The 72,089-nt window shown below is 38.6% G+C and overlaps 3 protein-coding genes across 5 annotated transcripts; all 3 read left to right on the forward strand.

The window, feature by feature from the left end:
• Positions 1-3,330: 3,330 nt before the first annotated feature.
• On the forward strand, positions 3,331-5,357 carry TCEAL7 (transcription elongation factor A like 7). The gene is made up of 3 exons (XM_045994663.1): positions 3,331-3,392; positions 4,048-4,114; positions 4,467-5,357. Exon 3 carries the CDS (start codon positions 4,481-4,483, stop codon positions 4,781-4,783), a length of 303 nt encoding a protein of 100 aa, XP_045850619.1. The 5' UTR covers positions 3,331-3,392; positions 4,048-4,114; positions 4,467-4,480; the 3' UTR covers positions 4,784-5,357.
• Positions 4,048-47,657, forward strand: LOC123934513. Of its 2 annotated transcripts, XM_045994662.1 has the most exons (6): positions 4,048-4,114; positions 8,686-8,755; positions 44,572-44,729; positions 46,514-46,603; positions 47,075-47,175; positions 47,570-47,657. In XM_045994662.1, exons 2-6 carry the CDS (start codon positions 8,753-8,755, stop codon positions 47,593-47,595), a joined length of 378 nt encoding a protein of 125 aa, XP_045850618.1. In that variant the 5' UTR covers positions 4,048-4,114; positions 8,686-8,752; the 3' UTR covers positions 47,596-47,657. The 2 variants fall into 2 exon arrangements, with proteins under 2 accessions (XP_045850618.1, XP_045850617.1); XM_045994661.1 differs by lacking the exons at positions 4,048-4,114; positions 8,686-8,755; positions 47,570-47,657 and adding exons at positions 28,334-28,372; positions 47,308-47,560.
• A 19,979-nt stretch (positions 47,658-67,636) lies between these two features.
• BEX3 (brain expressed X-linked 3) lies at positions 67,637-69,103 on the forward strand. Of its 2 annotated transcripts, none has more exons than XM_045995429.1 (3): positions 67,637-67,690; positions 68,057-68,142; positions 68,538-69,103. In XM_045995429.1, exon 3 carries the CDS (start codon positions 68,550-68,552, stop codon positions 68,856-68,858), a length of 309 nt encoding a protein of 102 aa, XP_045851385.1. In that variant the 5' UTR covers positions 67,637-67,690; positions 68,057-68,142; positions 68,538-68,549; the 3' UTR covers positions 68,859-69,103. The 2 variants fall into 2 exon arrangements, with proteins under 2 accessions (XP_045851385.1, XP_045851384.1); XM_045995428.1 differs by having other exon boundaries at positions 67,638-67,690; positions 68,492-69,103.
• The last annotated feature ends 2,986 nt before the right edge of the window (positions 69,104-72,089 follow it).

Below are 72,089 nucleotides of genomic sequence, written 5' to 3' on the forward strand. Positions count from 1 at the left end.
CTGTAGGTCTGTACTCAGCAGGGAGTCTCCCTGGGATTCTCTCCTTCTCCCTCTGCCCCTCCTCCTCCCACTCTCTTTCTCTCTCTCTCAAATAATAAAGAAATCTTTAAAAAGGAAAGGGAGATGTATTCCGTGAAATGTTCAGAAGATCAACAAAAAAAGTTCCTATCTAGTAAGATTGTGGGAGGATGAAATAAAATAATTCAGGGCAGTGATATGATCATATTTGTTGCTTGGAATCATCATTCTATTGGAAAGTAGCAAGATGTAAAGCAAAGAGATCAGTAAATATTGTGGTTGTCCTGGAGTTTGTGGCTGTTTGCATTAGGGGAGTGGCAGTAGAGGTATAATGGAAACTGGAAGGATTCCTGAGATCCTTAGGAGGTAATCACTGAGAACTGTCATTTATTGGAGCACTTTGTATTTTTCAGTCATGTACTAAATGCTTTATATAAATTATATCATTTAATCCCAACAACTCTATGAAGCATTAGCCTCATTTTATAGATGAGACACAGGGAAGTTTTAATATCGAAATTTTAGATCCAAGTTATACAACATGTAAGTAAATGCAATTAATTCAAACTCAGATTTGTTCAAAGCTATGCTTCTTACCACAGTGCTAAAATCTTCAGCACTTGGATCCTTCCATGTGTCGTGAAAACCATGAGTCTAACCATTTGCATGAAAAGCTGTTCACAGAGGATCCAGGAATTCCCTACCCTATCAATAAATCTTATGCCTCTATCACAACTTAACATTTTGTAATAACTGCAACAATGCTTCACTCTTCTTAAGACCTCTTCTCTTTCTTTTAAGTATTTTCTGGAATCACTTACATTAAAATGGTTAATGGCAACTTTTCGTTCATAATGAGCTACAGTCTTTCTAAAAACAAGTTTTAAGAACACATTCCTCTTTGCAAAGGATACAGTCAACAAAACTAAAAGGCAACCTATGGAATGGGAGAAGATATTTGCAAGTGTTTTATCAGATAAAGGGCTAGTATCCAAAATCTATAAAGAACTTACCAAACTCAACACCCAACCCCCCCCCAAATAATCCAGTCCAGAAATGGGCAGAAGACATGAACGGACATTTCTCCAAAGAAGACATACACATAGCCAACAGACATGTGAAAAAATACTCAATGTCACTTGGCATCAGGGAAATACAAATCAAAACCACAATGAGATACCACCTCATATCTGTCAGAATGGCTAAAGTTAACAACTCAGGAAACACCAGATGTTGGTGAGGATGCAGAGAAAGGGGATCCCTCTTGCACCTTGATGGGAATGCAAACTGGTGCAGCCACTGGGGAAAACAAAATGGAAGTTCCTCAAAAACTAAAAAATAGAGCTACCCTATGACCCAGCAAGGACACTATTAGGTATTTATCCAAGAGGTACAAACGTAGTACCTCGAAGAGGCACCTGCATCCTAATGTTTATAGCAGCAATGTCCACAATAGCCAAAATGTGGAAAAAGTCTACTGATAGATGAATGGATAAAGAAGATTTGCTATCTTTATCCATTCTATTTAGATATAGACAAAGATGTAGATATATTTATCTATTATATATATATGTATTTATCTATTTATATATGTATCTGTATCTATCTATTATATATATGTAATATATATGTGCCAATATATATCGTATATATACAGAATGGATAAAGATACCACATATATAATATATACACACACACCATATATATATAATAGAATATTACTCAGCCATCAAAAAGAATGAAATCTTACCATTTATGACGTGGATGGAACTAGAGGGTATTATGCTAAGTGAATAAGTCAGTCAGAAAAAGATAAATACCATATGATTTCACTCATATGAGGAATTTAAGAAACAAAACAGATGAACATAGAGGAAGAGAAAAAATAAATTAGGTAAGAACAGAGGGAGACAAACTATAGGAGACTCTTAACTATACAGAACAAACTGAGTGTTGCTGGAGGGGAGATGGGAGGGGATGGGGTAACTGGGGTGATAGTCATTAAGGAGGCCACTTGAAGTAATGAGCACTGGATGTTTTATGCAACTCATGTACCACTGAATTCTACCTCCGAAACTAATAGTACAGTATATGTTAATTAAATTGAATTAAATAAATATTTTAAAAAAGAAATCAAAGGGAAAAAAGAACACATCTCTCTTTCTGTTGTATATATTTCAAACTAACATATCACCAAAACTAATTCACTTAGATTAGTACGACAATCCTTAGCAACAAAAAAAATTGGTAATGTGATCAGTTTCTGTTAGTCCTAATTCCTCAGTGTGGCTGAATGAGGTCTAAGAAAACATAAATAAGATGACAGTGTCTGGGAGAAATAAAAAACTCTTTGATTCTCAATAAGAGTATTGAGGAAAGGTAGGATCTCTTGCATATAGGAACTAAAGAAATAAAACTGCATAGTATAAACAGAGAGAGAGAGCATGATACTGAGATCGAACCAGTAAAGTTTTACGACTGATTTTTGAGATCTGAAATTCTAGGGGCAAAGTGCTTGGGTTATGGCCTCAGTAGTTCACCTAACCAAAAGGCTTCACATGCTTAAGAGCTTCTCAGAAGAGTAGTAGCCTCCAGCTGCCTTGTATGTTTTAAACTTCCAAAAATGTGTCTGCCTGGAGGGTCTATATTTATCTTATGACTTAGCAGAAGAAACAGGTAGCTGGGTCTTTTTTCCCTCCTATCTTGAGTCTTTTTTCCGAATGTACTCATTTTTATTGTATTTCTGATTAAAGAAGAATATAATAAATTGATGGAAAAATGGAAGAGTGGGAAATTATCAGAACAAAAGTGAAAAACCACAATCTCAATCATTACTTCCTTTCCTAATTTACTCCACCCCCTCCAATTTGATTTCAAGAAATGCACAGCAAGGCAACTGGTGGCTATTGGTGAGTAGGGGGGTATCAGTGGAGGGAAAACTGCTACCTTTTCTGTTGTAGCTTAGAAGAGGATGTGCAATCCTCTCAACACAACCACTAAAGTAACAGTGGTTAACATGACTACTGGAAGATGCAGCCCTTCTCTGGTAATCAGAGAAAGCAAATTCCAGCCACAGGGAGAAGGGGTCACTTTTGACCTCCGGAATTAGCAGTGATGAAAATGAGTGACAGGGCCTGGTGTGGTGGGGAGGTGGGAGATTGGTAAGTTGTTGCACTTCTGCAGCACAGCTGGTGGGAGGGGAGAGTGGGGGCCAGAGTTGGAGGATGACATAATCCTCACGTGACCAGGAGCTGCCGAGAAGTCCTTATATTCCCCGGCTTCTTTCTCCTCTGGGTACCAGCTCCTTACTGTCCTGTAGGCGTTCGTGCTTGTGGCCAACAGAAAGAGGACTTAAATTCATTAAATCTCAGAAGGTTGGTTTGAGGAAACCGCTGGGACGCCTGGGATGGTAGTGGCTGAATCTAGCGACAGTAATAGGTCCAGGCTCACTTTCCCCAAATCCCCGCAAACTCGTTGGGAGATGATTGTCTTTTTTTTGTTTTTGTTTTGTTTTGTTTTTGTTTTTTGAAAGGATGGTGGGGAGTAGGTGGAAGTCTCCTGAGAGACACCTACAGATTGAGTGATAGTTTAGAAATAATCGGCTTCTCTCGGATTGGCAAGCTTTCCGTTTATTCTTCTCTTTCTCCAATTCCGTTGAGGAAATGAGGTGTGGGCTGTTGTGTGGGGAACAGCTAGAATCCTGGGGTGGAGGCAGAAATTCAGACATAATTTGAAAATATTTCCTCTCATTCAGTGGCTGCCTGTGAGTCCTGAGGTGGGTGGGGGGGGGGTGGGGGGCGAGGGGACAGCAGCTCTCTCAATGGCTAGGCCAAAAGGGTGAGGGGTGGGGGGTGGAGGCAGGGATCCAGGAGGAAGGGATAAGGATAAGAGGAGGAACCAGGAGGTAGGAAATTTTGGACAACGACGGTTGTGAGGATCCCGGACTCAAGATAATGAGTGTCTTGTCTCTCGGACTGGTGGATCCACAGAGAGCTCCCTCCTCCCCGCTCCCTTCCTTTCTGTCTGCAGGTCCAAGGGTCTGTGTTCACAGACACCTCGAGGCAAGAAAAAGAGAAACTATCTTGAATTCTCACAGGTCAGTGCGAGGGAGGCACTCAGCCCGGGTCTCTGAGGGTGGAAGTTGGGAAGGGCGAGAGCTGGGTAAAATTTGCGGCCTCACAGCTCAATTACTGGTCTGCTCCCTTTCTCCCGGGCCCGTCATAGAGGCCATTAGCCTTGTCTGCTGGGGAAATGGTGGGTTGCAGAGCGAGGAGATCGGAGGCGGGGTTGTGGGGGTGAGGGAGGAAGGGACGGCATCTCGATCTTCAGAGGGCTGGACCTATGTGGCAGGGGGTGGGAGGTTAGGTATCTTGCTTCAAAGAGAAACTGACAAACCTGAATCAGAAGAAACGAAGAAATTCGCTCTACATTTTCTCCCCGGGCTTAAGCTGGAAACAACATCATGCAAAAACCCTGCAAAGAAAATGAAGGAAAGCCCAAGTGCAGCGTGCCAAAGAGAGAGGAAGAACGCCCCTATGGAGAATTTGAACGCCAGCAAACAGAAGGGAATTTTAGGCAAAGGCTGCTTCAGTCTCTCGAGGAATTTAAAGAGGACGTAGACTATAGGCACTTTAAAGATGAAGAAATGACGAGGGAGGGAGATGAGATGGAAAGGTGTTTGGAAGAGATAAGGGGTCTGAGAAAGAAATTTAGGGCTCTGCATTCTAACCGTAGGCATTCCCGGGATGGTCCCTATCCCATTTAATGCATTTCTCCCTGAATTCAACTATTTTCTGTTATTAATATTACCACCATTGGCTTCTTTTTTGTCTGCATTTTCTTGCTAGATATTGCTACCATTTTACTCCTATCCTCCAGTGTTCCTTTGATTTGCATATGACTCCTGTTACCAATGTCTCATCTTTTGATCCAATCTCACTCATTTAATGAGGATGCTTTATTCATTTGCATGGGAAGATGCTTATTTATTTTGTAAAGCGAAAATAATAAGTTGCAAAACAGTGTGTGTATATGTGTATATATACACATATACACACATTATGTGTACATTTATATATGACAAAATGCAAAAGAAAAAGTATGAATTATTATACACCAAAAGGTTAACAGTGAACCTCTGTGTGATTTGTATTTTATTTCTTTTTTGGCTATTGGCATCTTCTCATTTTCCACAAAATGAATATATATGTGTGTATGTGTGTGTATTGTGTCACAAAAAACTAAAATAAACAGACACAAAAAACTTGTCAATCACCTTTGAAGGGCAGTAAAACACTTAATAAACTTCTGACAACAGAACTATAAGAAAGAAATGTAAACTTCAAATTACCTCTGGATCTCTTAGCCAGAGGAATAAAACTGGCAATTATTACAGATATACTTGCTTAAGACTCAGTCTTTTTCACGGGGAAAACATTTGGCTCACAAGACTGCTGTGAGGAAGAAATGAGGTGACTCTGAGCTGCACTTGGTGGACTCTTGTTCCCACCTGTGCATATAGAACCCCAACCTACTGCAGAGCATCAGTTATTTGAGGGCGGGCCCTGACATGACTCACCTGTGCTCAGGAACAAGTCCATTAGTAGGCAAGGCAGTGGGGGCTTCATGCCAGTATCTGTTGAGCCCTGCCCTCCTCTTCCCATGGGTTCTGCCCCTTTGGGTTCTCCGCTGCTGGGTACCTGCTGCCTCTTCTGCTGGGACCATTGTTCTCTGCTGGCCCTCACTGTTCCTGGTGCACTGGGGTTCCCCCCAGGTGCCAAAACTCACTCGCTTTCCTGGGGTCCCTAGTGGGCTGAACCCCTCACTCTGTATTCTGAAGCCTCTCTGCTTCATGGTGACCCTTCACACAGGTGAGACTGCTTGGGTCACGATGCCTTGCAGGGTTCCTAGCAAGACAGCCTCTTCTGTTTTCAATCCCAGGACCCCTCCTCTGTATTAGGGGTTGGACATGATGAGGCCGCTTTTGGAGTTGGGCCAAGATACAAGTTCGAATAAAAAAAAAGAAAAAGATGTAGTTAGAGTTGCCTTAGGTCTAAAGACTAAGGTTTTGTCTTCCTTCTCTTGTGAGATGATCTCTCCCTGAAGGCTCCTTGCAGGCCTGCCCTGCTGGGTCAGAAGACTCCCAGGGGACAGGTATAAATTGCACAAAACAATGCAGAAAATAGATCTAAGAAAGCTAGCCCCATCTTTCTATTACTTTCTTTCCTGAAACATGCAAAAATTTTGTAAGACCAATATATATATAATATATATAACATATATATAAACATATATATGTCTATAAATGTATGTGTACTTTTAGTGTATATATGTACAATATGTACTGTATATATATTTAGTGCATATGTGTATATATAAAAAATATATATGTTTAGTCTTACAAAAACATATATACACACAGCTATACTTATATATATTATACACATACATATATGTGTGTGTATATATCTATATATATATGTATACATATACGTATATATAGATAGTATATATATATAGATATATACATATACGTATATGTATATATATATTTAAACATTATTTCCTAATTGGACTTCTTGCATTTTGCATCTCAAAGTAAATACCATATCATGTATTTCATTATACATCTTTTGATTAGTGACTTATATATAGTGGATGTGTAATGAATTTTTACTTAGAATCTAGTGTTCTTGGCCCAGTTTTACTTCTGTTTGCATAAAATGGCAATAATCTATTTCACTGCAAACTATAATTTGCATTTTCAAGTAGGAACCAACAGGAAAGGGATTATTTCTCATATTCAGTCTATAAAATTATTGTAACATTGTATAACTGATTTCTCAAATAGCTCTTTACATTATAATCATCTGGAGTTCTTGCTAAAAATGCAAAATTTGGACATATGTCACCATACACACTGAAACTCTTACTCTGAATCAGAATCTCTGCATTTTGCCCTGGCCCTCCATTTGGGGTCTCCTATGATATCATGGTCTCCATTACTACTTCGTATACTCTCATCATAGACCCTGTTTCAGCTAAGCAGTGCAGAAGTCTCCTTATAATCAAAGAGTCAAATGGTTTACAATTCATAATTTAGGGCTCCTAAAAGTCAAAATGGTGGTTATCATAGCCTAAAAATTGTGTATCTAACAAGTAAGTCTATGTGAACAATAAACATTATTCAGCCTCAGTAGGAGACGAAAAATCAAATGGAAAATAAAATTTAAAAATTGCCTATCAAACAGACAAATGTTTGCTTACAATACTCAGTTTTGTTGAGGATGTAGGCATTCTCATACTTGTTGAGAGAGTAAATTGCTACATCCATTTTTTTTTTTGCTTCTATTCACAGTAAGTACCAAATGCTGTATATATTGCATTTATCGTGACCCAATAATTCTACGGTTTGGAATGTGTCCTAAGGAAATAATCAGAGTAGTGAGCAAATGTTTAGCTATAAACATTTTTTATTTAAGGATTTCACATATTTGTAAGGATTTTTTTAAACCTAAGAATCAAGTATATGTGCTATCCAATCAGAAGGAAATGAACATAGATTCCTATTCACCACATACACAAAAATACGCCCCAGGTGGACTGAAGATGAAAATGAAGAACAAGGAGCCCCTGGCTGGCTCAGCTGGTGGAACATATGACTGTGAGCTTGGGGTTGTAAGTTTGAGCCCCACAATGGGTGTAGAGATTACTTAGAAACAAAATCTTTTAAAAAGAGAGAAAGAAAGTAAATGTGAAGAACAAGAATAAAATATTGCAATGAAAATTAACTAAAAACATGTATACTCTTGTGATGTCAACATCTTCTTAAGCATTAAAAAAAATCCCAGAAATTATAAAGAAAAAAATATAAAATGTCCAAAGACAAGACACAGCCTGTGAAGAAATATTTTCAATACCGTGACAAATAATGGGAAAATATCTCTATAACCCCAATAGACTTTACAGATGGAAAAAAAAAGATAAACAAACCAGAAAAATTTGTATATACCATATGACCCAGCACTTCCACTGCTTTGTATTACCATAGAGACATATGTACACATATGCACAGGAAAGCATAGATGGATGTTTACTGTGTCATTATTTGTAAGTGCCAATATATTAGAAATAGCCTAGGTCATCAAAAGGGAAAGGTCAAATAAAAAGTTGTCTATCTATGCCAAGAAAACTACACAATAGTTAAAAATAATGAGATTCTTATATTGAAGCATCAATATAGGAATATTGTTAAGTAAAGACATAATGCATCTTGGGGTGCCTGCGTGGCTCAGTCGGTTAAGCATCTCCCTATGGCTCAGGTCATGATCTCAAGGTCCTGGAATCAAGCCCCATGTTGGGTTTCCTGTTCAGCAGGGAGTCTGCTTCTCCCTCTGTCCCTCCCTCCCAGCTCCTGCTCTCTTTCTCTCTCTCTCTCTCAAATAAATAAAATCTTTAAGAAAAGACATCATGTATCTTTATGTTGCTATTGTCACAAATAATATTGTCATAAATAATTAATTACCTGGTTCATACTGCTTTAACCATACCTCTAATTTCAATCTCCTCCCTATAACACTTCTCAGTTTGATGGATATCCATCTAGAAATTTATGTATTTCGTTTTTCATTTTAATTACATATTATAATATTACATTGTGACTTTCAGGAACCCTTAATTAGGAATCATAAACCATTAAAGGAGACTCCTGCACAACTCAGCTGAAACAGGATGAATGGTGAGTGTGCATATTAACAGAGCTCTATAATTATTGTTTTATGCATTTGTCTTTTAAGTCATATAGGAAAAAAAGAGTTATAAACCAAATATGAAAAACTACTTGCTTTTATATTTACCTATGTAGCTACCTTCACTGTTGTCCTTTATTTCTTTATATGACTTTGAGTTACTTATATTGTGTCTCTTCTTCTCAGCATGGAAGTCCTATAGGACTTTCCAGAGATCCACAAATACAAATACAAATGAATCTATTTTCTATAGTATGAATGTACTGTATGTTATTAAAATTATTCCCCATCACTCAACATGTATTTCTATACTTTGCCCACTAAAAACAATGCTGTCTGCAATTAATATGTTTGCACATATATTCAAATTACGGGTGATTATATTTTTACAGAATAGATTCTGAAAAGTAAGATTGCTTGATCAAAAAGTACGTGATCTCTTAGATTTTCCAACTTCCCTTGCACATATGTTGGGACCAACAAACGTAATATAAGACACTTCTAAAACAATGCTGGGTAATCTTTCCATCTCCTTTCAGTAACCTTGGAAACCATGTGTACCATCTGGAACACATGACTGTGAGATGAATGCAGGCTAGATACCTGAATAATCAATAGAGCAGAGCCATGCAGGAGAACAAATAACTCTCATTGAACTATGACGTGAATGAGTAATAAACTGCTTAAAATCCACTGAGATAGCTTATTTCATCTTAATATACTGCTTTACCCACACCTCCAATTTCAATCCCCTTCCCACAATTAAACACACCAGTTTGATGGATATCCATCTAGAAATTTATATATTTCTGTTTTGCATTTTAACTAAATATTGTAATATTACATCTATTGCCCTGTTGTTTTTACTCAACGACATTTCCATTTTGATGACTTAAGCTATTTCCAATACTTTGGTTCTTACGAGCAATGTCATAATAAACATTTATCTATGCTTTCCTATGCACCTGTGTGCATATATCTCCATGGTAATATTAAGTAGTGAAAGTGCTGGATCATGTGGTATGTACATATTTTTGTTGGTTTGTTTATTTACCACAAAGCATACCATAAACTTATCCATCACCTCCAAAGTCCTGATAAATATTGATTGCAAAAGTCCTCAACGAGGGGTGCCTGGGTGGCTCAGTTGTTAAGCGTCTGCCTTCAGCTTAGGTCATGATCCTAGGGCCCTGGCTCTGGTCATGATCCTGGCTCCCTGCTCAGCGGGAACCTTGCTTCTCCCTCTCCCCTGCTTGTGTTCCCTCTCTCACTATCTCTCTGTCAAACAAATAAATAAAATCTTAAAAAAATCCTCAACAAAATACTAGCAAACTAAGCCAGCAGAAGGATTTTACATCTTGATGAATTGGGGTTTACCCACAAAATTCAAGGGTTATTCAACATATGAAAATCAATGTCAAAATATTATATTAATATAGGAAAAGGAAAAACACATTATCATCTCAACTGACAGAGGGAAAAAAGCATTTGACAAACTCCAATACACTTTCATAATAAAAACACTCAACAAACTAGGAATATAAGCATATTGTTTCAACATAATAAAGGGCATTTATGAAAAACTCAATGCTAGATCACACTCTATAGTGAACAATTGAAAGCTTTCCATGTGAGAACACAAATAAGACAAGGATGTTTGTTTCCATCAGTTTTGTTCTGAAAGTTCTAGCCAGAGAAATTAAGCAAGAAAAAAAAATTGAATCCAAATTGGAAGGAAAGAAGCAAAATTATTTTTATTTGCCAATGGCATTATCCTGTATATAGAAAATGCTAAAGAATATGCAAGAAATCTACTAGGACTAATAAATGAACTTGGCAAATTGCCAGATACAAAATCAGCTCTTCCAAATTGGTTGTATTTCTATACACTAGGAATGCGCAATCAAAAAATGAAATTAAGGGGGCACCTGGGTGGCTCAGTGGGTTAAAGCCTCTGCCTTTGGCTCAGGTCATGATCTCAGGTCCTGGGATTGAGTCCTGCTGCTTCCTCCTCTCTCTCTCTGCCTGCCTCTCTGCCTAGTTGTGATTTCTCTCTGTCAAATAAATAAAATATTAAAAAAAATGAAATTAAGAAACAACTCTATGTACAAAAGCACAAAACAGAATACAATACTTAAGAATAAATTTAAGGTATCTCAAGATTTGTACACTGGAAATTATAGAATTGCTGAAAGTAATTAAATAAGACCTAAATAAATGGAGAGATGTTCCATGTTCATGGATTGGAAGACTCAATATTTGTTAAGATGACAATAATTCCCAAAGCAATCAAAGGATCGAATGCAATTCCTATCAAAATAAGAAAAGTCTATTTTTGAGAAATAGAAAAGCTGAGAGTAAAATTAATATGGAATTGCAAGAAATCACAAATAAACAAAAATGCTGAAAGTAAGAAGACTCATACTTTCTTATTTTAAAAGCCTACAAATTTATAGTAAAACTGTGTACTTCTGGCATAAGAATAGACATGTAGATCAATGGAATTGAACTGAGAGTCTAGAAATAAACCCATACATCTATCGTCAATTGATTTTTTTTTCATTTTATTTATTTTTTCAGTGTAACAGTATTCATTCTTTTTGCACAACACCCAGTGCTCCATGCAAAACGTGCCCTCCCCATTACCCACCACCTGTTCCCCCAACCTCCCACCCCTGACCCTTCAAAACCCTCAGGTTGCCCCAACCTCCCACCCCTGACCCTTCAAAACCCTCAGGTTGTTTTTCAGAGTACATAGTCTCTTATGGTTCGCCTCCCCTCCCCAATGTCCATAGCCCGCTCCCCCTCTCCCAATCGCACCTCCCCCCAGCAACCCCCAGTTTGTTTTGTGAGATTAAGAGTCATTTATGGTTTGTCTCCCTCCCAATCCCATCTTGTTTCATTTACTCTTCTCCTATCCCCCTACCCTCCCATGTTGCTTCTCCATGTCCGCATATCAGGGAGATCATATGATAGTTGTCTTTCTCCGATTGACTTATTTCACTAAGCATGATACGCTCTAGTTCCATCCACGTCGTCGCAAATGGCATGATTTCATTTCTTTTGATGGCTGCATAGTATTCCATTGTGTATATATACCACATCTTCTTTATCCATTCATCTGTTGATGGACATCTAGGTTCTTTCCATAGTCTGGTTATTGTAGACATTGCTGCTATAAACATTTGGGTACACGTGCCCCTTCGGATCACTATGTTTGTATCTTTAGGGTAAATACCCAGTAGTGCAATTGCTGGGTCATAGGGTAGTTCTATTTTCAACATTTTGAGGAACCTCCATGCTGTTTTCCAGAGTGGTTGCACCAGCTTGCATTCCCACTAACAGTGGAGGAGGGTTCCCCTTTCTCCACATCTTCGCCAGCATCTGTCATTTCCTGACTTGTTAATTTTAGCCATTCTGACTGGTGTGAGGTGATATCTCATTGTGGTTTTGATTTGTATTTCCCTGATGCCGAGTGACGTGGAGCACTTTTTCATGTGTCTGTTGGCCATCTGGATGTCTTCTTTGCAGAAATGTCTGTTCATGTCCTCTGCCCATTTCTTGATTGGATTGTTTGTTCTTTGGGTGTTGAGTTTGCTAAGTTCCTTATAGATTTTGGATACTAGCCCTTTATCTGATATGTCGTTTGCAAATATCTTCTCCCATTCTGTCAGTTGTCTTTTGGTTTTGTTAACTGTTTCCTTTGCTGTGCAAAAGCTTTTGATCTTGATGAAATCCCAATAGTTCATTTTTGCCCTTGCTTCCCTTGCCTTTGCCGTTGTTCCTAGGAAGATGTTGCTACGGCTGAGGTCGAAGAGGTTGCTCACTGCTAGGATAAATGAGGCAGAAGAAAGAATTAGTGATATAGAAGACCAAATGACAGAGAATAAAGAAGCCGAACAAAAGAGGGACAAACAGCTACTGGACCATGAGGGGAGAATTCGAGAGATAAGTTACACCATAAGACGAAACAACATTAGAATAATTGGGATTCCAGAAGAAGAAGAAAACAGAGAGGGGAGCAGAAGGTCTATTGGAGAGAATTATTGGAGAGAATTTCCCTAATATGGCAAAGGGAACAAGCATCAAAATCCAGGAGATGCAGAGAACCCCCCTCAAAGTCAACAAGAATAGGTCCACACCCCGTCACCTAATAGTAAAATTTATAAGTCTTAGTGACAAAGAGAAAATCCTGAAAGCAGCCCGAGAAAAGAAGTCTGTAACATACAATGGTAAAAATATTAGATTGGCAGCAGACTTATCCACAGAGACCTGGCAGGCCAGGAAGAGCTGGCATGATATATTCAGAGCACTAAATGAGAAAAACATGCAGCCAAGAATACTCTATCCAGCTAGGCTATCATTGAAAATAGAAGGAGAGATAAAAAGCTTCCAGGACAAACAAAAACTGAAAGAATTTGCAAACACCAAACCAGCTCTACAGGAAATCTTGAAAGGGGTCCTCTAAGCAAAGAGAGAGCCTCAAAGTAGTAGATCAGAAAGGTACAGAGACAATATACAGTAACAGTCACCTTACAGACTCATAATGGCACTAAATTCATATCTCTCAATAGTTACCCTGAATGTTAATGGGCTAAATGCCCCAATCAAAAGACACAGGGTATCAGAATGGATAAAAAAACAAAACCCATCAGTATGTTGCCTACAAGAAACTCATTTTAGACGCGAAGACACCTCCAGATTTAAAGTGAGCGGGTGGAAAAAAATTTACCATGCTAATGGGCATCAGAAGAAAGCTGGGGTGGCAATCCTTATATCAGATCAATTAGATTTTAAGCCAAAGACTATCATAAGAGATGAGGAAGGACACTATATCCTACTCAAAGGGTCTGTCCAACAAGAAGATCTAACAATTTTAAATATCTATGCCCCTAACGTGGGAGCAGCCAACTATATCAACCAATTAATAACAAAATCAAAGAAACACATCAATAATAATACAATAATAGTAGGGGACTTGAACACTCCCCTCACTGAAATGGACAGATCATCCAAGCAAAAGATCAACAAGGAAATAAAGGCCTTAAATGACACACTGGACCAGATGGACATCACAGATATATTCAGAACATTTCATCCCAAAGCAACAGAATACACATTCTTCTCTAGTGCACATGGAACCTTCTCTAGAATAGATCACATCCTGGGTCACAAATCAGGTCTCAACCGGTATCAAAAGATTGGGATCATTCCCTGCATATTTTCAGAACACAATGCTCTGAAGCTAGAACTCAATCACAAGAGGAAAGCTGGAAAGAACCCAAATACATGGAGACTAAACAGCATCCTTCTAAAGAATGAATGGGTCAACCAGGAAATTAAAGAAGAATTGAAAAAATTCATGGAAACAAATGATAATGAAAACAGTTCAAAATCTGTGGGACACAGCAAAGGCAGTCGTGAGAGGAAAATATATAGCGGTACAAGCCTTTCTCAAGAAACAAGAAAGGTCTCAAGTACACAACCTAACCCTACACGTAAAGGAGCTGGAGAAAGAACAAGAAAGAAACCGTAAACCAGCAGGAGAAGAGAAATCATAAAGATCAGAGCAGAAATCAATGAAATAGAAACCAAAAAAAAAACAATAGAAAAAATCAATGAAACTAGGAGCTGGTTCTTTGAAAGAATCAATAAGATTGATAAACCCCTGGCCAGACTCATCAAAAAGAAAAGAGAAAGGACCCAAATAAATAAAATCATGAATGAAAGAGGAGAGATCACAACTAACACCAAAGAAATACAGACAATTGAACAACATTTTTAAGCTCCAAAATACATTCTTTGTGATTTAAATTATGAATTTATGCACAACTGACATTTTTTACAGTAATTATCCTACATAAGATCTTGGATTCCTATCTTCTAAATAACCAAAAGATGTACTTCTTGCTTATTCTCTCAGCATTCCATGGTAACAAGGCTGCAAGCTGCTAAAAGCTCATATGTAAATAACTCAATGTTCCTTTTTATCCTGGCGAAGGTGGTAGTTTCTTCTTCACTACATCATCCCCCGAAAAAAATTTTTTTCTAACAGTACATGTCTCATGGGACCATGGGAGAAAGAAAGAAAATACTGAGTAGCAGTGATTTTTATAAGATTTCATATTTTGAAAAAATTAATCCATTAGATGGTAACAACACATGATATAGTGAGGCCAGCAGGTAATTTTTCACAGTCTTCCAGGAGAGAAGTGACTGGCAGGGGGGGAGGGGTCCTGAACCTTAACCAGGGCAATAACAGACAGTAGGATTGGAAAACAAAATTGGACAGAGGTGGAAGATAATTAAAATGTTGTGTTCTCAGGAACTGGTTATTGAGGAGATTGAGGGAAGTAAGGGAACAAAAGTGAAGGATAATATCCAGGTTTCTGACTTTGGCATTTAAACATATGCTGGTATCATTCATTTAAACACGAAGCATGGTAGTGGCTTAAATGTATAGTGGTAGAAGAGTTGGAGAGGAAAACTAGTCTTATTTATTGTTTATCTTTTTGTTTATTGTTTAATTTTTAATTTTTTCCTTTAAAAAAATTTTAATTCCAGTATACTTAACATGCATTGCTGTATTATTTTTTATTTCTTTACTTATGTCAGAGAGAGAGAGAGAGCACAAGCAGGCAAAGTGGCAGGCAGAGGCAGAGAGAGAAGTGGGCTCCCCACTGAGCAAGGAACCCGATGCAGGACTCCATCCCAGGACTCTGGTTTCATGACCGGAGCTGAAGGCAGCAGCTTAACCGGCTGAGCCATCTAGGCATCCCTAAATTTTTATTTTAATTCCAGTTAGTTAACATACAGTGTCATATTAGTTTCAGGTGTATAATATAGTAATTTAACAGTTCCATACATCACCTGGTGCTCATCACAACATAAAGTGTTCTATTAGTTTCAGATGTGCAATACAGTGATTCAACAATACTATACATTACTCAGTGCTCATCACAATAAGTGTACTCTTAATCCCCTTCACCTGTTTCATCCACCCACCACCCACCTCTCCTTTGGTAACCATCAGTTTGTTTTCTGTACTTAAGGGCCTGTTTTTTGGTTTGTCTCTTTTGCCCTTGTTTGTTTTGTTTCTTAAATTCTGCATATAAGGGAGGTAATATGGTGTTTGTCTTTCTCTGACTTATTTCACTTAGAATTATACTTTCTAGCCCCATCCATGTTGTTGCAAATGGCAAGATCTCATTCGTTTTAATGGCTGAGTAATATTCCACTGTGTGTGCACGTGCGTATGCATGTTTGGGGGGGGTGCGCCACATCTTCCTTATCCATTTATCTATTGATGGACTCTGCTTCCATAATTTGGCTATTGTAAATAATGCTGCTATAAACATAGGGGCGGATGTATCTTTTCAAACTGGTGTTTCCATTTTCTTTGGGTAAACACACAATAGTGGAATTACTGGATCATATGGTAATTTTATTTGTAAAGTTTCAGGAATCTCCATAATGTTTTCCACAGTGGCTCTAACAGTTTGCATCTCCACCAACAGTGCAAGAAGGTTCTCCACATCCTTGCCAACAGTTGCTGTTTCTTGTGTTGTTGATTTTAGCCATTCAGACGGCTGTGAGATGCTATCTCATTGTGGCTTTGATTTGCATTTCTCCGATAATAAGAGATGCTGAGCATCTCTTCATGTGTCTATCATCTGTATGTCTTCTTTGGAGTAATATCTGTTTTTGTCTTCTACCCATTTTTAAATTGGATTTGTTTTTGTGGTGTTGAGTTGTATCAATTCTCTGTGTATTTTCAATACTAAGCCTTTATCAGATATGTCATTTGCAAATATCTTCTCCCATTCAGTAGGCTGTCTTTTAGTTTTGTTAATTGTTTCCTTTGTTGTGCAGAAGGTTTTCATTTTCATGTAGTCCCAATAGTTTACTTTTGCTTTTATTTTTCTTGCCACAGGAGATAATATCTAGAAAATTGTTGTCATGGACAATGTCAGAGAAATTATTGCTTATGCTCTCTTCTCAGATTTCTATGGTTTTGAGATTCACATTTAGGTCTTTAATCTATTTTGAGTTTATTTTTGTGTATGGTGTAAGACAGTGGTCCAGTTTTATTCTTTTGAATGTAGCTGTCCACTTTTCCCACCACCATTTGTTGAAGAGACTGTCTTTTCGCCATGCATATTCTTTCCTCCTTTGTTGAAGATTAATAGACCATATAATCATGGGTTTATTTCTGGGCTCTCTATTCTGTTCCTTTGATCTATGAGTGTATTTTTGTTCCTGTACCATACCATGTTTTGATTACTTCAGCTTTGTAGTATAAATTGAAATCTGGGATTGTGATACCTCTAGTTTTGTTCTTCATTTTCAAGATTGCTTTGGCTATTTGAGATCTGTAGTTCTATACAAATTTTAGGATTATTTGTTCTAGTTCTGTGAAAAATGCTTTTGGGATTTTGATAGGAATTGCTTTAAATCTATAGGTTACTTTGGACATTTTTATAATATTTGTTCTTCCAATTCATGAACATGGAATGTCCATATTGTTGCAAATGCCAAGATTTCATTCTTTTTAATGGCTAAATAATATTCCATGGTGTAGTGGAATATTTTTCCACTGTGTAGTGGAAAATTTTTGCCATCTTTAATTTCTTTCATTAATGTTTTATAGATTTCAGAGTATAGGTCTTTCACCTCCTTGGTTAATTTTATATTCCTGAGATTTTATTATTTTTGGTGCAATTGTAAATGGGATTGTTTTCTTAATTTCTCTTTCTGCTGCTTCATTATTAGTGTATAGAAATGAAATGGATTTTTATACATTGATTTTGTATCCTGAAACCTTACTGAATTCATTTATCAGTTCTAGTAGTTTTTTGGTGGCATTTTTAGGGTTTTCAATATATAGTTACATGTCATCTGCAAATCATGAAAGTTTTATTTTTTCTTTATCAATTTGTATGCCTTTATTTCTTTTCCTTGTCTGACTGCTGTGGCTAGGACTTCCACAATTATGTTGAATGAAAGTGGTGAGAGTGGACATCCTTGTCTTGTTCCTGACCATAAAGGAAAAGCTCTCAGCTTTTCCCCATTGAGTATGATGTTCACTGTGGGTTTTTCACTTATGACATTTATTATGTTGAGGTATGTTCTCTCTAAACCTACTGTCAAATGCTTTTTATCATAAATGGATGTTGTACTTGAAAATGCTTTTTCTACATCTATTGTTGAAATGATTGTATGGTTTTTATAATTTCTCTTATTGATATGATGTATCATGTTGATTGATTTTCAAATATTGACCCACCATTATATCCCAGGAATAAATCCCACTTGATAGTGGTAAATGATTTTTTTAATGTATTGGTAGATTGTGTTTTTTATTGAGGATATTTGCATCTATGTTTATCAGAGATATTGGGTTGCAGTTTCTTTTTTGGTGGTGTTTTTATCTTGTGTTGGTACCATGGTCATGTTGGCCTCATAGAATGAATTTGGAAGCTTTCCTCCCTCTTCCATTTTTTGAAAAGTTTTGAGAAGAATAGATATTAACTATTTAAATGTTTGGTAGAATTTCCCTGTGAAGCCATATGTGAGGGAAACTAGGTTTAGAGACATATTTAAAGGTTAGATCCCAATAAGTATCCCAGCAATTTATTTTGTGGGTGTCAATAAAGTCACTTTAATGTCTACATGGAGAGGCAAAAGACCCAGAAAAGCCAACACAATGTTAAAGAAGAATGAAGTTTTAGGACTGTTGACACTACTATCCAACTACAAGACTTATCATAAAGCTATAGTAAGCAAGACAGTGTGGTATTGACAAAAGAATAGATGGATAGATCAATAGAACAGAATAAAGAGCCCAGAAATAGACCCACAAAATGTAGTCAAGTGATCTTTGACAAAGGAACAAAGGCAGTGCACTGGAGCAAAGAAATGCACTTCAACAAATGGTCCTGGAACAACTGGACATCTACATGTAAAAGAATGAACCTAGACATAGACCTTATGCACGTCACAAAAATTAAATAAAAAATGGATCATAGAACTAAGTGCAAAGAAATCAACACAGGAAAATCTATATGACCTTGGATATAATAACTTCTTATTTTTATTTTATTTTTTAAAGATTCTATTTTTAAGTAATCTCTACACCTAATGTGGGGCTTGAATTTACAGCCCTGTGATCAAGAGCCACATGTTCTATCAACTGAGCCAGCCAGGCCCCCCAGATGATAACTTTTTAGATACAACTCCAAAATATAATCCATGAAAGAAATAATTGATAAGTTGGACTTGATTAAAGTGAAAAACTTCTGCTTTGTCAAAGGCAATGTCAATAGAATGGGAAGATAAGCCACATATTGGGAGAAAATATTTGCAGAAAACACATCTGATAAAGGACTGTTATCCAAAATACACAAAGCACTCATAAAATTCAACAGTAAGAAAGCAAGCAACCCAATTAAAACACGGGCCAAAGAACATAATAGATACCTCACCAAAAAGATATATAGATGGGAAGTAAACATATGGAAGTATTCTCCACACCATATGTAATCACGGAAATGCAAATTAAAACAACAACAAGATACCACTATGGATCTATTAAAATGACAAAAATCTAGAACACTGACAATATCAAATGCTGCCAAGGTTGTGGAGCAACGAGAACACTCACTCATTCATTGATGGTGGGAATGTGAAATGGTATAGCCACTTTGGAAGACTGTGAATTTCAAGTTGCTTTAAAAATGTTTTTTAAAGACTGTTTTAAAAAATATATATACACAAAGGGGATCATACCCAAATAATAAGTCAGTCTCCAGGACTTGTTGATTGATTGTATGGGATGAGAGAGAAGGCATCAAAGTTGGTGATATGTTGACACCAATTACTGAAATAGGGTTCATGAAAAAAGGAGAAGGAATGGTGTGAGGGAAAGTCATAAGGGCAAGAGAAAGATAGCAAGATCATACTTGGACAAATTGAGTTTGAGATGTCTGTGGGAGATCCAGATGGAAGTTTTATATATTCTAAATAGAGACAATGGAAATTATGCCTAGGATCACATGCTATATAGTCAGACAAACCTGGATATAAATTCTAGATGTGATTCTTCATTTAGCTCAGTGAACTTAAGTATGCTGTATGACCTCCTTGAACCATGGTAGACTTACCTGTAAAATGGAAATATTATCTGTAATATATACCTCATGGTCTACATACATATATCACCTGGAAAACTTTCATTCTTTTTAAAAATGATAGCTATTGTGAGCAATAGACATTTATTGGGCATGCGAACACATCCAGAAAGCTGCTATTCATTGATTGTCTAGCCAACAAAAATTGCTTTGTCAGCATTCTAAACAGTATATGCTTTATTACAGAGTGTTTTTTTCAAAGGTCTAGCCCGGCTCACCAGGCAGGGAGCTTACACAGGAGTGGGGCAAAATAACGTACTAGAAATAAGTAAGCGTATGTCTTACCTGTATCCTGTCCATGTTTCGTATATAAACATACCTTGGAGATATTGCAATATCTCCAAAGCAAATACTGCAATAAAGAGAGTCACATGAATTTTTTGTTTTCCCAGTGAAGATAAATATTTATGTTTCTGCTCTACTATAGTCCATCAAGTGTGCAGTTGCATTATGTCTAAAAATATGTACATGCCTAATTAAAAATATTTCATTGCCAAAAAGTACTAACCATCATCTTTGCTTTCAGTGATTCATAATTTTTCTTTGCTAGTAAGGGATTTTGCTTCAGTGTTGGTGGCTGCTGACTGATCAGGATGATGGTTGCTGAAATTTGGAGTGGTTGTGGTAATTTCTTAAAATAGACAGCAATGAGAAGCTTGTCACATTGACTTTTTCTCTTATGAACAATTTCTCTGTCGCATGCAATAGCATTTTACCCACAGTAGAACTTCTCTCAAAATTGGAGTCCATCCTCTCAAACCCTGCTGCTGATTCATCAAGTAAGATTATGTAATATTCTAAATCTTTTCATTTCAACAATCTTCACAGTGTCTTCACCAAGAGTAGATTCCATCCCAAGAAATCACTTTCTTTGCTCATCTATACGAAGCAACTCTTCACCCATTAAATTTTTATCATGAGATTGCAGAAATTCAGTTTCATTCAGTCTTTACTTCTAATTCTAGTTCTATTCCTCTACTGAATGAAGCCTTAAACCCCTCAAAATCATCCATGAGGGTTGAAATAAACTTCTAAACTCCTGTCAGTGTTGATATTTTGACCTCTTCCCATGAATCATGAATGTTCTTTATGGTATCTAGAATGGTGAATCCTTTACAGGATTCAATTTAATTTGCCCAGATTCATCAGAAGAATCACTATGGCAGCTACAACATCATGAAATGTATTTCTTAAATCATAAGTCTTGAACATGGAAATTACCCATTTATCCATGGGTTGCAGTATGGATGATGTGTTAACTGGCATGAAAACATGAATCTCATTATACATCTCCATCAGAACTTTTTAAAAAAGATTTTCTTTATTATTTATTTATTTGACAAAGGCAGGGGGCTACAAGCAGGCAGAGCACCAGGCAGAGGGAGGGAGAAGCAAGCTCCCTGCTGAGCAGGGAGTTCGATGCGGGGCTCAATTCCAGGACCCTGAGATCATGACCTGAGCTGAAGGCAGAGGCTTAACCAACTGAGCCACCCAGGCACCTTCCATCAGAGCTTTTAGGTTCATTTGTCAATGGGCAGTAATATTTTGAAAGGAATCTTTTTTTCTTAGCAGTAGGTCTCAACTGTGAGCTTCAAACATTTTGTAAACCATGTTGTAAACAGTTGTGCTGGCTCTCAGGCTTTGTTGTTCCATCGATAGAGCACTGGCAGAGTAGATTTAGCATAATTCTTAAGGGCCCTAATATTTGCAGAATGGTACTTAAGTTTTGGCTTCAAGTTAGTCACCAGCTGCAATAACGCTACCAAGAGAGTCAGCCTTTCTTCTGAAGCTTTGAAGCCAGGCACTGACTTGTCTCTAGCTATGAAAGTCTTAGATGGCATCTTCTTCCAAAGGAAGGCTATTTTGTCTACATTGAAAATCTGTTGTTTAGTGTAGCCAGCTTCATGAATTACCTTATCTAGATCTTCTGGATAACTTGCTGCAGCTTTTACATCAACACTTGCTGCTTAACCTTGTACTTTTATGTTATGCAAACAGCTTCTTTCCTTAAACCTAATAAACCAATCTCTGCTAGCTTCAAACTTTTCTTCTGCAGTTTCTTCACCTCTCCCAGCATTTAGGGAAGTGAAGAGACTTAGAGCTTTTTTCTGGATTAGGCTTTGTCTTAAGGGAATGTTGTTGCTGATTTGATCTTCTTTCCAGACCCCTAAAACTTTCTTCATATTAACAGTAAGGCTGTTTCACTTTCTTATTCACATGCTCACTGGAGTAGCACTTTTAATTTTCTTCAAGAGGTTTTCCTTTGCATTTACAACTTGGCTAATTGTTTGGTGCAAGAGGCCTAGCTGTCAGCCTATCTTGACTTTTGACATGCCTTCCTTACTAAGCTTAATCATATCTTGCTCTTGATTTAAAAATGAGAGACGTACAACTCTTCTTTTTACTTGAACATGTAAGGTCATTGTAGGGATATTAATTGACCTAATTTCAATATTGTCATGTCTCAGGGCATAAAGTCCTGAGGAGAGGGAGAGAGATGGGGAACGACTGGTTGATGGAGTAGTCAGGACACACATACATTTATCAGTTAAGTTTGTTGTCTTACATGGGTACGGTTTGTGGTGTCCCAAACAATTAAATAATAACAGCAAAGATTACTAATTGCAGATCACCGTAACAAATATAATAATGAAAAAGTTTGAAATATTACAAACGTTATCAAAATGTGACACAAAATGAGGAAATACTGTTGAAAAATGAAGGCAATAGACCTGCTCAATGCAAGGTTGCCACATACATTTAATTTGTAAAGAATACAATATCTGCAAAGCTCAATAAAGCAAAGCACAATAAAACAAGATATGCCTTTACCATTTTAGAAGTAGCAGCCCAAAGAGGGGCTGGCTGAAGATCCAGAATCATAGTAAAACTTGTTTTTTTTAAATCACTACAAATATCTGCATAATGTTCTTTGACTAGAATGACACCACTACAAAAATACAATACTCATGCTTATAACACACACACACACACACACGCACGCACACACACACACACACACACACACACACATCTTTGATGCAAAGAAAATAAAAAGAAGATTTGTCAGAGAAGATGTGCTAATAGCCAATAGCCCTAAGAGGAATTGTAGCCCCTCTCTAAGTACAAATTAAGTAAAATGACTAAGAGTGAGCTAATGATCAAAAGAGAATACAGGGGTGCCTGGGTGGCTTAGTGGGTTAAAGCCTCTGCCTTGTGCTCAGGTCATGATCCCAGGGTCCTGGGATTGAGCCCCGCATCTGGCTCTCTGCTCAGCAGGGAGCCTGCTTCCCCTCTCTCTCTGTCTGTGTCTCTGCCTACTTGTGATCTCTATCTGTCAAATAAATAAATAAAATCTTAAAAAAAAAGAGAATACAAACAAAGCTTCAATCAAGAGATTGAATACTGGGGGAAGCAACATAGTCACAAAAGATTTTCAGATCATGTCAATTCGTTAGTTTTTTTTATTTTAGTAAAATATATATAACATAAAATTTTCCATTTAAATAATTTTTAAGTATACAAAACAATGACATTAATCTCATTCACAAAGTTATGCAACCATCACTCCTATCTATTTCTAAAACTATTTCAGGAGCCCAAGCAGCAACTGTATCCAGTAAGCAATAACTCTGCATTTTTCTCTCTGCCAGTTTTGGTAACCTCCAAATCTACCATCTGTTTCTATTAATTTGTCTATTTTAGATATCTTATATAAGTGGAATCACTTATATTGTCCTTTTGTGTCTGGGTGACTGCATTTAATGTAATTTTTTGAAGATTCATCCATATTGTAGCATGTTTCAGAACTTCATTCATTTTTATAAATGAATATTATTCTATTGGATGTATATACTACATTTTGTTTCTACATTTATCTGTTGATGAGAACTTGGATTTTCCACCTTTTATCTATCGTGAATAAGATTGAAATGAATATTCATGTACAAATATATGTGTCCCTGTGTTCAGTTTCCTTTGGTATTCTTTTGTCTATCTCTTTTGTGTTTTTGTCACAAATTACGTCTTTACCCATGTGTATCTAATAACATAAACTTATAATTATTTTTATGCATATTTTTATGTCAAGCAAGCATTAAAAATTGAGTTACAAATTAAAAGTGCAGTAATACTGGCTTTTATATTTGCCCATACATTTACCTTTACCAGAGATCTTTATTTCTTATATGACTAAGGTCCTTTCATTTGAACACCTTTTAGCGTTTCTGTGGGGCAGTTTTCTTGGTAACAAACTCACTTAGCTTTTGCTTTTCTGAGAATGTCTTAATTTCTCCCTTATTTTAAAAGGACAGTTGTACCAGATATAGAACTCATGGTTCACTTACTTGTGGAGCATAAGTAATAACACGGAGGACATTGGGGATGGAGAGGAGACGTGAGTTGGGGGAAATCAGAAGCGGAGACAAACCATGAGAGACTGTAGACTCTGAGAAACAAACTGAGGGTTTTGGAGGGGAAGGGGGTGGGGGTTTGGGTGAACCTGGTGGTGGGTATTCAGGAGGGCACATATTGCATGGAGCACTGGGTGGGGTGAATAAACAATGAATTTTGGAACACTGAAAAAATAAAATAATACAAAAGTAAAATATATATATATAAATATATATAATTTGTTTTTCATTTCTTTATTTCTTTTTTCTACTTTATTTCTTTTCTAAGATTTTATTTATTTGACACAGAGAGAGAGGTCACAAGTAGGCAGAGAGGCAGGCAGAGTGGGAGGGGGAAGCAGGATCCCAGCTGAGCAGGGAGCCCAATGCAGGGCTCCATCCGAGGACCCTGAGATCATGACCTGAGTGGAAGGCATAGGCTTAACCCACTGAGACACCCAGGTGCCCCATTTAAGTACTTTAAATATGTGATTGCACTGCCTTCTGATCTCCATGATTTCTAGTGAGAAATTAGATGATAATCTTATTGAGTATCCTTAACTTGTGATAAGTCACTCTTCTTATTGCCTTCCAGACTCTTTTTCTTTCAACAGTTCAATTTTATGTCTTGGCGTAGATCTTTTTTGGTCTATCCTTCTTGGAGTTGTTGAGATTCTTTGCTGTGTAGATTTAATGTTTTTCACCAAGTTTAGTAGTTTGGGTCATTATTTTTATTTCATCTTGAGTCACTTTCAGTAGTTTCTGTCTTTTATATGGATGTGTCCATTTAATCTAAGTTATTGACTTTGTTGCATTTAGTTGTTCATAATATTCCCTTATAACCCAGTTTATAACAGTAAAGTTGATAGTATTGTCCCCTCTTTTATTTTTGGTCGTAGTAATTTGTCTTTTCTCTTTTTTCAGTCTACCCAAGGTTTGTCAATTTCATTCCTCAAAGAACCAATTTCTGGTATTGTTAATTTTCTCTATATTTTCTCTTCTGTATGTCATGAATTTCTTCTGTAATCCTTATAATACTCTTCCTTCAGGTTGCTTTCAGTTGAATTTGCTCTTCTTTTTCCAGATTTTGTGTTTGTTTTTTGTTTTAGCAAATTGGGAAGTTTTCAGCCACTCTTTTTTTTTAAGTAAGTATTATGCCCAACTTGGGGCTTGAACTCAAAACTCTAATATCAAGAGTTGTATGCTCTACTGACTGAGCCAGTCAGGCACCCACAGCCATTATTTCTTTGAATATTTTCTTCTACACTTTTTCTTTTTCCTCTTTTTCAGGTACTCCCATTGCACATATGTTGGTGTGTCTTACATCTTTTGAGTATCTGATCATTTTTCTCTATTCTGTTTTATCCTTGTTCTTCAGATTACACAATGTCATTCAACTTCACTTATATTTTCTTCTTCTACTTGAAATCTGTTGAGCACCTTTAGTGAATTTTTCATTTTCATTATTATACTCATCTAATCCAGGGTTTCCATTCTGTTTTTCTTATTTTTAAAAATCTTTGTTGATATTCTCTATTTGATAAAACATTGTCTTCATATCTTCCATTATTTCTTTAAGCATTGTTTGTTAGTTCTTTGAGGATATTTATAATGGCTACTTAAAAATCTTTGTATGTTCAGTCTGACATCTGGTACTTCTCACAGCATAGTTTGTGTTGCCTCCTTTTTCCTGTATATGGGTCTCATATTCTTCTTTCTTTGTACTGACTTTCTTTGCAAGGACTTTTTTCTTTCTTTATAAGACTTTATTTATTTGAGAAAGAGAGAGAGAGAAAGAACTCAGGAGCACAAGCCAGGGAGGGGGATGGGGTAGAGGGAGAGAGAAGCAGGCCCCTCGCTGAGCAGGGAGCCTAACATGAAGCTCAACTCCAAGACTCTGAGATCACGACCTCAGTCAGAGGCAGATGCTTAATGAACTGAGGCACTCAGGCATCCCAAGCCTTCTTCTTGATTAGGCCCTGTCTTTGGACTGTCAAGATTAGTTTTAGTTTTGTCAAGATTAGTTTCATCCTCATTTTAGCAAGAATCCTGGTAAGCTAGTTTAGTAAGAATCCTACCCTTGAAAGTCAGTTAAGTTCCTCTTCCTTCACCCTTGATATCTAATCAAGTTCCTATTAGTAATTTTAATCCAATGACTTTTTCTCCTTGTGTATTGATTATAAAAAATCCCCTGCTGCCCCTGTTATAGTAGCTGGAATTAAGTTCAATCTCAAGGAATAAATCTTCCTATCATATTTTACTCTGTACAATGCAATTTTTCTTGACAGAATATTTTGTAACTTTTGTTGAAATCTGCACAGGTTAGGTAGTATATTTTAACATCTTTGAATACAAAATAACATCCCCACCCCCCATCTTCTGCACTCTTTGTTTTGGTTGTTCTTTGCTTGCTTGTATTGTGACTTGACTAGGTTATGTTAGTGAAGCTGTTCCCCCCCCCCCCCCCGTGTGAACATTTTGGGTATCACTCCTCAGATGGTGCAAACAGGCACATATACAGGCATCCCGGAATTACAGTTATTTCTGCCAACACACTTTTTGACTGCCTCTTTCTCTGATCTCTGTATTAAGCTGTTTGCTTCATTTGGTATTACACTTGGTCTGTTAGGCTTCCCTAATTGTAGGCTGATTGGTCTGTTTTCAACAAAGCCCTGGGGGATAAAATGCTTAAAAGTCTGATCCAATTAAATTCAATCAGGTATAGTTTTTGAGGCCAGTCTTTCAAGTTTATTCTGACCCTCAGTAGACTCTTATTTATTAACTCTCCCCCTAATTTTCTCTGGTGTACTAGCTGGCCTATAGTTTAACTTGTTGCTTTTATTTAAGGAAAGCTAATGTTTTCTAGTGTAAGTTTAAGCTTTATCTTCCCCAGACTGTGTTTCAAATTGAGTCCTCTCTTTTGGGGAGAGCTGAGAAGCTCTATTTTTATGAGCTACTTCTCTCCCTGGGAAAAAACTGTGAGCTGCTACTTTTGGCAGGGCTGTAGCCTCTGGTTTTATTTGTTTATTTATTTATTTATTTGATTGCTTCTCCTGGTATGAAATCTTTGCTCTAAGAGGAATCCATGATGAGGGCATTTAGGACCCCTTTATTCTCGGTCTGCCTTGTTGGGTAAAGCATTTGTCTTTTGGGTAGTGACTGGTTAAGAAAGGAATCCATGAGTTCTTGGTCACATTCACTAAGAATTTAGCTTCTTCAACTCTAATTTGGAGGAGATAAGAAATGCTGGTGACCTGCCCTCCCAGTGAGACATAAACCTTGATTGAGAACTGAGGGGAAAAGAAGCTCTTTAATTTTGGCTGTGCCTCCAGAGTATAGTTTCTGTTAAGCTGAGCTGGAGGTGAAGAGGAAGGAGGCAGCAGGTCTTGGTTCAAATGCCAGGAACCCTTATTGTTTTTACCAAGTTTTGTTAGATTTTCCTTTAATGAATGTTTCTTCATGTGCTATTTTCCCTTAGGATATTTCCTAAAGACATTAAATGGTTGAGTTTTTTAATAGTTTTCATCTGATCTACTTGTTTAATTGTTGAGTGGGTCTTCATAGCTCTTCCTGTTGTCACCACAAAAGTTATGTCAATTTTTAAATTGCCATGCAGTTTCACTCAATAGATATAGAACTGGTTAGATTTTCTATTTCTTCTTTTTTTCCATTTTGGTAAGTTGTGTTTTTTATAAATTCATGGATTTAATCTAAATTTTAAATTTACTAGAATGACATTGTTCTTATTATTCTTTTATTGTATTTTTAAAATCTGTAGAATATGTGCTGTTCTTCTTTCTTTTATCCTTGGGATTTCTATTGTGTCTTCTCTTTTTTTCTTGGACAATTTTTTTTAAAGATTTTATTTATTTATTTGACAGAGATCATAAGCAGGCAGAGCAGCAGACAGAGAGAGGAGAAAGCAGGCTCCCTGCTGAGCAGAGAGCCCGATGTGGGACTCGATCCCAGGACCCTGAGATCATGACCTGAGCCGAAGGCAGAGGCTTTAACCCACTGAGCCACCCAGGTGCCCCAATTTTTTATTCTATTAGTATTTACATGCAATTAACGTTTGTGTTTCTTTTTTTGTTTCATTTCTTTTTATTAATTTCTATTCTTAATTATTTCTTGTTTTAAGAATTGTGTGGATTTGTTTTCCCCAAAAAACTTACTTTCAGGCAAATTTAAGATTATTGATATTTTTCAGTCTTTCTTATTTTCTAATATATGCATTTAAAGCTATAGAATTTTTTATTAAGCACAGATAGCTGCTTCCCATGGGTTTCCATTTGTTGTGTTTTTATTATCATTCAATTAAAGGTAATGCTAAATTTGACTGTAATTTCTGCTTTTACTCATGAATTACTGAGAAATGTATTGCTTAATTTCCAAACACTTTGAGAATTTTGTTGTTGTTATCCATTTGTCATTATTAGGTTTATTTGTTATCCGAGAACATATTCTGAATTATATTAATATTTTAAAATTTGTCACTACTTGGTTAAAAGACTGAGTAAAAGGTTGATTTTAGCAAGTGTCCTGTTTGCATTTGAAAAAAATGTATACTCTCCAATTGTAGTTTGTATTGCTCTATATATGTAAATTAGGTCAACTTTGTTAGTCTTATTGCTTAAATCTTTAATACTTCTGCTGATTTTTTTTCTAATTATCCTATCAATTATTTAGAGAGGTATATTTACATGTTCCACCATAACTTTAGATTTCTCTAATTTTCCTTTTATGTCTGATATTTTTTGTATTGTATATTTTGAAACAATGTTAGTACAAGGATACAGACTTACAATTTTAGTACCTTCCTATAAGATTGACAATTTTATCATCATAAAATATATCTCTCTATCTCTAGTAATGTTTCTTGGCTTATGGATTACTTTGACTTTCAATCTTTCTGTGTCCTTAAATTTTTGTTGTGTCTCTTTAAGCAGCATTTGATTTATTACTTCTATCAAGTGTGATTTGAAGTGTTTAGTTTGTTTATATTCAGTCTCATTATTGATCTGTGCGTATGTCTTTCGTCTTACTATTTGTTTTCTATCTGACCCTCCTATCTAGGTTCCTACTGATTAAACTGGACTACAAAGCCTTAATAAAGGCAACTTGTGGATCCCCTTAAACTTGTGTTCAAAATTAAATGCACATATGTGCGTAGGGATGGATGAATCCATTTATTCAAGGTGTATGTATATGCTAAGGAGAGAGTCTATAGTTCTCATTAGTTTAGGAAGGGAGATTATGATATAAAAAATAGTGAAGGTCACACAGCTAGTAAGAGGCAGTGTGTGGATTTTGTTCCAATGCCTGGACTCTTACCAAGTATCCTGAGGCTATCATGGGTAAATTTTTATATCCTTACTGATATTTTTCTGACTGTACAATTAGTTACCAAGAAACTTCTGTTATTCTTTCTCACTATGATTGTGGATTTTCCTACTCATCCTTTTATTTTGGTTTTTATTTTTGCTTTATGTCTTTAGGTGCATATAAATTAGGTATCATAATACAATCCTGGTGGATTGGTCTTTTTTTCTTTATTAAATATCCTTCTTTGTAAATCCCCATTGCCTTAAATTCTATTTTGGTTGATATTTAAAAAGCAACAATAGCTTTTTGGTAGACACAATTTGCATAATATACCTTTTTAAATTAAGTTTTAATTCCAATATAGTTAACATACAGTGTTACATTAGTTTCAGGTGTACAATATAGTGAATCAACAATTCTATACATTACTCACTGTTCATAATGATAAGTGTACTCTTTAATCCTCATCACCTATTTCACCCGTCCTCCTGCCCACCTTCCCTGTGGTAACCATCAGTTTGTTCTCTATAGTTAAGAGCCTCTTTCTTGACAGGTATCATATGATTGGTTTGTCTCTCTCTTTTTTCCTTTGTTCATTTGTTTTGTTTCTTAAATTCCACATATGAATGAAATCATATGGTATTTGTCTTTCTCTGACTGACTTACTTTGGTTAGCATTGTACTCTCTGGATCCATCCATGTCCTTGCAAATGGCAGTATGTCATTATTTTCTCTGGCTGAGTAATATTCTATTATATACATACACCTCATCTTCTTTATCCATTCATCAGTTAATAGCATTTGGGCTATTTCCATAATTTGGCTATTGTAGATAATGCTTCTATATGCTTTGGGGTGCATGTATCCCCTTGAATTAGCATTTTTATATTCTTTGGGTACATACCTAGCAGTACAATTGCTGGATCGTAGGGTAGTTCTATTTTTAACTTTCTCAGGAAACTCCATACTGTTTTCCAGAGTGGTTGCGCCAGCTTGCATTCCTACCAACATTACAAGAGGGTGCCCTTTCCCTTTCATCTTGTCCTCACCAATATCTGTTCTTCCTTGTATTGTTGATTTTAGCCATTCTAACAAGTGTGAGGTAATCCCTCATTGTGGCTTTGATTTGAATTTCCCTGATGATAAGTGATGTTGAATATCTTTTCATGTGTCTGTAGGTCCCTGGTTGTCTTCTTTGGGGAAATTTCTATTCATGTTTTCTCCCCATTTTCTTTTTTTTTACACCCCCCCAAAATTAAAAAGAAATAAAACTATGCTTATTTGGATATTATATAGAGATCCAAGAATTATCCACTAATTAACTCAACTTCATATTTGTTTTTTGTCTTAAAGTTAAAAAAAGATCTTGGAAACAAGTTTCAGCAGACACATTATAGGACATAATTACTATTGATACACTATGTTTATCAGCTTTATAGTTTTTTTTTACTTAATTTAATTTAATTTTATTTTTTTAAATTTCTTTTCAGCATAACAGAATTCATTGTTTTTGCACCACACCCAGTGCTCCATGCAATACGTGCCCTCCATAATACCCACCACCTGGCTCCCACAACCTCCCACCCCCGCCCCTTTAAAACCTTCAGGTTGTTTCAGAATCCATAATCTCTCATGGTTCACCTCCCCTTCCAATTTCCCTCAACTCCCTTCTCCTCTCCATCTCCCCATGTCCTCCATGTTCTTTGTTATGCTCCACAAATAAGGGAAACCGTATGATAATTGACTCCCTCTGCTTGACTCATTTCATTCAGCATAATCTCTTCCAGTCCCATCCATGTTGCTACAAAAGTTGGGTATTCATCCTTTTTGATGGAGGCATAATACTCCATCGTGTATATGGACCTCATCTTCCTTATCCATTTGTCTGTTGAAGGGCATCTTGGTTCTTTCCACAGTTTGGCCACCGTGGCCATTGCTGCTATAAATATTGAGGTACAGATGGCCCTTCTTTTCACTACATCTGTATCTTTGGGATAAATATTCTCCCCACTTTCTAATTGGATTATTCATTTTTAGGGTATTGAGTTGTAGAAATTCTTTTTTTTTAATTATTTGACACACACACACAGAGTGAGAGAGAGAGAGAGAGAGAGAGAGAGAAAGGGAACGCAAGCAGGGTGAATGAGAGAGGGAGAAGCAGGCTATTCACAGAGCAGGAAGCCTGAGTGGGCCTCGATGCCAGGACCCTGGGATCATGACCTGAGCAGAAGGCAGACGCTTAACAAATGAGCCACCCAGACACCCCTAGAAGTTCTTTATATTGTTTGTATACTAAGTCTTTATCAGATATGTCATTTGCAAATATCATCTCCCATTCTGTAGGTCGGCTTTTAGTTTTGTTGTTTCCTTCACTGTGCAGAAGCTTCTTATTTTGATGAAGTCCCAATGTTTATTTTTGCTTTTGTTTTCCTTGCCTCAGGAAATATATCTAGAAAGAAGTTGCTCTGTCCAATATCAAAGAGGTTACTGCCTTTGTTATTCTCTAGGATTTTGATGGTTTCCTGTGTCACATTTACATCTTGCATCCATTTTCAATTCATTTTTGTGTATGGCATAAGAAAGTGGAAAGTTGTTCAATTTGACAACTTTTCTTTTTCATGTAGCTTTTCTTTTGCATGTAGCTGTCCATTTTTCCTAACACCATTTGTTGATGGGACTGTCTTTTTTCCATTGCATATTCTTCCTACTTTGTCAAAGATTAATTGACCATATAGTTGTGACTTCAGTTCTGGGTTTTCTGTTCTGTTCTATTGATCAATGTGTCTATTTTTCGCCCGTACCATACTGTTTTGATCAGTACAGCTTTGTGATATAACTTGAAGTCTGGAATTCTGATGCCTCCAGCTTTGCTTTTCTTTTTCAAGATAACTTTGGCTATTCAGGGTACTTTTTGGTTCCATACAAATTTTAGGATTGTTTGTTGGTGTTGCTATGTTGATAGGGATTGTGTTAAATATGTAAATTGCTTTGGGTGGTGTAGATAGTTTAACATTTGTTCTTCCTTCTTCCAATACATGAACATGGAATGTCTTTCTATTTCTTTGGGTCTTTTTCAGTCTCTTTCATCAGTGTTTTATAGTTTTCAGAATACAGTTTTTTCACCTCTTTGGTTAAGTTTGTTACTAGGTATCTTATTGTTTTGGGTGCAATTGTAAATGGGATTGATTCCCTTAATTTCTCTTTCTGCTGCTTCATTATTAGTGTGTAGAAATGCAACAGATTTCTGTACATTGATTTTATATCCTGCAGCTTTACTGAATCTGTTGGTAAGTTCTAGCAGTTTTTTGGTGGAGTCTTTTGGGTTTTCTATATAGAGTATCATGTCGTCTGGAGATAGTGGAAGTTTTACTTCTTCCTTGCTGATTTGGATGCCTTTTATTTCTCATTATATTTGGATTACTGTGGCTAGGACTTTCAGTTCTATGTTAAAAAGAACAGCGATGAGACTGGACATCCCTGTCTTGTTCCTGACTGTAGAGGAAAAGCTCTCAGTTTTTGCCCATTGAGGATGATATTAGCTGTGGGTTTTTCATATATGGCCTTTTTTATGTTGAGGTATGCTCCTTCTAAACCTACTCTGTTGAGAGTTACTTCATGAATAGATGTTGTACTCTGTCAAATGCTTTTTTTGCATTATGAATATTGTTATTATTACCATTATTTTCTGCATATTCCAAACTAATGTGATGACATATAGTCAGAATTGTTTTAATTGCAATAAGATTGGAACTGCAGAATAAAATAAAATATAAGAACCTGACATTGAAGTACATACAACAAAAATTTTGCCTTCAATTACACATCCATTCCAAATATCACCAGTGGTGAATTTCTTTAGGTCTCTTTGTATTTGTATATGCACACTTCTCTATATATTTATACACCTAACTTTCTTGATTATTAGATTGCAGCATCAGCAACATATACCATTGATTCAGAAACAGTTTTTTTTGAGAAAAAAATAAAACCATCACATATAATCTACATACATATTTTATGTTTTCTAATATGAAAAATGTTGAATGATTTTTTTAAAAAACAGATACTAACAATAGAATAAGACAATTTAGGTCATGTGATGTTTGCATTGCTAGGATCTCTGACATTTTGAGGTATTTCCGTGCAGTCTTTTTCTAGGCATATTTGTACTTACCATAGACTAAATGTGTCCCCCTGCCAAATTAATATGTTGAAAGTTAATCCCCACCTTGGTAGTAATTAGGGGTTGGGCCTTTGGGAAGTGATTAGGTCCTGAGGGTGGACCTCTTGTGAATGGGATTGGTGCCCCTATAAAGGAGGCCTCTGCATGCTCCCTTGCTCTTTATGTGATATGGAAAGCAAGGAGACTTGAAACATGAAATGGACCCTCACCAGATGTCAAATCAAGACGGCAGGGCCTTATCTTGGACTTCCCAGCATCCAGTACTACGAGAAATAATTTTCTGTTATTTAAGCCACCCAGTCTATGGTACTTTTGTTATTGCAACCCAAATGGACTAAGTCAATACTCAATATAATTGTATTTCTACTGCACTACTATGGTTCTCCAGTGTTAGTCCACATAAGATTCTCTCAGAGGAGCATGATAAGAATGTATGTTTCGGGGCCCAGTTAGAAGTGTGTTTAAATCATGGAATATAGGAAGGGGTGCTAAAGTCTACATTGTTAGCAAGAGAGAGAGAGAAAATTCTAAAGCAGGCAGTCTATGTGACACATTTCATTTGCAAATCAAATTAAATTTTATTCATGTTTTAATTTGGCATGCCATCCAGACCCTACTGGGCTCCTTAAGAAATGCAAGTTGGCCTCTAGAGAAATAAAATTACTTACTTGCTGTTCTTTGGTTAAGAGTTAGAACTGGATCAAGGACAAGGATCCCCACAGAATCATAATGTGCATAGTGAACATTTATTCAACATTTACAATGTGTCAAATATTACAATAGGCGCTAGGAATGTAAGGTCGATTAAGAAACTCTACTTGTTAAGAATGACACAATTTTGCGGAGGATTAATTGATAACATTTTTATGGATTTTTTAATCTTATAAAATATTTTAAACTCCTTCATGTAGGGACAAGATCAGGTTTTGGGGGTGTTACTCTGCTTTGATGTAAGAAGGTGAAAATGCCTGTAATTTATATACTTCATGTATGCCTGTTGCCCTAGGGGGTGGATCTGCCCAGAAGTCAACTGTGGCAAGAACGTGGGAGGCATAAAAAGCCAATCTTGTGTTATTCTTGAAATTTCCACTACTAAAATATATAGAAAATCAATGTAGTCTTTATTATAATTAAGATAATAAATGACTGGCTCCAATTGTTTAAGCTATCATTTTACTTTATTCATCTTTTACTTTATTATTTTTTTTAAATTTTATTTATTTATTTATTTGACAGATAGAGATCACAAGTAGGGAGAGAGGCAGGCGTAGAGAGAGAGAGAGAGGAGGAGGAGGAAGCAGGCCCCCTGCCAAGCAGAGAGCCCGATGCGGGGCTCGATCCCAGGATCCTGGGATCATGACCTGAGCGAAAGGCAGAGGCTTAACCCACTGAGCCACCCAGGCGCCCCTCATCTTTTACTTTATTAATGAAGTCTCATATTCATGTGTTGACCCAACACTCTCCATCCCAATGGAATCATGTCTGAGTCTCTGGAGAGCAGAGGACTCGTAAGTAAAACAGAAAAGGCCTATTTTTACTAAGATCTTGACTAAGATATTTAATTACTGAGGCACATTTGTGTGGTACCTCCCCTTCATAAGTGTGACAATGATCTCATAGAAATCAGTGGGGTTTTGTCACCTTGAAGACCCCAACATCAACCACTGTCAACAGATGGAAAAAGATGAAGGAGAGGTGACAGTAGAGTCTAGAAGACATGGCAGAATCCAGGGAAGGGTGGCACCCACTTTTCAGCTACCTGAACTTGTTCCTGGGTACAGGCTAGATATCTCTCAGCCCTCCCTGAGTATCTCTGGGGTTTGCAGTTCTGAAAAGGCAAGCACATGGGGCAGGGTCTAAGTCAACACAGTTCACATATTCAGTACCTCATCTGATTTACTCAGCAGCTCTGGGAGGCAAATAGTATTCCGTTTTCACAGGTGACAAGGGTGACCCTTTAAAGTTATGGTAATAAATACTGGAGTTATATTGCTAAGTAAGAAATTCTTAAAAAAATAACTTGAAATGTACTTTTTTAATTCGTTCAACAAGTTTTTATTAAATGGCACTAAAAAAGCTGATTGACACATTACTTTAACTATTTTTATTATATTTAAGGATATGAGTAATATACACAAATTCTTGGAAAGTATGAAAGACAAAAAATTTTAAATCATCTATAAGTATGACATATAAACAGCCCCATTTTAGTAGATATATTTAAGATTGTTCATATATATAATACATAATTGAAAAATAAGTAGCAATAAATTTACACATTGCTCTGTAACTTTTTCATTTTAAAATCCATAATGAGGGGCACCTGGGTGGCTCAGTCATTAAGTGGCTGCCTTTGGCTCAGGTCATGATCCGATTGAGTTCCTCTTTGGGCTCCCTGCTCTGCGGGAGGCCTGCCTCTCCCTCTCCCTCTGCTTGTGTTCCCTCTCTTTCTATGTCTCTCTCTGTCAAATAAATAAATAAAATCTTAAAATAAAATCAATAATGAGTGGTACACCTGAAACAAATGTAATATTGTGTGTCACCTATACTCAAATAAACAAATAGTGACCATCTTTCTATTCAAATGTGTGAAACACCTCTGCTGACAAAGACTTGTTGATTTACTCAGAATGCAATATTCAAATAGAAGTTGGCAATACTAAAAGCTCTGAGGTAATTGAATCAGCAAAATTGTATCAAGAAAAGGTGAAAGGGGGCCCCTGGGTGGCTCAGTGGGTTAAAGCCTCTGCCTTCGGCTCAGGTCATGATCCCAGGGTCCTGGGATCAAGCCCCACATTGGGCTCTCTGCTCCATGGGGAGCCTGCTTCCTCCTCTCTCTCTGCCTGCCTCTCTGCCTACTTGTGATCTCTGTCTATCAAATAAATAAATAAAATCTTCAAAAAAAGAAAAGAAAGAAAAGGTGAAGAAACAGAAAACAATACTTGAAAAGTATTAACTCCAGAGTAAACCTTAGTTTTTAAAGCATAAAGAAAAACTCATCATGGTGGTGATGCTGAAATTAGTCTCATTAAGGCCATGTGGACTCTACCTTAACTTTGTTTACCTGAGTTTAATTCTCTCATCCCTTCCGTGAACCATTCCATGTCATCTACATCGACATCTACCATGTTGATGTTATTGACACGACTGTTGGGCACTCCTCTTCTAAAACCCGGGGAAAGTGGAGCCCAACTCCATTATTGCCTTCAGGCTCTTTGCCTTCATTCCCTCTCATGGGGGTGGGGGGTGGGGGGGCGGCTTCCTTTCCATTCTGCAGAGAGACCTGTTTTCCTCCTTCTTCCCTTTTCTTTTCTTTCCTGGAGGACGTTTTCCATGTTGAAATCCCTCCCCGGATCCGCCCGCTTGTTTTCTTTAGACTCCATTACTCCTAGGAGACAAAAGGCAAACAAACGAAAGGACTGAATGGAAAGATTAGGACCCAGGACAGGGACCCTACTAGTGCCTTTCAGGGTTCTGATATCAGGAGGGTTTTTTTTTTTTTAATTCTATTTTTCCCACCTGAGAGGACTCTTGCGCCTTCTAGTAGGCAACCAGTCACAGCCCCTCCTCCACTCACCCTCCCCGCTCGCTCCTCTTTCCTCCCTCCTCTGAAGCTCACCATCTTTCCTGTAGATACCTTACCCAGGACTTATTGCCAAAAGGGAAGACCCGGAGGGGAGCCCTAGAAAGGGTGTGTTCCCACTTCCACCACTGTTCCTCGCACCGACCTGGGCCTATCCTTGTAGTCTCCTCCCCCTTTCAGGTACGCATTCTTGCTGGGAGGCGCGCAGCCCTGACCCGCTGACCTGCAGAGGAACGGGGTGGGAGGATCCCTGGCAGCTGCTGCCAAGAGCTCGCTGCAGACCTTCCACTCGCCCCTCAGCTCCCAGCACCTTGTGTCCCAGCTTTGTCACTCTTTATATTCCTTCTTTCTCCAAAGCCACCCTCTGCCTCCAGTATTCCTGGTCTTTTAAATACCCACAATGGTGGAAGAGGGTATACTACTTGAAACAGAACTTTTACCTTCTGAGTCTCTCTATTGCCTTCTGCTCGGGTTCATTTCCACACCTCTATTACCAAAATGTTTTGCACCAAAAGGGCATGGGACACAGGGAGCGGGGCTTGTGTACGTTGAAAGCTTTCCAGAGTGTACCTGTGTATCTGTATTCATATACTGCTTGCCCCCAGGACAACCCACAGGACTCTGGGTAAGAAGGGGGTGTCAAGAACGAAGACTGTCCCAATTGGTGGTTCTGCCTTCATCTGCCAGCCATCCTGGTGCCAGAGTTAGCCCAGCCAGCTCAAGTCAGAACACAAATCCAGGGCATTCCTGGACAATTGTTTTGCCCCCATTCATTGACTTGAAGTTTTTCCTCCTCTGCAACAGGAGTCATTACTCAGGATACAAAAAAAGAAAGGGACTTGGGCCCAGATAGACTCCAGTCATGTGACAGCCACGTCACAGTAGGGTATAGACTTCCAGTCCTCCCTTCCACTCAGGCAGGACAGTGGGAAACCTTCATCCCCTCCTCCTCCTGTCAAACTGGATCTGGAATGTCTCTTTTTCCACTTTGGCATTTCAGGAGGCCAGGTAGAGTCTTTGGCTTTCTCTAATCATCAGCAAGAGGCAGCATTTTCTCTTGGAGTCACTGTCCATTTGCAATTCTTGTGGAATTAGTTAGCCTTTTCCTCGTTTCCCCTGCCCTCCAACCAGTTGCTTCTCCTGGTGTCCTCTCACCCTTGTTGTTATTTTTCTCCTGACGCCCTTGCTTGCACCTAAATGGACATAAAGTTAGGTATCAGGAAAGGAGGCTGGAGTGGAAAGTGGAACATTAACTTTTCTTCTGTGTACTTTTCTGTTCCATTTTCTTTTTTAATTTAAAGTTCTTTGTTTTTTTTACATTATAGAAATACAATACTTACATTTTGTGTGAGGAAGAGACTAAATATCCCAGGATTTCTCTTTTCGTAGGAGTGCCTTGTTATTTGAGTAAATTAACTTATAACCAATTGAAAATATTTTGCATCAGCTACAAATGAAAGAGCTAATTGTTCACAATGTTTAAGACAGTATGACTCTTTGTGGAGAAAAGTAATTTAGAGTTAAAAAAATAAATTTTGTATTAAATAGGAAATCCTTCATAACTTGGTCATGTTTGTATTTGTCAATTAGAAAATTTTCTAATAATGTTTCCTAAATATTGTTTTTGAAAATACAGACTAATTAGTTTGACAATTTTAAACCTAAATTTTTCAAAAACAAATCAACATTGTACATGTTCAGTAAATTAATGTCTATAGAGCTTAAGTGTCTTTTTTTGTCCTGTTTTAGGGAAATGATCTAATGTTTCCACTTCTGAGAGGGTTTTAAAAAATATTTTATTTATTTATTTGAGAGAGAGAGTGGGTGAGACAGAGTACAAGCAGGGGGAGCAGCAGAATCAGGCTTCCTCCTTAGCAGAGAGCCCGATGCAGGGCTCCATCCCAGGATCCTGAGATCATGACCCAAGCTGAAGGCAGACACTTAACAGACTGAGCCACCCAGGCACCCCTTCACTTCCAAGAGTTTTTAATCTTCACAAATGATTATTTCAGTTTTGTTCTCTTAGAAGGATGAAGCCTGCTAGGCGTCTCACCTGTGGCCTCCGTATCTGCAGGGAACTCTAGCCTAGCCTTGCTTTAGGGTTGCTGCCTGCCATTCCATCCCCACCATGGTGGCACCTCAGCCAGGCTTAGGCCAGTGTTTAAACAACTCTCAACCACTAACCATATAAAATTCTTTTCTTAAGAGGGCGGGCATGCGGAGGGAGAGGGAGAGAGAAAATCTTTAAGCAGGCTCCATACCCAATACAGAACCTGATGGAGGATTGAGCTCACAACCCTGAGATCATGACCTGAGACAAAATCAAGAGTCATCAAGAGTCAGAGGCTTAACCAACTGAGCTACCCAGGCATCCCCCATTCACTGACTGTATCAATTAACCTAGACCAAGTGTTCTCAACCCAGGAAGTCTATGGATGGCTTAAAATTCTAAACAAGTTTGTGCATGTTTGGGGCTAGTGAGGTACATGAAATTTTGTGGGGAAAGTGTTGTACCGTAGGAACCTGAGAAAGCCTAATACATGAGCAGGGTGACATTATGAGGAAGCTGAAACTATTAGGTAGAGCCAAGACACAGAAAGGGGAAGGGGATATTAGAGGAAGGGAGAATGAGACAGCAGCTGAGCCAAGTTAATGGCAGAGCACTATAGTGTGCTTGGTCCTGGCGCCTAGAGGTCCACTGGAAACTGGCTGTTTGTTCTCAGATTCCCTTAGCATCATAGTGCTATTTACTGCCCCATAAATACTCACCATGGATCCTGCTTCAGCTGAGCTAGCCTAAGTATCTATTCCTTATAACCAATGAGACTAACTGAAACAATAGTTTTCTGTAATAAAATGTTCTTTAAAAAAACTGAACAAAATAACCGTAGTTATCACTACCTGAAAACTGGTGAAAAGACATAAAAAAGTTATTGAACAAAGAAGACATCTGTGTGGAGAACCAAGTATAAGTTTTTCAGACTCCCTAGTGGTCAAAATATACAAATGAAAAAAACTTCATTCTTATTCACCTGTCAAACTGAGGAATTTTTTTTTTAATTCATACTATCTATTTTATGTGAGGTTATTCACATGGACTGTCCGTACACTTGTAAATTGGTTAAATTAACTTGTAGGCCCTTTCGCAATATACATTTAAAATTCATAAGATTTTTCAAACTTTTAGACGTAGCAATTTCAATTCTTGAAATTTGTCCTTAGGGAACAACTATGATTTTGTGCAAAGATTTCAGTGATGGCTTGGCTTATGATAGAAAAAAATATAGAGAGGAAACCTGAATATTAAGCAACAGAGAATTGACTTAATTACTGCTAATTTTAACATGATGAAATACAGTAAGAATAGGTTGAGTTATCTTAAAAATATGTATTTCATTGTTTTTTGTGTGTAATCCAGATAAATTGAAACAAATTTGGAAAATATATAAGAATTATAGACATAAAATTTTAAAAATCCATATTCTCATAAAACTTACATACTGATAAGATTAAATACTTTGTTATGATTTTTTCCCCCACTAACATTGCAACTTATGTTAATATGCTATGAAGTAAGGATCTAAATATTTCATAGGTAAATTTGACTAGGTGGGATTTCACTTGATATGCTGACTTTAGAATCCAGCCAGATGCAACTCCATTGCACTAACACATCCAATCAGGGATGATAATTGAGAAGAAAAGTCTGGAAGAGACCTGTGGATTTGGGTTGACAATACCTAGTAAGCACCTAATTAATATTTACTGATAATGAGGGAATAAGATAAATGTGAGTCATCAGATAAATGAAATTAAGTGTAGATTTTTGAGGGGTTTCCTTCTATATGTATTTTTGAATATGACTAAGATAATTTTATACACATTGTTTTATAGACTGCTTTTAAATAATAACATTTATTGTGTTTATTTGTAAAAGTAAAGAATTTTCACTGGAAAAAAAGTCAGGGAACTATAGGTAAATGCTATTTGTCAAGCAGAGCCAGAAATAAAATATTTTCTTTTTCTCTTCATGTGTATTTCTAAAAGAATTGAGTTCCGAGTTGGGGGGTGCAGCGCCTGGGTGGCTCAGTCAGTTAAGAGTCTGACTCTTGATCTCAGCCCAGGTCTTGATCTCAGGGTTGTGAGTTCTAGCCCTGTTCTGGGCTCCACATTGGGCGTGGAGCCTACTTAAAAAAAGAAAAAAGAATTGAATTGGTGAACTAGTAACTAAAACTATTTTATAATCTGCTTAAAATATATTATCGCTGGGTGCCTGGGTGGCTCAGTCATTAAGCGGCTGCCTTCAGCTCAGGTCATGATCCCAGGGTCCTGGGATCCAGCCCCAAATCAGGCTGCCTGCTCAGCGGGAGGCCTGCTTATCTCTCTCCCACTCCCCATGCTTATGTCCCCTCTCTCATTGTGTCTCTCTCTCTCAAATAAATAAATAAAATCTTTTAAAATAAACTTTTTTAAAATATATTATTGCTAACAATATTACTCTTCCTGGCAAAACATTATCTTAGAAAGAAAGGTTTCTCACCAGGTAAAATTTAGGGAAGAGATTCCTCCCTTTCCTATGTATGACTAGTGTTACAGCTTGACTATCTCAAACTTAGATTGGAGAAGGCATAGTCAGAAAAATAAGAAGAGTCTCATTTTAATGCATACTAGTCACAAACAAGACAAGAGAACCAAATATGAAGAATTCAGTCACTGCAAGGAACTTAAAAAGGTAGTGGAGCTCTTAAATCAGATCCTACTCCACTACAGAAGTACATATGTGAAATATGTGCTATTAAATAAGATTATACTGTTTGCAGACTACTCTTTATTATAGAAGTTACACACCCCAATGAGAAAATGTAAAAGAATCCACAAAGAAGTATATAAAAAGAGAGCACAAATCACCCATAAGCCCAACAATCATCCAATCATACCCACTTTTAATATTTTGGTGTATATTGTTCCATAATATTTGCTATGCATACATACATATAAGTAGCTACACACATATTAATTTTTAAAATTAAATCCTCTGCAAGTTATATTTTGTAACCTGCCTTTTTCACACACCAATATGTTATAAAAACACTTCCATTTCAATAAACTATGTTTGACAAGGTATTTTATTTCTTCTGTATGTTTACAAAGGTTTCTCTCATTTTTCTGAATATGATTAATTAATACATGACTATTAAAGATAAATTTTAAATATATAAACACAACACTTAGAAAGTAAAAGTTGCCTTTATATTAAATGCTCATTCTCATATATCCTGTGGGAATAGTTCAGTGTATATTCATTCACAATTCTACTATGATATAGAAACACAATAAGACCCCACAATAAGATGGCATTGGATATAATATGGTGGGTGATGGGGTATGGGGAAAGGCAGAAATGGAAGGATGACATTTAAGCACCAGTATAGAGTAAACAACTGTTACAAGGTGGCCTCAGAACTCAGTGGAGTCCCTGAGGGATTTAGGTTGTGCACCCAGCTAACCAAACAGCCTCACATCATTCATTCATCTCTCAATAACACAACCTGAAATTTTATAGGAATTAATTTTGTGGACTATAAGTATGTTATGGTGCAATTTAATTATATGCTCATATTTTAAATGCTCCCAAATAAATATATGTATGTTGTGACAGAAATGTAGTTCTAGATATCTTAACTTTCAATTTGCCTTTTTAAATTTATATGTATGCATAATATAATGTTTACTTTCCATTTCTAAATGGTACATACCATTGGTGTAGTTTGAATTGTTTTAACAGAATCCATGACGTTTGCCTTCTTTATCCCCTATCTAAATAATCTGGGAGAATCCATGGCTCATGAGAATGTACACACATGTGTGTGAATGTGCACGTGCACATGCTTGGGTGCATATCCGCTATTGCCTAGAACAGTTCTCTCTCTGTGTTCCTTCATTGCTGCTTTTCACCTGGGTCTTCTCTTTGTATATCCAAGTCCAAGTCAAAGGACTGATGCTAGGAATTCAGATCTATGAACTTTGGTGTGGTAAATCATTGTGACTACCATTAAATATTTTCTTAGGATGGGTACCTAAAAATGGCTTTATAGGCTCAAGAGAATGTGTATTTCAAATACTTAGCAATTGCTTAAGTAAGTCCTGTCCAGAAAGGCTGACCAATTCAGATTCCATGACCTGGAAATAGGTGAGAAAATCCTTGGGGATAAGCGCAGAACATGTCACAAAGTCCTTACACTGACCCTGCTTTCAGATAATAGCCACTGGCAATAGAATTAACCCCCCCCCCCCCCCAAGGAGGAGCAAGAGGACTTCTACCCAACAAGGCAGCATGAGACAGGTCAGGGTGATGATAAGGCCACAGGGCCTAGGTGCAGCCCAACTGCTATTCTTTCCTGCCCATCCCCCATCTAGGTCCTGCCTACCCTCTGAGTGTCAGGTCAAGTTTTTTTTGTTGTTTGTTTGTTTAGTTGGTTGGTTTTTCGTTTTTTGTTTTTGTTTGTTTGTTTTTTTTCCCTGCTTGAAGCTTTCTCTATTTTGGGCTAACTGGTCATTGACTTCTCTGAGTTTCTGTTGGCCTGTCCATCCACGCTTTCCTTTAGATTCCTTGAAATAACCTCTTGTGAAGGAGCCTTTTCAGCTATCTCATTGATTCTACCTTTAGTGTGAACCCACAGGGAATGTGACCCACTCTCAGGATAGACTTAGAGGAGAGGCACAAGTGGGACTTGGATTTGGGCTCCGGGTCCTTTGGGCAGGATATTCTAGGGTTTTAGGTATCTAGAATGTGGTCTAGAAGGAAATAAATGAAGGCTCCAGGTAAACACATCTTGCCCCACTGACTCTTCACTACCTGGGGAAGAAGCCATCCAGAAGAGGGTCAGATGCTGACCCTCTAAAAGTGAGTCCTTGGGCTGAGGCCTTTTCTGCTCAGATATAAGGAGACAACGCCTTTGGGCATATTTTTTTTAATTCTTTGTTTAGAATAGGAAGTGTATATATATATATATATATATATATATATACATAATGGAAATGAATTATATAAAATAGAAATGAAAATATCTTCCTTGTGGTTGGTTTGTTTGAGAATATAAAATGAGATAATGGCAGTAAAGCATCTTTCCCTTTTCAGAACATTCTAAGGATTTCTGGAACTATTTTCATCAAGCCAAAGGAAAGCAGCTGCTATTCAGGATGTTTCAGTTTTTCTATGGACAATATATTGAAATGTTTTACCAATCACGAGCTTCTTTCTAAAGTTCTGAGAGCTTGCCTGTGCTCTCCTGTTTGGTAGGTAAGGCCAGTACAGGGAGAGTGACTTACTAAGGGTCACACAATCTAGGTCTGGCACTGGTACTAACATCTGTCACACCAGTATTCTGTTTGGCAGGTCCGAACCATTTTATCTTGGGTTTTCTGTTACTGAAATACACATGCTTCCCAGAAGATAGAAAAAAAATGTGACAGAAGGGCAAGTGAAATAAAAACAACATGGGGTGATGGTTTTTTTCTTTCTACAAAATCTGTTGAGCTCTTTATTCTGCCTCACAAAGGGGCACTCGAACTTATTCAAAACAAAAATACATGTATGTCTCCTGTTATCTTTTAAATGTTGCCTCTGAGAACTATGTAATTTGTATTGGCAAATTTGTGACTTACACTAAAGACTGAAGTGAGGCTGAAAGGTAATCTGTATCTGTTGAAGATAATATGAGACAGGTATCATTTAGAATTCCCAAAAGTCAGTTCTATGAGGTGTACCCCTATTATGTCCTTTTACATGAGGAAACTTGGGATCATAATGTGTACCTGACAGTTGACGATTCTGCAGGCAGTACAGCTGCCTGGGAAATACCACCATCAGGACTTGGAAGTGAAACATTATTTTCTTTTTTAAAAAGTTTTATATCAGGGTGCCTGGGTAGCTCAGAGGGTTAAGCTTCTGCCTTCATTCAGCTCAGGTCATGGTCCCAGGCATCTGTGATCAAAACCCACATTAGGTTCTGTGCTCAACAGGAGCCTGCTTCTTCCTCTCCCTCTGCCTGCCATTTCCTCTGTTTGTGCTCTCTCTGTCAAAAAAATAAATAAAATCTTAAAAAAAGTTTTGTATCATTTTCCCCAAATGAAATCCCAATATAATTATAATAATAGCTTGCACTTTTATTTAAAAAAATTTTTTTTAAAGAAATAGCTTGCACTTTTAAAACATTTACAATAGGCCAGGGAACTATTCTTAGGACTGTACCTGTGCTAAGTCATTTAACTAAAGTAACTTTGCTTTTGTCTTTTCTGACTATAACAAAAATGTTACTTTTGTTTAAGAAAAGAATGTACAAGTATTGAGAATAAAGTGAAAACTAAATTTAAAAATGTCACTCCTGTCCCAGGCTCTTTTTTTTTTTTTTTTTAACACACCCCGCTGCCAAACCCACCCTGTTCCACAACAGCCAGGAACCAGACTGCAGATGAAATGGAGTCTAGGGGAGGGGCGATGGATGTAGGAGTTCTGTCCTGAGAGCTGAAGGCACCGAAGTGACAATTCTTTTTTTTTTTTTTTTAAGATTTTATTTATACATTTGACAGACAGAGATCACAAGTAGGCAGAGAGGCAGGCAGAGAGAGAGAGAGAGAGAGAGAGAGAGAGAGAGAGGAGGAAGCAGGCTCCCTGCCAAGCAGAGAGCCCGATGCGGGGCTCGATCCCAGGACCCTGGGATCATGACCTGAGCGAAAGGCAGAGGCTTTAACCCACTGAGCCACCCAGGCGCCCCCGAAGTGACAATTCTTAAAAGAAATAGAAAAGTTTAGTAGCTCCAGAAAAAAAGATGCAGCCCCTCCCTAGTAGTCACAGAAAGACGAATAACATTTTACCCTCCGGGATAGGCAACAATAACAAAGAATGACAAGCCAGATGTATTGGGGGGTGGGGGGGATAGGCGGGCCCACTTCTGCCGCGCTTTTGGTGGGAGTGGAGATTGGGGACCTGGAGCTCACTGGTGACGTACATCTCACGTGACCAGGAGTCGACGTGTGCAGAAGTCCTGCTAGTCTGTTCCTTGTTCCCGTCTGGGTACCAGGTTTTCTTTAGCAGTGCAGACGGTGGAGCCTGACGCCAGGGAGAAGAGGAGCCAACTTCTCGGAATTTTGCAGTGTTGGTGTCAAAATAGGTACTGCTTGGGGATTTCTAGGGTGGGAGTGGCATAGGGCAGAAACTTGAGAGGGAGCCCTGGTCAAAACCATCCCTCCACCGCCCTCCTCCAAGTCTGCAGGGAATGATGACCCTTGGGAAAGGGACTAGGAGTCCAAGGAGAAGGACAAGGAGACCCGTTATTGTTTAAAAAATAATCATCCTCTGCCACTTCAGACCACTTTCCCAAGACCTACCCTCCCCCGCCAACCCGCGCCTCAGTCTTAAAGATAGTTTGGAAATAATCTGTTTTTCCTACTCCCTGTCTGATGGGAAATTCGAGCTAACTTGCACTGTGGGGCGAGGGGAGAAGTGGGAGAAACAGAAAGTGGGGAAGTTTTCATAACCAAATACCTTAATGAGGAAAGAGTTACGAGGTGCGGGTGGACCCACCAAACGCTCGCCCTTCCCCCACCCTCCCCCTTTTCTCCAACCCTCCCTCTTCCCCTAGCGTTTCCCGTTTGTCCGCAGGTCTGCAGGTCTGTCGTTCTGAGCACTACACAAGGCTAGAAAAGGGGGGGGGGGGGGAAGAAACCGATTGGATCAGTACAGGTAGGTGAGGGGAATATTTTAAAGACCCCTGAGGTGGAGTGGGGCGAGAGTAGGACAGAGGTTGTGGGCTCCCCAGTCCTACCCCACCCCCACTCCCATCCCCGCCTGTTCTCTCTACCTATTCCGTTCTAGGAGGATCTTGCGTTTTGCCTTGTGCGGAGAAATTGTTGGGGAGGGCCTTGAAAAAGGCTGGAGGGAGGGAGGAGAGAGAGGTAAGGAGGTGGAACGTGGAGGTTAGAACCTCAGACTCAAAGAAGCCCTGATTGCTAATTAAGTCTCTCAAGTGGAAGATATTTAATGATAGCTCTGAATCGAAGAAAGTAAATGCTGAGACTTCTGTCAGAGCAGTGGTTCATTCACCGAGCCTTTGACTTAAGATCACCTTGCTTTCTAGAAGTAATTGTATTCAAAGAGGAATAAAGCAGGAAAAAAGAAAGGAAGAGGAAAGGAAAGAAGGAAGAAAGAGAAACTCACAAGATGAAACCCTGTCAAAAAATTGAAGGAAAACCAGAAAATGAGAGTGAACCAAAGCTTGAGGAAGAGCCAAAGCCTGAGGAAAAGCCAGAGGAGGAAGAAGAGCCAGAGGAGGAGGAAAAAACAGAAGGAACTTTTAGAGAGAGGCTGATTCAGTCTCTTCAGGAATTTAAAGAAGATATACACAACAGGCATTTAAGCAAGGAAGACATGTTCAGAGAAGTGAATGAAATAGATGAGATAAGGAGAGTAAGAAACAAACTTATAGTCATGCGTTGGAAGGTTAACCGAAACCATCCTTATCCCTATTTAATGTAGTTTGCCTTGATTTTAATTTTTTGATATTAACATTGTCATATAGCTTTCTTTTGATTTGCATTTTCCTGATATACCTTTGTCCATCTTTCTACTTTTAACTTGTTGCTGTTAGTGATTTTAGATGTATCTTGTTAATCTGCATCTCATTGTTTATCATATTTTGAACCAATATACAAGTCTCTGTCTTTAGGAGAGCTTTACTCATTTGTACAAAAAGAGGTTCCTAACAGGATATAAAATGGAAAAAAGTTACTAAGTAATATGTAAATGTCATATTTTTGAAAGGAAGACTGCATCTGTATATTACATATATGCACAGAAAAAAATTGTGAAGGATGAAAGACAAAAAGTGTAGTCAGTGGTAGGATTATGATTAATTTTTTATCCTGCTTATTTGTGTTTTTCCTTATTCCTAGAATGTATATACATTATTGCTAAAATAATAAAAGTTTTATAACAAAAAAGTGATCTACAGGACTCAATCAATTTATTTCTAAAGGTACTGGGGCAATTAATATATGTTGACAGAATTTTAGAAGCAAACGTGAACTCCAGGTTACCACCAGACCACCATTTAGCTAGAAAAGTAAGTTTTTTATATCTCTTCTCATCCATAAAATAGAGATAATAATCCCTAAGGGATCATGTGAGGACCAAATAAGGTAATGACTGTGTGCTCTATTTTAACAGGTTATTTCCCCCATCTGCCCATGTAGGATCCCAACTCCCAAGGGATTTGTATCAGCTATTTGGGATGATGGATAAAGTAGTTCTTACCCAAGCTTAAGAGTAAATCCAGGCAGGGGCGCCTGGGTGGCTCAGTGGGTTAAGCCTCTGCCTTTGGCTCAGGTCATGATCCCAGGGTCCTGGGATCGAGTCCTGCATCGAGTCCTGCATCGAGCCCCGCATCGAGCCCCTATCGGGTTCTTTGCTTAGCGGGAAGCCTGCTTCCCCCTCTCTCTCTGCCTCTCTGCCTGCTTGTGATCTCTCTCTCTCTGTCAAATAAATAAATAAAACCGTTAAAAAAAAAGAATAAATCCAGGCAGCTGTTAGGTGGGTGCCCCATTGTTTCTTTCCTGTGGTGCCTGCGCCACCTCCCTTTCTTCTCCCCTTGTTATTATCATGTATATTGGGTAGTTTGTCCCCTTCATCCAGGCCCCTACCTATCTGCTCATGATCTTCTGGATTTCTCAAATAGTGAAGCCCAGTTGGGTGAATCCTCAGACTGACCTACAGAAGTGGGGAGAATGTCCATTTTTTCAGTTTAGATAGATAGTTATGCAGGGCAACTTGGGCCATGATATTTTACAGATATCTCGACAGTTTGGGGAATTTTAGCCATAGGCCCGAACTTCCCCCATAAGACTGACACAATGGGTCAATTTGGGGATTGGACCAGAAGGCAAGTTTGAGTAACAGACATTATGCTTTAGTCAGAATTGCTTCTCTTTGAGTCTAAAGATTATGGTTTTATCTTCTGACAGTTTCCTTAGGGTGAGTGATCTCTCCCAGATGACTGGTGGCAGCCCTCTTTGCCAGTTCAACGGATGCCTCTAGACCTGTGCAAATTTTAAAGGGAGGTTCAAGTCAGATTTGGGGATACTGCCCTCCTCACTTGGAAATGCAAAAGTGCTATTGAAGCCCAAATCTATATATCTATATATGTATCTACCGATATATATCAATGGCGCATAGTTTTTCCAGTTGTGTGTTATTTTATTTTTTTCTCTGATACTCTTTTCGGGTCAATTCCTGACTCCAGACTATTCTTCAAGGCTGCAACAGCCTGATGGATGCTGGTCAGGCTGGATTCTTACTGGAGTGAGATAAGCTTGCAGCAGCTCATTGCCAGTTTGACAAGACAGGGTGAATCCACCCCCCCACCCTATCCTACCCACTCCACCCCCCGCCCCCGGTGCTCAGAGGGGCAGTGCTAGTAGTATGTGGAAAGGCTCACCCAAGTTACATTTCTCTTGATTTTGGTTTCTCTGCTCCAGCCTGCAGCAGGCACCAGATTCTCTGAGGCTGGTGGCCAAATTGTCCTGGACACACTTACCTGGAGGATGACGACTGTCCCTGTAGCAGGTCAGAGCACTAGACTTAGTTTCTCCCTTTTTTCCTTCACAAGGGGGCTTGACGAGAACTTTTTATGGGAGAGAAGATAAGACCTCAAAGTGGACTAACTAAAAACATTGGTTGGGATAGTTTGTTCCTGCCACTACTCCTGTGGATGCAATCAGCTTGGGATTTAATTAGAGGGCCTGATGGTGGGTGGGGATGATTTTAGATAGCACCCCAATATGTTGTGATATTCATGTGTTTATTTGAATGTGCATTAATAAATGGTCTATTGCAGGCAAATGATGATAGTGTAGATCTAGCGCAGTATAAAGTTTCCTTCCCCAAAAAGTATTCAAATTAAGTCATCAAGTCAATTTGAAGACAGACATGAAGTAAAACACAATACTAAGAGCACAGGCAGTACACAGACAGCAAAAATCATCCTAGTGGGAAACATTGAACTAACATAACTGATTTAGGGGTAATACCTGGAACTTGTCAAGAATTAGATGATCTGGGGTGCCTGGGTGGCTCAGTGGGTTAAAGCCTCTGCCTTCCGCTCAGGTCATGATCTCAGGGTCCATTGGGCTCTCTGCTCAGCGGGGAGCCTGCTTCCTCCTCTCTCTCTGCCCACCTCTCTGCCTACTTGTGATCTCTGTCTGTCAAGTAAATAAATAAAATCTTAAAAAAAAGAATTAGGTGATCTGAGATTTTACCCTACGTAAATTCAACAAGTTAACCTCCTATTGTTTAATGGATACTGGCAGAAGACACTAGAGTCCTGGATCAAAGACAAAGGACATTATTACTCATGGTAAGAGCCATAGCCAGAACTTCATGTTGGTTTGTATTAGTTCTCCATGATCCTCAAGTCCTATGGGGTGACACAGGCCCTTTTATGGATGTCTGCACATGCAGGGCATTGTGTAACAGGAAAGAAACCCTGTGCTTGGAGAATTCTTTTCTTTCATTGTAAACAGAAGCAAGCCTACTCTGTATCCAGGGAAAGATGTTACCTCATTTATCAAAGTTACTTGTTGAAAACACAACTCTGAGACATGGCCTGCCTGCATAAAGAGTGATCAGGGTCTTACATTCTTTGTATATGCAATAAAAATGTGCAGGGATGATCAAGATCCAATGCGGATTGACTCCCAGTAACAGTTTTCTCTGTGCAATAAATCCTAATGTGAATGGTAAGCCTTTCCTAACAGCACAAATTTGGATTTATAATTCCAAGTTAAATAAAGCAGATAATGCATTATATGGCTGAGTGCAAACAGGGTGTTTGTAACTTTCCAACTTTTACTTAATACATAGGATTTTGAATGAATCCTAATAAACTGAAGAGAAACTAAGAAACTAAAGTAAATAGTCTATGAGGAATTTTAAAGTTACAATAAGGCATAGTTACCATGATGAACGAAATAAAAGGAGCAAGATGATTTATCATGATGCTAATGAAGGAGTAATCTTATGCAAAATTTTTCACTGAGAAACTGACAGGAGAGTGTGTATTAGCCCCAGATCCCATACACACATAGTCACCACACCTCTATGAAAGGAAAAGGCAAAAGCCAAGAGAAAAGCTGATCTGTTCCCTCTACAATGAAAGTTCAACGTAGGGTTAAGGTTGATGGAGGGTGAGGCCTCTCATAACAGTGCCCAAAAGCAGTTATTTGATACTCTGACACCAGCATTTTGCAAGAGCATTAGCAAAAACAGCTGAACCATTGGATGGATAATTTAGTTGGGTATGGAGCATCTTTTTGTGTGCTTATTGGCCATTTTTATATTTTACTTTGAGAAATGTCTATTCAAATATGTTGCCTGTACCCCCCATCAATATTTTCAGTATAGTGTGGGTAAGGAATCTTTAAAGGAATAAGGCAGATCCATATGTACTACACATTAACCAGCTATGATTAAAAGAAAAATGAAAGACAAGAGTTATAGTATAAAAATATATATACACAAATACATACCCTCCCCACAAATAATTAAATAATAAATTACCTTTAGCTGACTAAAGGGAATGATCATTTTTAAGTGGCATTTTGATATCTCACCATACCTTCTGCTATCTGGTTGTTTAAGAAATAAATATTTTAAAAATTTTCTCCTAATGGATAATTCTATTATCCTTGCTTTGTAACTGTCAAAATATTTTCTTGAATGTACAGAGTCCTTTTTCCCTTCAATGAACTTTTAGTCCTTTTCCAGGTATTGTATCATTAGCCTACTATTTTTTCTCTTCTAAGATTTTATTTAAATTCAAGTTAGTTAACATAGAGTTTATTATCGGTTTCAGGAGTAGAATTTAGTGACTCATCACTTCCATATAACACGGAGTGCTCATCACAAGTGCCCTCCTTAATGCCCATCACCCATTAACCCATACCCCCATATACCTCCCCTCTAGCAACACCCACATACCTCCCCTCTAGCAACCCTGTTTGTTCTCTATATTTAAGAGTCTCTTTTTAAAAAATATTTATTTGAGACAGAGAAAGATAGAGCGAGCAGGGGGAGGAACAGAGGCAGATGGAGTGGGATTTTCCAGCAGACTCTGTGCTAAGCACCAACCCGGACTTGGGGCTCAAATCCAGGGCCTTGAGATCATGACCTGAGCTGAAATCAAGAGTCAGACACTTAACTAACTGAGCCACCCAGGCTCCCTTTATTTAAGAGTCTCTTATGCTTTGCCTACCTCTCTTTTTATCTCATTTTTCTTTCCCTTCCCCTATGTTCATCTGTTTTGTCTCTTAAATTCCACATATGAGTGAAATCATACGGTATTTGTCTTTCTCTGACTGACTTTCCATGTCATTGCAAATGACAAGATTTCATTCTTTTTGATGGCTGAGTAATAGTCCATTGTATACCTATACCACATCTTCTTTATTCATTCATCAGTTGATGGACATCTGGGCTCCTTCCATAATTTAATTATTTTTGATAGGGTTGCTATAAACATTGGAGTCCTTCAAATAAGTATTTTTGTATCCTTTGGACAAATATGTAGTAGTGTAATTCCTGGGTTATAGGGTAGTTCTATGTTTAACTTTCGGAGGGAACTCCATACTGTTTTCCAGAGTGACTGCATCAGTCGTTAGCCCACTATTTAATAAAAAAGGAAAGTGAAGCTAAGAGAAATTAAGTGTCTTGGTCAAGATAACCCAGGTATTAAATGAAATGCCTGCCTAAGTTCAAAGCTCTTGCTTTTAATCTCTACTCTGCAACAGCTGGTATTTAATAAATAGTAACAACAATAACAACAGCATCGTGCTTAAAGATTCCCATTGTTTCTTCAAAGCTCCATGCCCTTTTGAGTCCTGATCTTGGATCCCACAGTTCTCCCTGACTGAAACATTCTCTCAATCACTCTTCACACACTTAGCATGGATAACCTCTACTCATCCATCTCAGAGATGTTACTTCTTTTTTTTAAAACAACTTTATTGAGATATAATTCACATACCATACAATTTACCCAATTAAAATGTACAATTCAATGATTTTTACTCTCTTCAGTTATTTGCAACTGTCACCATAGTTAATTTTAGAACATTTTCAAGTCAAAACCAAACACCATACCCTTAGCTATGCCCCATTCCCCATGCCTCCAACCCTCCAGGTCTAAGCAAACACTAATCTTTCTGTGTCTACAGATTTTCCTCTCTTGGACAATTAATAAGAGTGTGCTCATATAAAATAATATTTTGTGATTGGCTTCTTCACTTAGCATATATTTTCAAGTTTCATCAATTGTGTAACAAGTAGGTCTTCTTTCTTTTTATGGCTAAACAATATTCTATTGAATGGATATGACACATTTTGTTTATCCATTAATCCATTGATGGATATTGGGGCTGTTGCCATCTTTTGCTTATTATGAATAGTGCTACTATGAACAGGTTTTATAAAGACACATGTTCTTGTTTCTCTTGGATAGATATCTAGGAATTGAATTACTGAGTCATACAGTAACTCTATGCTTAATTGTTTCAGGAACCACCATACTGTTTTCCAAACTGGTTGACCATTTGACATTCCAATCAGCAGTGTGTAAGGGTTCCAATATCCCCATATCCTTAACAACACTTTTTATTATGTCTTTTTGATTCTAGCCATTTTAACAGAGATGAAATGGTATCTCAGTGTGGTTTTTATCTGCATTTCCCTATTGACTAATGACGTTGAACATCTCTTCCTGTGTTTATCGGCCATTTGTGTATCTTACTTGGAGAAATGTCTATTCAAATCTTTTGCCCACTTTTAAATTGGGATATCTGCCTCTTTATTATTGAGCTGTAAGTTTTTATTTATTCTGGGTACAGGCTCCTTATCAGATATATGATTTGTACATATTTTCTCCCATTCTGTGAGTTGTCTTTTCACATTCCTGATGGTGCACTTTGATGCTCAAAAGAATTTAGTTTTGATGAAGTTCAATTTTTGTTGTTGTTGTTGTGTTTTAAGATTTTATTTATTTATTTGACAGAAAGTAAAGACAGACACAGAGAGCCCAAACAGGGGGAGCAGCAGTGGGAGAGGGAGAAGCAGGCTCTTCACTGAGCAGGGAGCCTGACTTGATCCCGGGACACTGGGATCATGACCTAAGCAGAAGGCAGACGCTTAACCCACTGAGCCACCCAGGTGTCCCTGATGAAGCTCAATGTAGTTTTTTGTTGGTGGTGGTCACGTTTTTGGTGTCATATCTAAGAACTCGTTGTCATATCAAAGGTCATGAATATTTATCCCTAAGCTTTTTTTCCTTAAGATTTTTATTTATTTGAAGATGCTTAACTGGCTGAGCCACCCAGGTGGCCCCTATGCTTTTTTTCTAATGGTTTTATTATTTTAGTTTTTACATTTAGGTCTCTGATTTATTTTTAGTTAATTTTTTTGTATACAGTGTGAGGTAGAGATCTAATATCATTAGTTAACTATAGCTATCTAGTTGTTCCAGCACTATTTGTGAAAGGATGATTTTTTTCCATTGAATGATCCTGGTACCTTTATTGAAAGTCAGTTGACACATGGTTTTATTTCTAGACTCTTGATTCAATCCCACTCACCTATATGTCTACCTTGTTCCAGTATCATACTGTCTTGATTACCATTGCTTTGTGTAGTAAGTTTCAAAACCAGGAAATGAGAGTTGATGTACTTTATTCTTTTCCAAGATTGTTTTGGCTATTTAGAATCCCTTGCAATGCCATATGAATTTTAGAATCATTCCATCAATTTCTACAAAGAAATCAGATGGCGTTCTGAAAGGGATTGCACTGAAACTGTAGATCAATTTGGGGAGTATGGCCATTTTAATGATATTAAATTTCTCAATTCATGAACACGAAATTCTTTTGATTTAATTGCTTCTTTTTTTTAAAGTAAGCTCTATGACCAACATGGGGATTGAACTCATGATCCTGAGATCAAGAGTCACATGCTCTACTGACAGAGCTAGCTAGACATCCCAAGGTTTATGTTATTTTTTTAGTAATCGCTACACCCAACATGGGGCTCAAACTCCCAACCCCAAGATCAAGAGCTGCATGCTCTTCTTACTGAGCCAGGCACATGCCCCATCTTCTTTAATTTCTTTCAATAATATTTTACAGTATTCAGAGTATAAATTTTGTACTTCCCTTATTAAATTTATTTCTAAGTATTTTATTCTTTTGATGTTGAATTATTAGAAAAAGCTAAACTACAATTGACAAATTGCCAGAAGGTCAATGGGGACAAATCTGGGAGTTAAAACTCCAGATAGGCAGGTCTTAGGAGGGTGTTCCCACACTTTTATGAGTTTTACCTCCAGGAGCCCTATGAGTTTCTCACAGTGAATACTCTAGAAAATTCCTTCATGTTTCTGACATAGGGAGGGGAAAAGTCACTGTATTCAAATACATCTGGAACACTCTAGTCTTCCTAAGAAGGCTTTCCACTCAAGAGAAACTTTCAAGGAGCCTAAACTACTAGAATTTTACCACAGACCAACTGATCTGGAGGAAGGGAAATATCCAACTCCAAGCTCCACTAGCCATCGTGTCACACCTAAGGGTGGGGTGGGGAACTGAGGAGTACTTACAAAGGCCACAGCCTTGACGGGACCCAGATGTTAGGCTCCTCTAATGGCTGACTGATTCATCTATTATTTTCAAGAATGCCCTCTCAGTGGAGGTAGGGAGGAAACAGCAGCCTGAGGTCTTCTCAGCTTGCTTCTCACAGTGTGAAACCATACCTTATGAGCTAAGCCAGGAAGGAATAGGGCCCCAGTATTCTCAGTGATGTCACACTTACAGGACAGCCTCCATTCTATCAGTGGGGGGCTTGCTGGAAGGAGAGAGCACTCACCTCTCAAATGCACTCACCTGGAGCTTAACCTTACAATATCAGTAGTTAGGGCAGGATGAGAAATGCTGATATCCTCCTAATCCCAGGAAGAAAGATCCATACCTGGGTGCTGTAGGAAGAGGATGCTCTATGTTCTTCACTGATGGTTAGGAGTGCGGTTTATTGCCTCCCTGACCTGGGAGTGAGAAGGTAGGGAGAGGTCTAAGTTCAAATACCACAGACTCTCACTTTCTTATGGACTTTTTAAAAAAGATTTTATTTATTTATTTGACAGAGAGAGACAAAGTGAGAGAGTGAACACAAGCAGGGGGAGTGGGTGAGGGAGAAGCAGGCTTCCCCCTAAGCAGGGAACTCGATGTGGGGCTTGATTCCAGGACCCTGGGATCATGACCTGAACCGAAGGCAGATGCTTAACGACTGAGCCACCCAGGCTCCCCTCTTATGGAATTTTAATAGATTCTCTTAAATAGATGTTTCTCTACTTGATATATGCCCTTAAGACAATTTTCAGAGGCTTTAAATTGTTTTGTTTTGTTTTCATAATTTTAACAGTTTCACTGGAGAGCAGGTCTATAGAATTCCTCATGCTGTCATTCCAGAAGTTGACCTTCTTCACAATTCTTCCTGGAAGACTCCCTTGGCAAATGGATGAAGTTCTCTGAAGTACTCCAACTGCCCCTTCAGTGCTTACTATACTCTTTCTCTGGTTTTCTCCTATTAAATCATGAACTCCAAAAGAATACAAAAGCTATATCTACTGTGTTCTCTTTTATATCTCCAGGGCCTTGCCTGGCATGTAGTAGATGCTCAATCAATTATGGTTGAACTGAAAGTATAGTTCTTACATTTTTATTAAATGGAAAGTCCTATGTCCTTAGAATTTCTCCTAAATAAGGTAGTGAGACTGGGAGATGAAATAGGCAGGCAGTGCTTAGCACAGAAAAGGGCTTAAACAATGGATGGATAAAAGAATGAATGAGATATAGATTTGGGACTTATTAATAAATGAAACTGAGTAGAGGTTAAGAGCATGGGCTTAGGAACCACACTATATGAATATGAATTCCTGTTCTATCGTTTCCTATCTATTGCTTACCCTTGCTGTCTTATACTCTTATTTATAAAATGGGAGGATAGTATTTTAGCACCAATATCATACGATATGGGGGAGAATAAAATGCAATAATGAGTATATATATGTTATTATATATACATATATTATCATACATCATACATGTATATATTATACATGTATCTGTATAATATAATACAATAATATATGTGTATATATTAATATGTGTGTATACATATACACACACACACACAAAATGCCAGGCATATATCAGCATTTATATAAGTGCTGTTTATTTTTCTTTTTTAAAAAATATTTTATTATTTATTTGTCAGAGATAGAGAGAGCAAGAGAACACAAACAGGAGGTGTGGCAGGCAGAGGGAGAAGAAGGCTCCTCGCTAAGCAAGGAGCCCAATGCAGGACTCGATCCCAGGACCCCAGGATCATGACCTGAGCCAAAGGCAGATGCTTAACTGACTCAGCCACCCAGGCATTCCAATGCTGTTTATTTTTTTTATTTTTAATTTTTTAATTTTTATTTTTTATTAACATATAATATATTATTTGTTTCAGGGGTGCAGGTCTGTGATTCATCAGTCTTACAGCACTCACCATAGCACATACCCTCCCCAGTGTCCATCATCCAGCAACCATATCCCTCCCTTCCACACCCCACAGCAACCCTCAGTTTGTTTCCTGAGATTAAGAGTCTCTTATGATTGTCTCCCTCTCTGGTTTCATCTTGTCTCATTTTTCCCTCCCTTCCCCTATGATCCTCTGTTTCATTTCTCAAATTCCTCATATCAGTGAGATCATATGATAAATGTCTTTTTCTGACTGACTTATTTCACTTAGCATAATACCCTCTAGTTCCATCCACATTGTTGCAAATGGAAACATTTTGGGGTTTTTTGATGGCTGCAGTATATATATATATATATATATATATATATATATATATATATATATACACACATACATATATATATATATCACATCTTCTTTATCCATTCATCTGTTGACGGACATCTAGGCTCTTTCCATAGTTTGGCTATTGTGGACATTGCTGCTACAAACATTGGGGTGCATGTGCCCCTTCAGATTACTGAATTTGTATCTTTAGGGTAAATACCCAGTAGTGCAATTGCTAGGTCATGTTGTTTATTTTCATCACTATATATGTTTTTAAAAACTGGGCTAATTCTGTACATGCTATTTCATAACCTGAATTTAAAAGAAAAATAATTATTTTTTCTTCTACTTACAAAAAGGATACATTTTCCTTGAAGATAGTTTAGCTGATAGGGGTAATCAATACCTGATGACCAGCATCAGAAATGCATTTTTCATCTCAAAGATGAGGACAGCTAAATGGGAAGGGATGAGTGAGAAGCAAGGGCATCAAGTCACTAGGCATAGTTTTTTTTTTTTTAATTTATTTATTTTTCAGCGTAACGGTATTCATTGTTTTTGCACAATACCCAGTGCTCCATGCAACACGTGCCCTCCTTATTACCCACCACCTGGTTCCCCCAACCTCCCACCCCCGCCCCTTCAAAACCCCCAGGTTGTTTCTCAGAGTCCATAGTCTCTCATGGTTCGCCTCCCCTTCCAATTTCCCCCAACTTCCTTCTCCTCTCCATCTCCCAATGTCCTCCATGTTATTTGTTATGCTCCACAAATAAGTGAAACCATATGATACTTGACTCTCTCTGCTTGACTTATTTCACTCAGCTCAATCACTTCCAGTCCCGTCCATGTTGCTACAAAAGTTGGGTATTCATCCTTTTTTTTTTAAAATAAACATATAATGTATTTTTATCCCCAGGGGTACAGGTCTGTGAATCGCCAGGTTTACACACTTCACAGCACCCACGATAGCACCGGCCCTCCCCAATGTCCATAACTCCCTCCCCCTATCCCAACCCCACCTCCTCCCAGCAACCCCCAGTTTGTTTTGTGAGATTAAGAGTCATTTATGGTTTGTCTCCCTCCCAATCCCATCTTGTTTCATTTATTCTTCTCCTATTCCCCTAACCCCCCATGTTGCATCTCCACGTCCTCATATCAGGGAGATCATATGAGAGTTGTCTTTCTCCGATTGACTTATTTCACTAAGCATGATGCCCTCTAGTTCCATCCATGTCGTCGCAAATGGCAAGATTTCATTTCTTTTGATGGCCGCATAGTATTCCATTGTGTATATATACGACATCTTCTTTATCCATTCATCTGTAGATGGACGTCTAGGTTCTTTCCATAGTATGGCTATTGTAGACATTGCTGCTATAAATATTCGGGTACACGTGCCCCTTCGGATCACTACATTTGTATCTTTAGGGTAAATACCCAGTAGTGCAATTGCTGGGTCATAGGGTAGTTCTATTTTCAACATTTTGAGGAACCTCCATGCTGTTTTCCAGAGTGGTTGCACCAGCTTGCATTCCCACCAACAGTGGAGGAGGGTTCCCCTTTCTCCGCATCCTCGCCAGCATCTGTCATTTCCTGACTTGTTAATTTTAGCCATTCTGACTGGTGTGAGGTGATATCTCATTGTGGTTTTGATTTGTATTTCCATGATGCCAAGTGACGTGGAGCACTTTTTCATGTGTCTGTTGGCCATCTGGATGTCTTCTTTGCAGAAATGTCTGTTCATGTCCTCTGCCCATTTCTTGATTAGATTGTTTGTTCTTTGGGTGTTGAGTTTGCTAAGTTCCTTATAGATTTTGGATACTAGCCCTTTATCTGATATGTCGTTTGCAAATATCTTCTCCCATTCTGTCAGTTGTCTTTTGGTTTTGTTAACTGTTTCCTTTGCTGTGCAAAAGCTTTTGATCTTGATGAAATCCCAATAGTTCATTTTTGCCCTTGCTTCCCTTGCCTTTGCAGATGTTCCTAGGAAGATGTTGCTGCGGCTGAGGTCGAAGAGGTTGCTGCCTGCGTTCTCCTCAAGGATTTTGATGGATTCCTTTCTCACATTGAGGTCCTTCATCCATTTTGAGTCTATTTTCGTGTGTGGTGTAAGGAAGTGGTCCAATTTCATTTTTCTGCATGTGGCTGTCCAATTTTCCCAGCACCATTTATTGAAGAGACTGTCTTTTTTCCACTGTATATTTTTTCCTGTTTTGTCGAAGATTATTTGACCATAGAGTTGAGGGTCTATTTCTGGGCTCTCTATTCTGTTCCACTGATCAATGTGTCTGTTTTTGTGCCAGTACCATGCTGTCTTGATGACGACAGCTTTGTAATAGAGCTTGAAGTCCGGAATTGTGATGCCACCAACGTTGGCTTTCTTTTTCAATATTCCTTTGGCTATTTGAGGTCTTTTCTGGTTCCATATAAATTTGAGGATTATTTGTTCCATTTCTTTGAAAAAAAAATGGATGGTATTTTGATAGGGATTGCATTAAATGTGTAGATTGCTTTAGGTAGCATAGACATTTTCACAATATTTATTCTTCCAATCCAGGAGCATGGAACATTTTTCCATTTCTTTGTGTCTTCCTCAATTTCTTTCATGAGTACTTTAGCGTTTTCTGCATATAGATTCTTAGCCTCTTTGGTTAGGTTTATTCCTAGGTATCTTATAGTTTTGGGTGCAATTGTAAATGGGATTGACTCCTTAATTTCTCTTTCTTCTGTCTTGTTGTTGGTGTACAGAAATGCAACTGATTTCTGTGCATTGATTTTATATCCTGACACTTGACTGAATTCCTGTACAAGTTCTAGCAGTTTTGGGGTGGAGTCTTTTGGGTTTTCCACATATAGTATCATATCATCTGCGAAGAGTGATAGTTTGACTTCTTCTTTGCAGATTTGGATGCCTTTAATTTCTTTTTGTTGTCTGATTGCTGAGGCTAGGACTTCTAGTACTATGTTGAATAGCAGTGGTGATAATGGACATCCCTGCCGTGTTCCTGACCTTAACGGAAAAGCTTTCAGTTTTTCTCCATTGAGAATGATATTTGCGGTGGGTTTTTCATAGATGGCTTTGATAATATTGAGATATGTGCCCCCTATCCCTACACTTTGAAGAGTTTTGATCAGGAAAGGATGCTGTACTTTGTCAAATGCTTTTTCAGCATCTATGGAGAGTATCATATGGTTCTTGTTCTTTCTTTTATTAACGTGTTCTATCACATTGATTGATTTGTGGATGTTGAACCAACCCTGCAGCCCTGGAATAAATCCCACTTGATCATGGTGAATAATCCTTTTAATGTACTGTTGAATCTTATTGGCTAGTATTTTGGTGAGAATTTTTGCATCTGTGTTCATCAAGGATATTGGTCTGTAGTTCTCTTTTTTGGTGGGATCCTTGTCTGGTTTTGGGATCAAGGTGATGCTGGCCTCATAAAATGAGTTTGGAAGTTTTCCTTCCATTTCTATTTTTTGGAACAGTTTCAGGAGAATAGGAATTAGTTCTTCTTTAAATGTTTGGTAGAATTCCCCTGGGAAGCTGTCTGGCCCTAGGCTTTTGTTTATCTGGAGATTTCTGATGACTGTTTCAATCTCCTTACTGGTTATGGGCCTGTTCAGGCTTTCTATTTCTTCCTGGTTCAGTTGTGGGAGTTTATATGTCTCTAGGAATGCATTCATTTCTTCCAGATTGTCAAATTTGTTGGCGTACAGTTGCTCATAGTATGTTCTTATAATTGTCTGTATTTCTTTGGTGTTAGTTGTGATCTCTCCTCTTTCGTTCATGATTTTATTTATTTGGGTCCTTTCTCTAGGCACAGGCTTTTAAGTATAAAATACGGTACAAGGGGGCGCCTGGGTGGCTCAGTGGGTTAAAGCCTCTGGCTTCGGCTCAGGTCATGATCCCAGGGTCCGAGTCCCACATCAGGCTCTCTGCTCAGCGGGGTGCCTGCTTCCCGTCCTTTCTCTCTGCCTACCTCTCTGCCAACTTGTGATCTCTGTCTATCAAATAAATAAATAAAATCTTAAAAAAAATAAAAAATAAAAAAAATATGGTACAAGATATTGTAATGTGACTAATGCTTGAGTCTCAGACACATGATAGGAAATGTAGCCCCTGACTCAGGAGCTGGAATAAGGGTATAAGGGGAGGAGGAAGAAGGGAGAATGGGAAGAGGTGTGCTCGTTTGTGTGTGACAGAATTTACTCTTTTGTTAGAGATATATAAAAATCATCTGTACTATCAACAGATAAAAATTATTGGTTTTACTAGTCTTTAAAAATAATTTCTTGCTTATTCTCAGATCTTGCTTATTCTTTTTATTGTAGAATAATATTTAGAAAATGTGGATAATCATAAATTAGAAGATTTATTATTATAGCTTATCACCCATCACCACAAAAGCCAAGAGCACTTATAAATAAAATTTTAGTGCATTTCCTTTAATTTTATATACAATATGCATAAACCTACAAGGTATGTGATATATATATATATATACATATGTATATATATACACAGATATATAAACAAACAAATCAACAGTATTAGCCAAGAAAGCATAGGTGGCTCTATTTCTAGTTCTGCCACTATCTTCTTTGGTAAATTTAGGTAAGCCTCTTACTTTTTCTCAGTTTCCCAATTTCTAAAATAGCTTCTTGAATGAAAATAATTCTAAGGTTTTTGTAGGTTTTTTTAAAGATTTTATTTAATTATTTTAGATAGAGAGCAGAGTGAGAGAGAGATAGGATGAGGGGCAGAGGGAGAGGGAGAAGCAGACTCCCTGCTGAGCAAGGAGCCTTAATGCAGGGGCTCCATCCCAGGACCCCAGGATCATGACCTGAGCAGAAGGCAGATGCTTAACCGACTGAGCCACCCAGGTGCTCCAAGGTTGTTCTAGTTTTAACAATACATGATCTGTGAAAGCTTAGGACTGCCAGTGATACTATGAATCATACTCTGTAAATCCAAAATTAGGCAAAGGCATAGAAAACATCTATAAAATCTAATGTTCTGTAAGTTGGTTAATCCATTCTTTTGTCCTCACAGTTTATTTTGTTCTATTTCCAATCCTTTCTGATGACTTTGTACATCAATACCCAATCAGTACACAGGTGGATAATTGTAGACAAACATCCTAAACTTTTTTCTAGTAAAAATTAATTTCCTAGGGGATACCTGGGTGGCTTAGTTGCTTAAGCCACTGCCTTTGGCTCAGGTCATGATCCCAGAGTCCTGGGATCAAGTCCCACGTTGGGCTCCTTGCCTGCCAGGGAGCCTGCTTCATCCTCTGCTTGTGGCTTCCCTTGCTTGTGCGCTCTTTCTCTCTCTGACAAATAAATAAATAAAATCTTTTTTAAAAATTAATTTCTTAGAGGGGCGCCTGGGTGGCTCGGTGGAGTGAGCCGCTGCCTTCGGCTCAGGTCATGATCTCGGGGTCCTGGGATCGAGCCCCGCATTAGGCTCTCTGCTCCGCGGGGACCCTGCTTCCTCCTCTCTCTCTCTGCCTGCCTCTCTGCCTACTTGTGATCTCTCTGTGTCAAATAAATAAATAAAATCTTTAAAAAAAATTAATTTCTTAGAAATCTTTAAGGTAGGAAAAATATGGGTGGAACAAGACTGTGGAAATTCCATGTTAGGTTCTACTCAAAAATTATTTTGTACTTAATAACTGTAATCAAACAGGTGTCACTTAACATATTGACTGCCTTGTGTAGCTGGAGGGTAAAAAAAGGATTGTAAGAGGCACATACCAGTAAGGTGTGTGATGGTTTTAAAACATGGCTACCAGTTATTTGGCACTCCTTTCATTAAAAGTTGGAATCTATAGTCCCTCCCCTTGAATCTTAGAAGAGGACTTATAATTATTTTGACCAGTGGAGTATCAAACTTGATCCAATGTGACTTCCAAGGTAGGTTTGGTCATAAAGGGCCATATAGCTTCCACCTCGTTTACAGGAAGACTTGCTTTAAAAGCCCTGAGATGACCATGTTGGACAGGGTATATACAGGAACTTTGGCTGATAGTCCCAAATGAACCTGTCCTTAAGCCATCTCAGTCTCAGCTGTTGTAGGATTAAGCTGTTTGAGTCACCTATAGCCTTTCAAGATATCCTCAGCCAAGCCATTGTAGCTGAGGCTGCAGATGTCCTGAAGCAGAGAAGAGTAGTCCCTGATATGTACTTTCTGAATTTCTGACTCATAGAATCTGTGAGCATAAATATCAGTTGTAGTTTACACCAGTGAATTTTAGGAAAGTTGTTACCTATCAGTAGAAACTTGGAAGAGCTACATGTTATGCTGCAGATGACAGCCACAGGCACACAATGGTCATGAAGCCAATGTGTTATTAAGTCAGCCAAATGGAATTGGGCAAGTGTGAGAAAAGGTGAAAAAACAAACAACAAGACTGTCCCATATTGATAGAGCATGTGCTCTCCAGTTTAACCAGATTCCTGCTCAGCTAGCTTCACTCACATATATGTTACCTTTGACCATGTGAGCCACAATCCTTGAGCCAAAAGAGTTTACTGGGCCCTAGGACCTTCCTAAAAAGTGCTAAAATTGTATTATCAGTGGAATTTTCATGGGACTGGCAACAGTAAGGCAAGGTAAAGTCATCTCATCAACAATGATAAGTAAGTCTCCTACTATTCCTCAAAGTTCATCCCAAAGTCTAAGGGAAGGTAGGAATAGTACTAGCTAAAATCTGAAGCTAGAAGGGTCAAGGGAATGCTCTTGGCCCATATATAGTCCAGCTCAATTAATCACTTTAGGAAACTATACAGGACAGAACTTCTTTTCCACCAGAATCTTAAACAACAAGAGTGAATGGTCATGGGTCTCTGGCGTCTCAAGATATTTGTAGTCCTTGAAATAAATCAAAGCTCTCTGGGCACCTGGGTGGCTCAGTGGGTTAAAGCCTCTGCCTTCAGCTCAGGTCATGATCCCAGGGTCCTGGGATCGAGCTCCGCATGGGGCTCTCTGCTCAGCAGGGAGTCTGCTTCCTCTTCTCTCTCTGCCTGCCTTTCTGCCTACTTGTGATCTCTGTCAAATAAATAAATAAAATCTTAAAAAAAGAAATAAATAAAAGCTCTCTAATAGATAATGAGGTGCTGAATATTAGTTGCTTTCACATTCAGACATCTGTCTTATAGCTCTGTTATTACTTCAGACAAGTTAGCGTAGGAATAATTTCCTATATTCTTAATACTTAATTTCAATTTATCAGTAATTGCTTAAATTTAGAGAAAAAGAAAAGTATAGTAAGATTGCAGCAACTAAGCCTCAAGAAGACACACAGGGAACTATTCTAGGCTGGAACAGAGATACCCACACAGAGCCCACCATCTCCTAAACCTGGAATTCATGCAGGAGGGGATAATGAGAGGAAAATAGGATAATAACTACAATATAACTGGGCGCATTTCCAGCCAAATACATGTAAGCTATATGATGGTGACATGGAAAAAGATTTCAGCAAAGAGCTTCCTCTGATGGGATACTCATCTGATATCTTCACGATTCGATTAAGGCAAATTACACAACAGGTTTTTTCCCCCAGTAGCTGTCTCAATAGTGCTCTTTCTGTCAAGCTCCTCCCCCTTTTTCTACTGGGTAATGGGATTCTTTAACTACATCTCAATCCTGTTCCCCAAATTTTTAGTCACTTTTGTTTATTAAAATAGGGCTGTCTGGTCTCAGTGCATGTAACTCTTTTGGTTCCTTTATCACAACGAACACCTACTAAATATTCTTTTAATAATAAATGCTGCTTTCCTAAAGACATTTGTTTTCTAACTGTAATAAAATTTGTTAAGTTACTTCAAGGTGCGGAAAGGAACATTTACACTCAAGGTGAATTTCAGTCTCAAATTCAATTGCTTCATATACTCCCTGCTTCTTTCTTTTTAAATTTAAATTTAATTAATTAACATATAATTTATTATTTGTTTGAGGGGTACAGCAGACTGATTCATCAGTCTTTTATAATACCCAGTGCTCATTACAACACATACCCTCCCCAGTGTCCATCACCCAGTTACCCCATCCTCCCCCTTCCCCTCCCACAACCCTATTTGTTTCCTAAGATTAAAGGTCTCTTATGGTTTGTCTCCCTCTCTGGTTTCGTCTTATTTCATTTTTTCCTCTCTTCCCCTATGATCCTCGGCCTTATTTCTTAAATTCCACATATCAGTAAGATCATAATCCTCTGCTTATTTCTAATATTTATTTCATTTACATCAAAAGGCAGATGGTTGTGGAACTAACTTCTGCATATTTTATACTTCTGATCATTGTAAGAAGATATTTGTACGGTTGGTTTGGAAAGTTTATAAAGGAAAACAGGGAGTAAAAAAGGCTCCTTTTCTCCAAAGACTATGGTATCAAAAACACCACAGATTTACATTAAATGGCGAATATCTGACAATTGGACTTCTCCCTAAAGATTTACTTTACAGATCGTTTTGAAAATACCAACTGTTTACATAAAGATGCTTCTTTGTTTCATTTGAAACAAGCTAGCATGTTTCAAAAGGGATGTTAATGTGTGGAACTCAGAAAATACTTTCTGTGATACAGGTGAATATAATGGGGAAAAATGAGGCTTTTTCATCCTGCAAGATGAAGCGTTTCTTCCAAAGTGCAATCTCGCAATTTTTTAAAAAATTTTTTGAGGCATGCTGATTTTTTTTTAAAGGAAATAAAAGGGAGATTCTTTGGAAGAATTCACTCTGTCTCCTGGCCTCTCTTTCTGACAAGTCTGCTCTCACCCCACCGCAGCCCTCATTCTAAATTTCCTAGGGATCTGAATTCAAGGGACGCAATGGCAATGGTGGCCGCGCACTTGGGGGTGGGTGGGGGCGGCCAGCGAAAGGGGAGAGAAACCAGAAGAGTCCAAACTCAAGGCCCAGGGCAGGAGTGGGAGAGGTGGAGGTTGTTGGAGACCCTCCCCAGTAACCGGAGAAGGGTAGACTCTAACCGCAGGGAGGTGAGGCACTAGCCGGCCCTCAAATTGGAGAGGACCAAACTGAGTGACCAGGGAGTGCGCGGTGCAGCTGAGCAAAAACAGGCGGAGGGGGTTGCCTGTGCGTGTGCGCGAGGCTAGGGGTGGGGGCGGGTACTCCCACCGCACAGGCAGCTAGAGTTGGGGGGGGCGAGCGCGTTGGTGACGCGGGGCCCTCACGTGACCTGGAGCTGCAGAGCGACGCAGCCTTCGGTGCAGTCGTCACTGGCGTCTGGGTACCGGTTCCCTGCTGTCCTGCGCTTGGCGGGCTGGCACTGGGCCCGAGGAAAGCGGAGCAGGTAAGGGCTCCAGGGCCCGCGCGCCGAGGCCAGGGCGGCTGTGATGGGCCTACCCCGGAGGCCGGCGCAGGGGATCGGCGCAGCGGGTCCCTACCAGCTTTCTCCACACCCGGCATTCTGGGGAACATCAGTAGTGGCCCCCTGGGGTGGGGGTGCTGGGGGCGGCCGGGAGGGCAGCAGAGCAACTAAAATCGATTGGAAATCACCCTCGAGTTCTTACAGGAAAATGGTGAACCTCCGGGGCGGGGCGGGAGATGCAGATGGGGGTGGCAGGGGGGCCCGGGATCCCGAAGGGACCAGGTGGAGGCGGGTCTGCGCCAAGCGCTTGGCCACAGTCTCCGCTCTCTCCACGTCGGCCCTCTGCAGGTCTGCGGGTGTTAAGTGTCAAGTGTCGCGGCGGCGCACTCACGGCGAGAATCGGGAGAAGGAGGAGACAGGAAGGATAGGCCCAGGTCGGTGCGGGGGACAGTGTGGGGGGCGGGTGCAGAGCCCAATTTGAGACCCCCTCTCATTTACCCCATCTCCTTCCGCCCCCCCCCCCCCGTCCTCCATTTTGGTGCCTGCGGAGCTCGGGGAAAGAATCTTGGGAAAGGAAAAATGGTGGGCTTTGGGGGAGGGGGAAAAGGAGAGAGGTGGAGGGAGGGGCTCGATTCGGAGGCCTCCTAGAGGACGCCTGAAGCTCCTAAGGTGGGAAAAAAATAAAAATTTACAAAACCTTAGATATCAGAGCTCTGAATTCTGTTGGTCAGTGCACCAAGCATTCAATCTCTCTCCTTGCCTTTGTCTTACTTGTGTTCAAAGAAAAACAACCAGGAAAAAAAAAAATCTCATGGCAAATATCCACCAGGAAAACGAAGAAATGGAGCAGCCCATGCAGAATGAAGAGGAAGACCGCCCTTTGGGAGGGGGAGAAGGACACCAGCCTGCAGGAAATAATAGACGGGGACAGGCTCGCCGACCTGCTCCTAATTTCCGATGGGCCATACCCAATAGGCAGGTCAATGATGGGATGGGTGGAGATGGAGATGATATGGAAATGTTCATGGAGGAGATGAGAGAAATCAGGAGAAAACTTAGGGAGCTGCAGTTGAGGAATTGTCTGCGTATCCTGATGGGGGAGCTCTCTAATCACCATGACCATCATGATGAATTTTGCCTTATGCCTTGATTCCTGCCATTTTCCATGAGATTAATACTGTGATTCAACACTGTTTTCTTTTTCCTTGCATTTTCCTGATACCTTTACTGATCTGTTTGCTGTGAACCTTATGTAATTTCCGTGTGTCAGGTGGATTCTGTGTTACCAGATTCCAGTTGAAGATTGCCTTGGCACCCAGTCTAAGTTTCTGTCAACAGTAGAGTTACCCAATTGCATGAAAAAGTGTCAAGTTAATAAAGCAATTAAAAAAGCAATCTATACATTTATTATTGTTTCATTTAAAAGCATATGTATATATTCTGTGACCCCCCCCCCCAATCAGAAATAAGATGTCTCGGGTGTTAAGTAGGTCCCATTTCTCTATAGTTGGATAATAAGTGACTTTTTCTTTTTATTATCTGGAGTTAGAAGCAAAAACATTTTCAGGGAGTCCAAATATAGTACAGGTATATATACTGGTTCAAAAAACTTTGAACTTTAAGAATTTTCCAGTTTTAACTGGAAGAATAAGCCCTCCCTTTATTACAGATATATTCCTTTATTTTATTATATTTTTAAAAGATTTTATATGTTTTTACAGAGAGAGAAACGTAGGGGGAGCAGGGAGAGAGGGAAGCAGGCTCCCCACTGAGCAGGAAGCCTGATGCCAGGCTCCACTGAGATCATGACCTGAGCCAAAGGCAGATGCTTAACTGACGGGGCCACCCAGGTGCCCCGAGATACATTCCTTTTAAAAATCAATCTTTTTTGTGAAATGGGGAATAATGCTTGCCTTACAGGGCAGCTGAGTGGAATAAATGCGGTGTGGAACTCTGTTGGGCTGCCTGCTATGTAACTCCATCAGGTACTTGGGAAGGACTAAAGGGAGTTTTCACCAATGCTCTGAAGTCCAAAGGGCAAAAATAGATGGCTTCCACCTTGTCATTTCTCTGATATTTGCTATACTTCTCCCCTAATTAGTACCATGTTGGTGAAGCATACTTAACCTTCTTCTGGGTTCTGATTCTGTTTCCATTGCTAATATGAGTCCTCAAGGTAATAAAAACCCATTGATTTCTCTTGAGTCCCTGGTGAGCTAAACCTTGCCCCTTTGATTCCTGTAGAAGTCTGGAGAATGTCTTTCTCCCCCACCTTTAAAGTTATATTCAAGTGTGTACCATTCTATGGTTCTTGGTCTTTTGGTGGTTCTTAGCAAAATAGCCCTTTTTGGTATTACTTTTGTGCTCTTTCTCTTCAAAGAACTCAGACATGAATATGTTGGGCCCTAGCTCAGGAGATACACCTAGATGTCCCACCATCGTGTGTCTGGAATTACATTACTTCAAACCTCCCTAACACAAACAGGCTGAAAGCTTTGTTTTGCCTGTGTTTTTACGCTTTGGGGGGATTTTCTCAAAAGAGAATCTGGGCAGACCTACCCAACCAGTTTAACAGATTTACCTAGAAGATATCCAAATTACATCAAGCGGACACATTTTTTAAGCTGAAACACTTCTGTTTTATCCCTTCCACACCTGAAACATGAAATTGCTTTGTAAGTTCTTAAAAACTATTAAATATTTGGCATTATATTAAATATTTTATTTGGCATTATACTTTTTAAGTGAGTGCATGCCCTACTTAAGACATAATTATTATGTCTTAAACATCCTGGAGCTCAGTTTCTAGTGTAGTGTCATACTTAATTATTCATTTTGACTGGTTAACTATAATAGAGTTAGGAACCCAGCTTAATATTGTTCCTAATGGACTATCCTTAATTAAGTGTACTAAGGCAAGTAGTTACTTGGAAAGTATTGCTTTTAATTTTCAGAGGAACATGGCAAGAAAAGTCTCTAAACCAAAATCTATAATTTCTGGGGCACCTCACTGGCGCAGTCGGTTAATTGTCCTGACTCTTGGTTTCAACTCAGGGTGTGATCTCATGGTCTCAGGATGGAGCTCTGCGTCGGACTCTGACTTCAGCGTGGAGTCTGTTTGGATTCTCTTTCTCCCTCTCCCTCTGCTCCTCCCCCTGCTCACTCTCACATGCTCTCTCTCTCTCTCTCTCCTAAAATAAAATAAGAGATCCACCAAAATCTGTAATTTCTTATTTAAAAAAAAAGATTTGTTTACTTACTTTAGAGAGCAAGAGCAAGCCAGGAGGAGAGGCAGAGGGGGAGGGAGAGACCCAATGCAGGGTTTGATCTCACACCACGAGATCATTACCTGAGCTAAAACCAAGACTTGGTCATTTTAACTGATTGGGCCACCCAGGCACCCCCAAGATCTGAAATTTATTTTTAAAAACTTTTTATATACCCATGTTTATGTAAACACAGACCCCTTAGTTGCATCATAATTACCTAGGAAAAATGTTAAAAATGCTAACACTTGGGTGCCCTTCCCACTTTCAACCCCCATTATCACCTCTTGAATCACCTGATCAGGTACTACTGTTCTGACAGTTCCTCAGGTGATTCTGATGCATCAGAGTTACGACAACATAGGATAGGGAAATACTAACAATGATTATGGCATTTTACAAACTGTGATCTAAATTACATTGCTTATTTGATAATACAATGAATATACCTTTCTAAAATATAATTCCAAAGATTGCATTAAAAAATCAATATATCTATAAACTAGTACTGCTTTTTTAAAAAATGATTTTATTTATTCATTTGTCAGAGAGAGAGAGTGAGTGAGCACAAACAGGGAGAGCAGCAGGCAGAGGGAGAAGCAGGCTCCCCGCTGAGCTGGGAGCCCAATATGAGACTCGATCCCAGAACCCAGGGGTCATGACCTGAGCTGAAGGTAGCTGCCTATCCGACTGAGCCACCCAGGCGTCCCTCTAGTACTGCTTTTTATCTTTCCAAATATCCTATTAAATTAGTGCATTATCATGAATCTATTATTAACAAGTAATAAATTATTAAATAAGCTAGGCATTATCATTTCTGTTCAAGCCTGTGCCTTTTTTTTTTTAAGATTTTATTTATTTATTTGACAGATAGAGAGAGATCACAAGTAGGGAGATCACAAGTAGGCAGAGAGGCAGGCAGAGAGAGGAGGAAGCAGGCTCCCTGCGGAGCAGAGAGCCGGATGTGGGGCTCGATCCCAGGACCCTGGGACCATGACCTGAGCCGAAGGCAGAGGCTTCAACCCACTGAGCCACCCAGGCGCCCCTGTGCCTTTTTTTTTTTTAAAGATTTTATTTATTTATTTCACAGAGAGAGATCACAAGTAGGTAGAGAG

Source organism: Meles meles, chromosome X, assembly GCF_922984935.1.
Source record: "Meles meles chromosome X, mMelMel3.1 paternal haplotype, whole genome shotgun sequence".
NCBI classification, from domain to species: Eukaryota; Metazoa; Chordata; class Mammalia; order Carnivora; family Mustelidae; genus Meles; species Meles meles.

What these genes read in the sequence shown, in the direction of transcription:
- TCEAL7 (XM_045994663.1), top strand. Translation starts at nt 4,481, where the DNA reads ATGCAAAAACCCTGCAAAGAAAATGAAGGAAAGCCCAAGTGCAGCGTG.
- LOC123934513 (XM_045994661.1), top strand. Translation starts at nt 44,650, where the DNA reads ATGGACAATATATTGAAATGTTTTACCAATCACGAGCTTCTTTCTAAA. An exon ending in TGCCTGTGCTCTCCTGTTTG is followed by an intron (nt 44,730 to 46,513) that starts GTAGGTAAGGCC and finishes TCTGGGTACCAG; the next exon opens with GTTTTCTTTAGCAGTGCAGA. An exon ending in CAGTGTTGGTGTCAAAATAG is followed by an intron (nt 46,604 to 47,074) that starts GTACTGCTTGGG and finishes CTCTTCCCCTAG; the next exon opens with CGTTTCCCGTTTGTCCGCAG.
- BEX3 (XM_045995428.1), top strand. Translation starts at nt 68,520, where the DNA reads ATGGCAAATATCCACCAGGAAAACGAAGAAATGGAGCAGCCCATGCAG.